Below are 72,089 nucleotides of genomic sequence, written 5' to 3' on the forward strand. Positions count from 1 at the left end.
CCCAAAGGTCTTTTCTGACCTGTGAGGGACAGACCATAGTAATAAAAAAATAAAAGTAAAGTGCAAAAAAAATTTATAATAAATACACATAAAATACCCATTTAAAAAAAATGTTCCCCCCGCCAATCATTGTTGTAACGCTAACGCTGACCCAATTACCCTAATATAGACATGTAATATATTAAAATTTACTGTAGACAATGACGATCACAAACAAAAGGTCTATTTTAGGGTAAAACTATGATATTACTAAAATAAAATAGCTGAAAAGTAAAAAAAGCGTAATGTTTTACTATTATTTTCAAACTTTAAGAATAAAAATTCTAAAATAGCAAAAAGGATGCGTATAAAAATAATAAAAAAAAGAAACCTGCATTGTCTATGGGAAAAAACATCGCAAAAATCACGTCGTTAGCCTAACAAATAAGAAAGTTCTAGCCATTTAACTAACGTGTGCTAAAAAGGGCTAAACGATGTCTGGTCCTGAAGGTTCAAAACAGCCCCGTCCTGAACTGGTTAAGTCAGGGAATGAGATTCACTGGTGACTACTCTGCTTTCTACATGGCAAAAAAATGTCACTATAAAACAGACGCTTATATCTCAGCTACATTAAGCGACTATGACACAGCAATTAAATGAAATCTTAATTCTCAGGTTCTCGACTTCGACAAAATGGCGGCGGTATCACGGACACTGGAAAAAGCAATATTTTCCTTCTAGCTTCAATAGAAGTCACATACGTCACTACGCCCTTACCGCGCCTTACTCCACTAGCCACGCCTCCGGGTGTCCCACTGTGTGTTTGCTTCTGTTTCCTGTTCGTTTAACAAAGTTTGGTGGCTTTTGAAACCCTCCTCTCCACGCCGGCAACCATGGCGGACTACGATCTCACCACTAAGATCGCGCATTTTCTGGACCGGCACCTGGTCTTCCCGCTTCTCGAGTTCTTATCCGTTAAAGAGGTAAAATGTTGTAATTGATCGTGAGGAAGACACGTCTGTGTTTTGGCTGCACGGGGCTGCGGCCTACGTACTGCTGTGTACAGTGCGGCCATGTGATGGACTGATACCGCCATATGTAGTGGCTGCTCCGGGCGGGAGAGCTGTGTACTGATAACGGCAGCGTTATATACGTATTATACGTCTCCTGTTACTATGCCGCAGTCATGGGTATTAAGTTCCATTCTCTGTAGTATTGTGTTGCAGTAAATCGTTGTCTTCATCAAAAAGTGTTAACATTTCATCAGACGTATCTTTAAACACTGAGTAACCACCTATATGGCCGCCATTACAGATTTATTCCGGTGTTTCCTCCTGTCCCATAAATTCGGAAGTGGACAATCCTTTTAATTGGGGACATGTTGGTTGTTACCCAGCTGACGCCATTTACCGTGAGAGGAAGGATTGAAAGACTTGTCTATCCCCCAGCCGCCATCTTTCCTACGTGAAACAGTGGAAGCGGAACGTTCCGGACGTGTACAGATGTTGCTAGGCAACAGTCTAATCAAATTTTTAGAGAATATCTCAGGAAATGCCATAAGCGTCTGATGGGTGCCCCTATCTGGAGAACAGTGGCCGCATCTACGTGGAGAATGGAGTTACGGAAACGCACTATAGAAATGAATGAAGACGCGGCCACCGTTCATTCTCCGCCCGGATGCAGTGGTCGGGGAGCCCTATGCTCTTGATGGCTGCGGGTCCCAACTCTGGCACCTACAACTATCAAATGTTCAGAGCATATCCATACAATACATCATAAATGTGTAAGCTGGCCATACACGTAATAAACCTCGTCAGACTATTTCATGTGTTTAGGGGTCTCATCCCACCACCACAACGTATCACCTATCTGGGGTTTAATCGTTGGTTCCATTGCTTGGACCCCCAATGATCAATAGAACAGGGGTCCCGAGTACCCTAAATAAAAAGAGGGCCGTGCGCGCGGCTGCTTCATTTGTTCTCTATGGGACTGCCAGAGATAGCCAAGTGCTGTACTCTTGATCGGTGGGATCCCCTGTGATCAAACACTTATCACCTATCCTGTGGATAGGTGGTAAGTTGTTGTGGTGGGATAGCCCCTTTAACTCTCCCCCACAGGAGATGGATCGGGCATGTCGGATTTAATCGTGCTGATCCTTTGCTCTCACGTGAGATAAGCCGCTGCCAGATAAGTCTGGTAGCCGCTTATTCCCCTCTACCCAAAAAATAAATGAAGTGCTCGGTCGGGAGCAATAGATGTTGGACAACCACTATCTAAATTGAATTCCTAACTAAGGCCCCATGCACACGACCGGGCCCGTAATCACTACTTGCGATTGCTGGCACGGCCGTGGGCAGCCGCCCGCATTTTCGGCCTGTGCTCCCATACAAAGTATGGGGGCACGGACCGTAAAAAGCAAAAGAGAGGACGTGTCCCATCTTTTGCGATACACTACAACGGCCCGGACACCTTTCCATAAATAAACGGGAAGGTGTCCGCGGACAATAGAAGTGAATGAGTCCGTAATTGCGGTTCGCAATTACGGGTGATTTTTATGGTAGTGTGCATGGGGCCTTAAAGAGGTTGTCCAGTTTGAGGGCAGGTCATCAGTATATAATCGGTGGGGGTACGACACCTGGACCCCGCGCTGATCAGCTGTTCTGGCTGCCTCCGGTACCGGAACTAAATGACTCCGTTCACAGTATAGCGGCGGTGCTGCAGTACTTCTACTCTTCACCCAGCACGGCTGCTATACAGTGTACAGAGCCTTCTGCTTCCGGCACCGACCACTGCATAACATCTGGCTGTCTCGTGGCACCGGAACAGCTGATCGGTGTAGGGTCCATGTGTCGGACCCCCACCGATCATTATATCAGAAGTGCTGGGAACGTGAGATCATCACCAACACTTACACTACTTCATTGTGCAGGAGAAGATTGCGCCATCACAAGTGCTGGAGTGTAACTGCATGTGTGAGGGACATACTTTTAAAGTTCTACATACGTGTGAGAAATAGTAATTGCTTTAACCTAGGGAGCTTGCACCAAAGGCCTCATGCACACTTTCATCACAGTTTTCGCGGCCGGTTTTCACGGATCCGTGTGTCCCTGCTTGGAACCGTGTGCTTCCCGTGTGTACTCCGTGTACACTTCCATGTTTCAGTTTCCGAGAGGAAACTGAAACCCGTTCACACTATGTACACGATATTGTGAGCGCCGCACATGCTATTCACTGTCCAGGGTGCTGAAAGAGTTACTGCCGATCAGTGCAGCCCCTTAACTCTTTCAGCACCCTGGACAGTGACTACCGCTGGACAGGGAATACCATGCGCGACGCTCACAATATCGATTAATGGTTAATTTAAAAAAACCTGCAAGAAAAAAAAGTTACTACTTACCCAGAACTCCCTGCTTCTTCCTCAAGTCCGGCCTCCTGAGATGACGTTTCAGACCATGTGACCAATCACAGGCTGCAGCGGTCACACGGACTGCCGCGTCATCCAGGGAGGTCGGACTGAATGTCAGAGGGACGCGTCACCAAGACAACGGCTGGGGTATATATGAACTTATTTTTCTTAATATCGCTGCGTTCCAGCACTGATCAGCAGCCTCTTCTCTCTATCAGTGCTGACAGAGAGAAGGGGCTGCCGATTAGTGCAGTATCTGTCTGTATGTGTACCTCTGGCCGCCCGGCCGGCCGTTGCTAGGCAACGGCTCCGTCACACACGGACGTCACATGGATGCCTTCTGTGTGCCTTCAGTTTTTCTGATGGCCCCATTAACTTGAAGGTCACGGAATCTCGGACCAAAGTAGGACATGCTCTACTTTTGTCGGAACGGAGCAACGGGACCGTCAAAAAAACTGAAGTCTGCATGGCCCCATTGAAACGAATGGGTCAGGGTGCTAGCCGTCAGAAAAATGGCTTACACCCTGAAGAAAAAGACTGAAGTGGGCATGAAGCCATATTCTTACGCATTTTGTGCATTCAGTTCATTTTTATACTATTTTCGACAGAAAACTCTGCAAATGACGCTTATAGGGGTGCAGTCACATGCGACAGATTATGTTGTCGACATTTTCTGGGAGCGAAAATCCGTACCGTTCATCTGATTGGGATAGTTTTCCTTTTTTTTTTTTTCTTGTAGTAGCTCCTGGCCATGCTGATGAAGTAGATGGTTGTGGTAGAGGTGCTGCTATAGGACTTAGTACATGTTATCTGTGCTTTATGCTTCGTTCTTACCTACCGTGTCCTTTATCTCCCCAGATTTACAATGAGAAAGAACTGCTACAAGGGAAGCTGGATCTACTTAGTGACACCAACATGGTGGACTTCGCCATGGATGTTTATAAAAACCTTCTACCTGACAAAGAGATCCCCCACTGTAAGTCTTCAGTTCTACACACTATTTCGGTCTTTCTGCGGTTGTTAGCGTAAAAAAGTTAATGAATAAACCCATATGGCTGCACGTTTACCCGCAACACGGACGTCTATTAAGAAGAAACTTGAAAACCGCGCCAAACAGCACGCCGCAGTTTCCAGGCTTATCAATGCCGCTTTGTTGGACCTAACCCTTAGATGTCGCATCAATTACGAGTGCGGAGTAGCTTTACAGAGGGAGGGGCCTAATAGTGGCCCCCAGGTTTGCCATGTACGAGGCCCTGTTCAGCTGTGACTAAGGCAGAGATTACTAAACTGCCTGGCGGCGTAACACTGACGTCATGATACATTGCAAAACAAAAGTAAAAAATAAGTTAAAACAAAAAAGTTTACAGGAAAATTCCAAGACACAAAAGCCCCAATTTTTTTTTTCCTTGCAAAATTCGTGAAAAAAATCCTCCAACCTGTAATAATCTCCCATGCCCAGAACGTGCAGAAATATAAATATGCCAGTGATGATATTATGTGGACATGCCTCGTCTCAGACTTCATGTACCTGAGGATCTCTGTTCGTCTCCTGTGTCCTCCTGGTTTTGGGTGATACTTTTATAACTTGGCTCTTTCTTCGTAGCTTTAAGGGAGAAGAGAACCACGGTTGTCGCACAACTGAAACAGCTTCAAGCAGAAACAGAGCCCATCGTGAAGATGTTTGAGGATCCTGAAACCACCCGACAGATGCAGTCCACTAGGTAGAAGTCATTCATGTAAATGTTATCGCCATTGTTGTAATGTGCGTTATTATATTCACTGGAATGAAGCTTTTCATGTCGCCCTCCATTAATAGCTAATATAATAACAGGATGTCATGTCTGATTGTAGGAGGGATAATACCGGAGTGTTATAGTATTCTGTCAAGTCTCTAGTAGGGCTGGGCAATTAGTCGTAAAAAAATAAAACGAAATTCAGCGCATACAGACAGAGGTCATCTTGCGCATTTCCGTTTTTTTAATTCCCCCCCGGTTTCAACTGTATATGTGTCCTCAGGATGCAGATACAGTTGAATGGAATGGTAGAGCAGGGAGCCGTAAGGTCACTGCTCTACCATTCACTATGTATCGCCAGCCGCTCACGGCTGATGTCACCGCACCTCTCTGCGCCGAACCACACAGACCGGAGGAGCAGAGGGATCTCCTCCACTCGTTGGAACGTGGTTAGGGGAGTATGTATTTTATTAGGCACTATTCGGGCTGTATGGGGGCATTATACTGTGTGGAGGGCAGTTATGGGGGCATTATACTGTGTGGAGGGCAGTTATGGGGGCATTATACTGTGGGGGGAGAGCTATGGGGCAATATACTGCAGGGGCTGGGGGTTTAATAATCGTTCATTAATTAAAAAGGCTGGATAGCATTCATGAAGAATGTGTAAGGCCCCATGCACACGAACATGTTTTTGCGGCCGCTATTCAATTCATTTCTATGGGCCCACACGCACGGCCGTGGTTTCCACGGTCCACGCATTGCCCGGGAGTCCGGACCGCAAAAAGGTACGACATCTCTTATTACGGAATAAATGTACCCAGACATGTGCATGGCACGTGATTTGCAGGCAGCCCGCGAATGACACTCTGCGGCCGTTCGAGCCGCAAATCACGGGTCATGTGCATGAGCCCTTAGGCTAGGTTTACACCACGTCTTTGCATCCTGCTGAAAGGTACTGGTTTTTTTTTTTTTTTTTGGCATATTTAGTATTAAATCAGGGTGAAACAGGACACACAAAGGATGCAGTTTCTTTTTTCTGTCTTGTTGGATCCTGTTTTTTGTGCAATAGAAGTCAATGGCAACAGAGCAGGAATCCTGTTGCCTCCTGTTTTAAAAGTACCTTTTTTTTTTTTTCTAATCCAAAGAAACCGTTCCTTACAAGAGGATGCAAAAAAAACGTATTGTGAACGGAGCCTTAAAATGGTTATCCGGGACTTTGTGAAATCAGGAGCAGAGCAGGGGTTGGCATAACAAACTAAACTAGCAGATCCTTACCCTCCCATTCACCGCTCCGATCCTAGAAGCTCCTGGAGCGGTCACATGTCGTGGCAGCCAATCTCTGTCCTCAGCGGTCACGTGATCAGCACATAACTGCTGCAGGGGCTTCTGGGGACTCAGCGCTGGAGTGGGGGCACTTCACGGCGTGAGTATCTTCTAGTCTATTATGTTATGTCATCCACTGCCCTCCTCCTGAGTTCCAGATAACCCCTTTAAACTTTCTTGATTCCATATTCCTGCATCATATGAGCGATCAGAGATCCCCACTCCAGCCCCTGTATAACACCGGTGTCAAACCACAATCCACATCAATATCTGCATCCTCGCTGCCAGTACGGATGTGGACATTGCATGAGATGGTGGTTTGACTCCCGGATTCACTTATTGTTCATTTAGTGTAGACTTTTGAGCCAACGCCAGAATTCGGTCATTAGGATGGAGAAGTAGAAGTTCAAAAATCTGCATCAAAATCTTCAAAAAACATGCGATGTGTGAATACAGACCTGACAATGGCGAAGCGTGCATCCTCAATATACACCCGTATAAACTCTAAACCCAACTTCTGTGAGGTGTTCTGCAAAACGAAAAGTTTTGAGGTTTGTTGTCTCTAAGGTGGGGGTGGGAGCGTGCGTTCTTAGAGACTTTATGTATGCAGTCAATCGCTTTATCATGGAAAGTGGATTTCTGTAATCATGGCTGCCGTAGGAGCGTTGTATTCAGTGGTTTCATAAGAGACTGTTTATGGACAAGCGTGTTAGTCAAATTCAACCATAGATTTCGTCCACTGGAGTGATTTACCTGTTCTGCAGGTTAGAAGCCTTTACATGTCTGTTTCAGGTTTATCCATTTTTCTGTCTATTATTACTGTAGACTTTGCTGTCGTACTTGCTGCTTTATAAATGTACGTTACACCTGTGGTTGGAGAATTGCAGTGAAGAGATTTGGTTAATATGATTTTTTGCTGTAAGGGTCCATAGACACGTATTTGCCATGAGTCCTGCCCGGCAGCAGGCGTAGTCCATGTGGAGGCAATTTTTGCTTTTGGATTCCATGCGAACCGATGAGTAAAATCTTTGCATAAAGATAGATGCCTATGGGGGGGAACAGTATAGACCCGCAGCAGACTACGGGGGGGCTTTCTTAAAGTCTGTGCAACAGGGATACATAATGAGGCTGAAGGCTTTAGGATAGAGGAACTTTTATTACTTGCATTCCTGGATTACCCACAATTCTGTTAACCCCTTAGTGACCACCAATACGCCTTTTCACGTTCGTCACTAAGGGGCCTTAGGCTAGGCTGACGCCTTTTCACGTTCGCCTAGTCTAAGTCCTGCACTGGTCTCCTGATGACAGCTGAGCTCCTGCTCCAACGCCCGCGCGGCCGTTTAACCCGTTAAATGCTGCTGTCAATAGCGACCGCGGCATTTAACTTTGTTTACAGAGGGAGTGCGCTCCCTCTGTCACCCATCGGCGGCCCGCGAATGCAATCGCGGGTCTCCGATGGGGTGTCATGGCAGCCGGGGGCTTGATAAAAGCCCCCAGGTCTGCCCTGGACATATGCCTGTTAGGACGCTGACAGGCAATAATGCTCTGGTATACGAAGTATACCAGAGCATTACAGCAGCGATCGGAAGATCGCACAGTAAAGTCCCCTAGTGGGACTAATGAAATAAATAATAAATGTGAAATAAAGATTAATAATAAAAATTTGAGTAAAAAAAAATCAATTTTTTTCCATAAAAAGTGGTTTTATTTAGTAAAAGTGTAAAAAATAAAAGTACACATATGTGGTATCGCCGCGACCGTAATGACTCCATTAATAAAGTTAATATGTAATTTAAACCGCAAGGTGAACACCGTAAAAAAAAATATGTAAAAAACCATGGCGAAATTGCAATTTTTTTCCATTGCCCCCAAAAAAGTCATAATAAAAATGAATCAATAAGTCCCATGTACCCCAAAACAGTACCATTCAAAACTACGTCTCGTCCCGCAGAAAACAAGCCCAAAAAATCACTACATTGATGGAAAAATAAAAAAATTACGGCTCTTGGAAAGCGACGATGCAAAAACAATTTTAGTTCAAAGGTGTTTTTAGTGTGCAAAAGTCGTAAAAAATAAGAAACCTCTACATATGTGGTATCGCCGTAATCGTACCGACCCATAGAATAAAGGTAACATGTTGTTTACGTCGCACAGTGAACGGCGTCAATTTAAAAACGCATAGAACAATGGCGGAATTTCAGTTTTTTTTTTAATCCCCCTCCCCCCAAAAAGAAGTTAAAAGTTAATAAAAAAATGATATGTACCCTAAAATGGTGCTATTAAAAAGTACAACTAATCCCGCAAAAAACAAGTCCTCGTACAGCTATGTAGACGAAAAAATAAAAAAGTTATAGCTCTTTGAATGCGACTATAGAAAAACGAATAAAATAGCTTGGTCATTAAGGCCTAAAATGGGCTGGTCACTAAGGGGTTAAAGCTGCCTTGAACGTTTACCATCCAGTCCACTCCACCTGCAGTGCTGATTAACCCTGTATTGTAGTAATCCTCTTCCAGGCAGTTCGTAGTCGCTGGTTTGTCCTCTTTAATGAGGATGAGGAAATTGTTCCTTCTGTGTAATTATCTCCCAACGTTTGTATTTCTGTAGTTACGATTATTAGAGGTTATAGGAGATTGTCTGCCTTTCATGGTCCAGAGCCTGCAGCGTTCAGCAGCTTAATAACACGGGGTGTTTCAGACATTGTGCCATGTGCAGACCACTTACACACTTTATGTGGCCTTTACCCCCTGGTCCTTACACCAATTAAAGGTTATATCTTCTCCGGGCGGTTGTTTTATCATTTTCTCAAGTATTAGACATAATGTTAGATCAAAACAACAAGGAAAAAGCAGCTACAGATCACCCCTTAAAAAGGGAGCGGTTACCAGAATCTTGCTGCCCTATTTAAGGACCGCGTATTACAGGGACCGGTCCACGCCACTATTAGTCCAAATGGTATAAAAAATATTATTCCGTTTGGCTAATAGAGCTTAAAGGGGTTTTCTCACAATTCACATTTATCGCCTGTCCACGGGATAAATTATAAATGTATGACCACCACTGGGACCACCACCGATCTCTAGAGCGGCGGTCCTGACCCATGTTCCTAGCTGCATAATCGCAGTAAGAAGGATTTGGAATAGAGCGGTGGTCGTGCTTTATGCGCTGCCGCTTCATTCAAAGTCTGTCTGCGCCGGCCCCATAGACATAGCGCACGTGAGCTGCCGCCACCGCGTGATCATGATCCCAGTGGTGATAGGCGATAGATGTTAATTGTGGGAAAACTTCTTGAACAAATAGCATAGTGAGCTTCGAGTTATGATTCTGCGGTGTTCATGAAGGGAGCGCCCCCACCCCTCTTACCATTAACTGAAAGATGCCTTGTATACATGCTAATTGGCGGCTGTCAGTCACTTGTGAGAGGCAGGGAGAGCTCTCCTCATAACTAGCGGACTGCTCTAATCTTTCTTAGGCTCTATTGGCTAAACGGCACGATTTCTTAAAATAAATGTTGTGCCATTTGCGCTTAGTAGGACGAACCGGTAATAAGCCCTCAAATAGGGCAGCGTTTTCTGGTAACGGGTCCACTTTAATAATCCTTTTTAATACTGCTGCTTGGGATCCTTCTCTATATTTACTAAATTGGTATTTGCTGTTTTTTTAACTCCTTAACGCCGAAGGACGGATATATCCGTCCTCAGCAGCTGCTAGTTCGCGCAGGAGGACGGATATATCCGTCCTGTGATGGCGCGGGTACTGTCACTGTACCCACGCTATCAGCGGCAGGAGCACGGCTGTTATACACAGCCTGGCTCCTGCTGCAACTGCCGGAATCGAAGCGTGCGCCGATTCCGGCAGTTTAACCCATTAAATGCCGCTGTCAATAGTGACAGCGGCATCTAATGTGTTTGACAGAGGGAGGGAGCTCCCTCTGTCACCCGATCGGCACCCCCGCAATCAAATCGCGGGTCGCCGTCGGGTTTCCATGACAGCCGGGAGTCTAACAAAGACCCCCAGGTCTGTCTTCAGCATCTGCCTGTTAGGCGATGCCGGAGGCACGTCCTAACAGGTTGCCAGTCAGTTTTACACTGACAGGCAATAATGCTTTGGTATACGAAGTATACGAAAGCATTATATATGCGATCAGCACATCGCATAGTAATAAAAGTTAATCAATATATTATAAGCATCTAAAAATGGTGCAAATACAAAATACATCTCGTCCCGCAAAAAACAAGCCCTTATACGGCGATGTCGACGAAATAAAAAAAAAGTTACGACTCTTGGAATGCGACCATGAAAAAACAAAAAATAATCCTTGGTCATTAATGTGCAAAATGGCCCGGTCATTAAGGGGTTAATTGGTGGTCGGGGGAAAAACAGAAAATGCATTGTAGCGTCCGAGGAGTTGTAAGATCATCTTAAGGCTATGTTCACACGGAGTATTTTGCAGGAGGAATATCTGCCTCAAAATTCTGTTTGGAAGTTTGAGGCAGATTTTCCTCTCCCTGCACGCCAATTTTCGCGCTGTTTTTCGCCCGCGACCATTGAGCGCCGCGGGCATAAAACACCGCGAAATACGCTTTCTCTGCCTCCCATTGAAGTCAATGGGAGGTCAGAGGCGTAAACGCCCGAAGATAGGGCATGTCGCTTCTTTTTCCCGCGAGGCAGTTTTACTTCTCGCGGGAAAAAGACGCTGACGCCTCCCATTGAAATCAATGGGAGGCATTTTAGGGCCGTTTTTGCCGAGTTTTGCGACGCGGTTTCCGCGTCAAAAAACTCGGCAAAATACTCAGTGTGAACATAGCCTAAGGGTCCTCCGATTCTAAAGATAAACATATTCCCTTATTCTATATTACTAACTGATTTGCCTTTCATTGATTTGCAGACCTCCTTCTATTAGGCAAGTCTCTCTAAAGGGGTTGTCACATCAGGATGTTATAAAGGGAGTCCCCTACTCGGGGTCCCCGCCAATGCGGAGAGAGCCACTAACAAACAGCGGTTCTAGCGAACTTGGTCCCTTCATGTATTACCTAGACCGTCATTCATTTGAATGGCTGCCATATAATACTACATATTCCTCTGCAGGCGACTTGGCCCAATTTTGTTTCTGGCAAAATCAACCGTTCACTGGGGGTCTCGGGGTCCAGCTCTCAATAAAGGAGCTGTTTGGGATGAGACAACCCTTCCCGTGCTATATAGTCTATCAGCGCTCCTTACGGGCAATTCGTCTGCCCATGTAAAAGGACCCTTGTGATCTATTACTGATGGGACTCATGGTGTCTTAATATAAAGCTTTGCTGCTGACACACAAGGACATGAGACTCTTCCCAGCCATGTCCCAAATATAATTTATCCGTCTTCCAGGTTTTGCTCAGTTTGGGTGCCGGGCCTGTAGAGAAGCAATTAGGTCTTTGGCGGTCGCTTTGATGTTCCGGGATGCCAGATACTGCCCCCACAGGAGGTCACGTGTATGTCCAGTAATGATTCTTTGTACTATTGCCAGAGCTTTTCCAGACCAGTAGTTGTAAGTCTAGTCATGGAAGGCTATATGTGGCCCCTGGGGTGACGGTTGGTCTTCTCTAGGTAATAACTGAACTGCTTCTAAGGGTATGTGCACACACACTAATTACGTCCGTAATTGACGGACGTATTTCGGCCGCAAGTACTGGACCGAACACAGTGCAGGGAGCCGGGCTCCTAGCATCATACTTATGTACGATGCTAGGAGTCCCTGCCTCGCTGCAGGACAACTGTCCCATACTGAAAACATGATTACAGTACGGGACAGTTGTCCAGCAGCGAGGCAGGGACTTCTAGCGTCGTACATAAATATGATGCTAGGAGCCCGGCTTCCTGCACTGTGTTCGGTCCGGGACTTGCGGCCGAAATACGTCCGTCAATTACGGACGTAATTAGTGTGTGCGCACATACCCTAATTCTGGGGATGTCTTCGTAGTGGAGGTCGACTCTCCGTGCTACTATGGCTGCACTATCGTGTACTGGAGGTTTAACGCTGAGACTTAATGACTGTAAAGTGATGTCACTGCAATGTATTATAAAATGCAAGTCATCCCGCTCTGCTCCGAGGCATCTAACGCTCCTTGAGAACCGTAAGAGCTGCTGGATTTTTACCTTGTAAAGTTTGCTAATGAGATTGTAGGCTTTTAGTGAGCACTAAAGTTAATTAGGGATGGCGGGAAATCCCAGGTGAATAGACCGAAAGGAATTCACAAGTTGGCTCTGGACTCCTGGTTCTGAGAAGGTGATGGAGACCATGTGACCAGACAAAAGCCGTCCAGCTGTCCGCAGGGTGTTACCGCAAATAAAGTTGTGTTATTAGAACTTGGCATTTAGCATATGTCGTACTGTCGTAGAATTTTGTCCCACTTGAATTTTGCAAAACCGTTACAAATTTGCAAAAATCGCAACAAAAGAAACCTGATTTGTCCGCACTGTGTGAATAAAACCCTAAGAGTGGTTGAAGTTTTTGAACCACTATTTCAAGTCGATTTCTTCTAGTGGCTTCGACATGGACTCAGATGGTCCACAATAGCTTAGACTCCTCTGTCATTTAGGGCCAGTGATGATTCTTGGCATCTGCAGCTCTGTAAGGGTATGTTCACACACACTAATTACGGACGTAATTCGGGCGTTTTTGCCCCGAATTACGTCCGAAAAATGCGCCTCGATAGCGTTGACAAACATCTGCCCATTGAAAGCAATGGGCTGACGTTTGTCTGTTCACACGAGGCGTATATTTACGCGCCGCAATCAAATGACGGCGCGTAAATAGACGCCCGCGCCAAAGAAGTGACCTGTCACTTCTTGGGGCGTATTTGGAGCCGTTATTGATTGACTCCAATGAAAAGCAGCGCCAATTACGTCCGTAATGGACGCGGCATGCAAGCGCCTGCACATGCCGTTACGGCTGAAATTACGGGGATGTTTTCTCCTGAAAACATCCCCGTAATTTCAGCCGTTACGGACGCTGCCGTGTGAACATACCCTTATTGTTTCTTCCGTTGAGACCATGGCCCACATTCAGGCTGTGTACAAATGCGCTGTGAAGGATCCGTCGCAGGATGAACACCAGTGATGCCCGACTGACACCAATTGGTTTTGTCGCATTCCGCCAAGTAGATGTGCGTCGTTTTGAAGGAAAAAAATAGATCTGTATGCAGCGCTGTTTTTTTCGTCAAAAGCGATGGAGCTTCCAAAACAGATGTGAACAGAGTCTTATCAATGTATTTGCATTTTTTTTTTTGTGCGCGCATTTTTCTTCAATATGGTGTTTTGTCTTCAGTGTGACATTTTAATAAGTTGACTAGAACTTAAAAGCTATTTGTGCCATACACCTACAGTTGTAAAGGTTTGTGGGCACGATTTACTGCATGGCCAGGATTTCTTTTAAAAAGTCGCCAGTAACAGAGTTGCATCGCGACTCCACACAGGCCATAACATAGAAAAAGTGGCGTATGTAGTGACAGATTTGATATAGGGAGCATGCTGTCCTAAATCGGTCACCGCATACGTCAGTAAATTGCACCTTTTAATACATGTGGGAGGGCTGTGTGATCGAAGTAATTCACCCTCAAGGAGTATTTAAACTAGGGCTGAGGAGGGAGGTCAATGTAGAAAAAAAAGGGGTAGCCAGGTTAGAGAGGGGTCAGACTATATTGGTGGGGGGAGAAACAGAATGTGGGGAGAGGACTAGACAACAAGATAAGGAGATCCTTTCGTTACAAAACATCAGTGTAAATAAAAAGGCCCAAATAATGTCAAATCACATTTCTGATAATAAAAGTGAAAAACTGACAGGCAAGTTAAAGTGTATGTTCACAAATGCCAGAAGTCTAGCAAGCAAAATGGGGGAGCTGGAGGCCTTGATACTGGAAGAAAATATAGATATAGTTGGTGTTGCTGAAACATGGCTGGACTCTTCACATGACTGGGCTGTAAATCTACAGGGTTTTACACTGTTTCGGAAAGACAGGACAAATAGGAAAGGCGGTGGTTTATGTCTGTATGTGAGAAGTGATATGAAGGCAGTGGTGTATGTCTGTATGTGAGAAGTGATATGAAGGCGAGTGTGAAAGAGACAATAGTGGGTGAATACTGTGAGGAGGTTGAAACCTTGTGGGTGGAACTAGAAAGGGAGGTAAACACTGAAAAAATTACTTTTGGTGTAATCTATAGACCCCCCAATATAACTGAGGAGATGGAAGGTCAGCTATATAAACAGATGGAGCGGGCTGCACAGGCGGGTACTGTAGTGATAATGGGAGATTTTAATTATCGGGATATTAATTGGCGTCATGGTTCGGCTTCAACTGCAAAGGGGAGACATTTCCTCAACCTGTTGCAGGAAAATTTTATGGGCCAGTTTGTGGAAGACCCGACTAGTGGTGAAGCTCTGTTGGATCTGGTCATTTCTAATAATGCAGATCTTGTTGGGAACGTTAATGTTCGTGAAAACCTCGGTAACAGTGATCATAATATAGTTATATTTTACCTATACTGTAAAAAACAAACACAGGCTGGGAGGGCAAAAACACTTAATTTTAAGAAGGCCAATTTCCCCAGGATGAGGGCTGCAATTCAGGATATGGACTGGGAAGAACTAATGTCAAATAATGGGCCAAATGATAAATGGGAGATTTTCAAATCTACTTATAGTGCAAAATTTATTCCTATAGGTAACAAGTATAAACGACTCAAATTAAATCCCACATGGCTTACACCTTCTGTGAAAGGGGCAATACATGACAAAAAAAGGGCATTTAAAAAGTACAAATCTGAGGGTACAGCTGTAGCCTTTGTAAAATATAAAGAGCTTAATAAAATCTGTAAAAATGTAATAAAATTAGCAAAAATACAAAATGAAAGGCAGGTGGCCAAGAATGGTAAAACAAATCCTAAAAAATTCTTCAAGTATATAAATGCTAAAAAGCCACGGTCTGAACATGTCGGACCCCTATATAATGGTAATGTGGAGTTGGGCACAGGGGATCAAGAGAAGGCAGAGTTACTAAATGGGATCTTTAGCTCTGTATATACAACTGAAGAAGGAGCAGCTGATGTAGCCGGTGCCAGTGCTGTTAATATATCAGTTGATATACTGAATTGGATGAATGTAGAGATGGTCCAAGCTAAATTAAATAAAATAAATGTACACAAGGCCCCGGGACCAGATGGGTTACACCCTAGAGTTCTTAAAGAGCTTAGTTCAATTATTTCTGTCCCCCTTTTCATAATATTTAGAGAGTCTCTAGTGACTGGTATAGTGCCAAGGGACTGGCGCAGGGCAAATGTGGTGCCTATTTTCAAAAAGTGCTCTAGGTCTTCGCCGGGTAATTATAGACCAGTAAGCTTAACATCCATTGTGGGGAAAATGTTTGAGGGACTATTGAGGGACTATATACAGGATTATGTGACAATAAATAGCATTATAAGTGACAGCCAGCACGGTTTTACTAAGGACAGAAGTTGTCAAACTAACCTAATCTGTTTTTATGAAGAGGTGAGAAGAAGCCTAGACAGAGGGGTCGCTGTGGATTTAGTGTTTTTGGACTTTGCAAAGGCATTTGACACTGTCCCTTATAGACGCCTAATGGGTAAATTAAGGACTATAGGTTTAGAAAATATAGTTTGTAATTGGATTGAGAATTGGCTCAAGGACCGTATCCAGAGAGTTGTGGTCAATGATTCCTACTCTGAATGGTCACCGGTTATAAGTGGTGTACCCCAGGGTTCAGTGCTGGGACCACTATTATTCAACTTATTTATTAATGATATAGAGGATGGGATTAATAGCACTATTTCTATTTTTGCAGATGACACCAAGCTATGTAATATAGTTCAGTCTATGGAAGATGTTCATGAATTGCAGGCAGATTTAAACAAACTAAGTGTTTGGGCGTCCACTTGGCAGATGAAGTTTAATGTAGATAAATGTAAAGTTATGCACCTGGGTACGAACAACCTGCATGCATCATATGTCCTAGGGTAGGGAGAGCTACACTGGGGGAGTCACTTGTTGAGAAGGATCTGGGTGTACTTGTAGATCATAAACTCAATAACAGCATGCAGTGTCAATCAGCTGCTTCAAAGGCCAGCAAGATATTGTCGTGTATTAAAAGAGGCATGGACTCGCGGGACAGGGATGTAATATTGCCACTTTACAAAGCATTAGTGAGGCCTCATCTAGAATATGCAGTTCAGTTCTGGGCTCCAGTTCATAGAAAGTATGAAAAATACAAAGAAGAGCAACGAAGCTAATAAGGGGCATGGAGAATCTACGTTATAAGGAAAGATTAAAAGAATTAAACCTATTTAGCCTTGAAAAAGGACGACTAAGGGGGGACATGATTAACTTATATAAATATATGAATGGCACATACAAAAAATATGGTGAAATAATGTTCAATGTAAAACCCCCTTAAAAAACAAGGGGGCACTCCCTCCGTCTGGAGAAAAAAAGGTTCAACCTGCAGAGGCGACAAGTCTTCTTTACTGTGAGAACTGTGAATCTATGGAATAGTCACCGCAGGAGCCGTCACAGCAGGGACAGTAGATGCTGCAAAAAAGGGTTAGATAATTTCCTAGAACAAAAAAGTATTAGCTTCTATGTGTAGAAATTTTTCCTTCCCTTTTCCCATCCCTGGGTTGAACTTGATGGACATGTGTCTTTTTTCAGCCGTACTAACTATGTAACTATGTAACTATGTAACTATGTAACTATGTAACTATGTAACTATGTAACTATGTAACGATTCTCACAATTCAGTTTTTTAATAGAATCATTGAATCAATTCTTTAGTGACGATCGCATTCCCCCCCCATGTAGATCGCACCACCCCCACCCCCATGCGATCTACATGGGGTGCTATCTGCAAGGGAGGTGTGCTGCGATGTACATGAGGGTGGGGTGCTATCTGCAAGGGGGTGTCGCACTATATGTGGGCACTGTGGCACTATATTGGGTGGCACTGTGTGGGCAATGGCACTATGTGTGGCCACTGTGGCACCATGTGGGCAATATCTACAGGGACTTTGCGGCTCAGGGGATTGGGACAAAAAAAATGGATGAAAACTTGGAGACACTGATGCAAAATGGACATGAAAAACTGACAATCCATCCGTTTTTTTTCTTTTTCCCACGGTCGTGTGACTGCAGCCTAAATGTCTATGCTGCCAGGAGTCCCGTCCACGTGTACCGTGATCAGACCGTTTTTTATGGTCCAATGACGGTCGTGTGAATCCGGCCCTCATGTCATTAATTTAAAACCCCATCTTGGGGCCGGTTCTGCACAGGGTCCTTCTCAGACACTATAATGTAATCTCACCCCAGAGTGGCGTTATCTGCCCGGCCCTGCTGCAATTTACACTGCTCTCACCTGCAATATCAGAGCCCGGCTGAGGTGGTGACGGGCAGAGGGGGATGGTAGTGCACGCAGCGCATCATTGACTATAGATTCTGTTAACCTGTTCTCTGTCGGGGAACACAAGTTATAATCAATTAGATGTTTTTCTAACTGTGTTTCTGATAAAGTATTTGCAGAGGTTAAAAATTGTGAAGTTACAAACAATTATAATAGTAATATATGTTCAAAACTTATATAAAGAAAATATGAAATTATTATTTATTATTAAATTATCTTTTGGTATTACTGTTTGTTTATTTAAAATATAAGAAATATAAAATATTTCTAAATATAAGAAAATCGGGATTCCAATCGAGAATCGCCCTCAGGGTATGTTCACACGGCAGCGTCCGTAACGGCCGAAATTACAGGGCTGTTTTCAGGAGAAAACAGCCCCGTTATTTCAGCCGTAACGGCATGTGCAGGCGCTTGAACGCCGCGTCCATTACGGACGTAACTGGAGCTGGTTTTCCATGGAGTCCATGGAAACCGCCTCCATTTACGTCTGAAGAAGTGACATGACACTTCTTTGACGCGGGCGTCTTTTTTACGCCCCGCCTTTTGACAGCGGGGCGTAAAAAAAATGACCGTCTGAACAGAACATCGTAAGACCCATTCTAATGAATGGGCAGATGTTTGCCAACGCTATTGAGGCGCATTTTCGGACGTAATTCGGGGCTAAAACGCCCAAATTACGTCCGTAAATAGTGTGTGTGAACATACCCAAAGTGTTGAAAAAAAAAACCCTGGCGTTTCTGTAGTCCTATGGAGAAGCCTATGGGAAAAACACGAATCACCACAAAAACGCCACAAACCAAAGCTTCGTCATTTGTAGTGCAGTTTATATTTTACTATAAAGGTTAATGTAACATCTGGCTGCTCTATAAAAAAAAAACAGCCAACAACGCTGTGTGTGAATCCAGTCTAAGGGCCAGTTCAGACTCAGTTTTTTTACACTTTTTTTTTAACGCGGAAACTGCGGCCAAAAACTGACAAACTCCTCCTATTGATTTCAATGGGAGGCGGAGGCGTTTTTTTTTCCCGTGAGCGGAAAAACCATCTCGCGGGAAAAAGGGACATGCCCTATCTTTGGGCGTTTACGCTTCTGACCTCCGTTTGACATCAATGGGAGGCAGAAGAAGCGTATTAACCCCTTAGTGACCACCAATACTTTTCACGTTGGTCACTAAGGGGCCTTAGGCTAGGCTGACGCCTTTTCACGTGAGCCTAGTCTAAGTCCTGCACGGGTGTCCCGTGCAGGCAGGAGCCACTGCTCTGCTGTCTGATGACCGCTGAGCTCCTGCTCCAACGCCCGCGATCGAAGTTTACTTCGATCGCAGCCGTTTAACCTGTTAAATGCTGCCGTCAATAGCGACCGCGGCATTTAACTTGTTTACAGAGGGAGTGAGCTCCCTCTGTCACCCATCAGCGGCCCGCGAATGCAATCGCGGGTCTCCGATGGGTTCTCATGGCAGCCGGGGGCTTGATGAAAGCCCCCCAGGTCTGCCCTGGAGATATGCCTGTTAGGACACGCCGGAGGCACGTCCTAACAGATTGCCTGTCAGATTTACACTGACAGGCAATAATGCTCTGGTATACGAAGTATACAAAAGCATTATAGCAGCGATCTGAAGATCACACAGTAAAGTCCCCTAGTGGGACTAGTGCAATAAATAATAAATGTGAAATAAAGATTATTAATACAAATTACAGTAAAAAAATAAATAAAACCATTTCCCATAAAAAGTGGTTTTATTTAGTAAAAGTGTAAAAAAATCAATAAAAGTACACATATGTGGTATCGCCGCGACCGTAATGACTCCATTAATAAAGTTAATATGTAATTTAAACCGCAAGGTGAACACCGTAAAAAAAAAACGCAAAAAACAATTGCGAAATTGTAATTTTTTTCCATTACCCCCCAAAAAAGTCATAATAAAAATGAATCAATAAGTCCCATGTACCCCAAAACAGTACCAATCAAAACTACGTCTCGTCCCGCAGAAAACAAGCCCAAAAAAATCACTACATTGATGAAAAATAAAAGTTACGGCTCTTTGAAAGTAACGATGCAAAAACAAATAATTTTAGTTCAAAAGTGTTTTTATTGTGCAAAAGTCGTAAAACATAAAAAACCTCTACATATGTGGTATCGCCGTAATCGTACCGACCCTTAGAATAAAGGTAACATGTTATTTACGTCGCATAGTGAACTGCGTCAATTTAAAAACGCATAGAACAATGGTGGAATATCAGTTTTTTTTAATTATCCCCCCCCCCCCCAAAAAAGTTAAAAGTTAATAAAAAAATTATGTACCCTAAAATGGTGCTATTAAAAAGTACAACTAATCCCGCAAAAAACAAGTCCTCATACAGCTATGTAGACGAAAAAATAAAAAAGTTATAGGTCTTTGAATGCGATTATAGAAAAACGAATAAAATAGCTTTGTCATTCGGGCCTAAAATGGGCGTTTTTTGCCTGCGGCGCTCAATGGCGAAAGTCGGGGTGCAGGCAGAGAATAGAGAACGTGCAAAAAAACTCCATGTAAACCCAGCCTAAGAGACCCGGTAGCTCCCCTGACATGTCAGTTTTAGTAAATACTAAAAAAAAAACTGCTCCAGAATGAATTTTCTGAGGAATGTGTGTTGTGCTGTTCCTCTGTTACACCTCCTGGAAATGTATGCATACATTACCAATCTACCTATCCTCAGAACCTTCTCAGAATTTCACATCCAAAAATCTTTGCACAACGTTGAGCTCTTTTGGTGGTTACCAGATGAGGGACTTGTATGACCACTTTTTCCTGAAAGTGACTTCTGTGCCTGACTACACGGCCATGTTTTTTGTTTTTTCTGACAGGGACGGGAGGATGCTTTTTGATCACCTTGCTGAAAAACACGGGGTAAGGAATTCATCTTTGCATATTGCTGAACCAATTACAGCAAGTGTATCAGTTTTGTTTTTCGTGTTTTGTTTTTTTTTTCATTATCATTATTTTTCTTTCTTTTTATTTAAAGTAATCATTGACGTCCAGTAAAATAATTCCGTATTTTCCTTCCAGTTCAGACAGGAGTACCTGGACACGCTATACAGATACGCCAAGTTCCAGTATGAGTGTGGTAACTACTCGGGAGCAGCGGAGTACTTGTACTTCTTCAGGGTGCTGGTGAGTCTTCATGTATTTTTGGAGGTTTTTGTATTGACCTTACATTCAGCAGTCGCTGGTTCTTCGGATTGTGTATAATTTATTACAGTGAATATTTGGGTTGAGTCTCCAATGTTGCCAGTTCTGTATTACAGACTATTAAAAGGGTATCCTAAATCTAGAATATGCAATAAATGACTGATTGGGGGACGAGGACTGCTGGACCCTTCCATTATCACTAGAACGTATGTCCCCCGTCCCCCCTTTACACATCCAATCAGACCGTAGACTGGAGAGTTGTCCGCTCCTGCGCTCTGTATCACATTGTATGGGAGATATAGGGACAGCAGAGCGCGATCTGTTTCCCATAGACTATAATGCAGAGGGTCTTCGCAGTCCACTCTTCAGTCCTCTCCGCTCTGCTCCGACAGGCGACCTCTGTTCAAGTGATGAATAAATGAATGATCCCCTGAGACATTGTTGTATTTTAAATGTTCTCTTGGTTGTAGGACGGCAGATAATTTTTTTTTATATTTTTTTTTGTAGCTCGCAGTTATCAAAAATGGAAACTGCATAGGTCTTCAAGGAATTCAACTTTGGTATTCTAGATATCCATTACAAATTAAGGGAGTCTTAATTTGAATTTCTTTACTATATGGCCAAAAGTATTCAATTCGGTGTTTGTTGCACCTATTGCAAACCGGTGCATAAAATCAAGCACACAGCCACGCAGTCTCTATAGACCAACATTGGTGGTAGTAGTAGGAGTTGTACTGGAGAGCTCAGTGATTTTCTGCACAGGGCGCATAAAGAGTTCTAATCTGCCTCTGGAAGTGACATCGGCACAAGAACTGGGCATCGGGCGCTTCATGGCTTGGGTTTCCATGGTCGCTGCACACAAGCCTTACATCACATGCACAATGCCAAGCGTTGACTGGAGTGGAGTAAAGCACGCCGGCAGTGGAAACGTGGTCGCTGGAGCGATGATTCATGGCTCACTATCTGGCGGTCCCATGGTGAAATCTGTTTTCGCCATACAAAGACATTTTACACAATTGTAACTTACAACTTTGTGGGAACACTTTGGAAAAGGATCTTTCCTGTTCCAGCATGACTGTGCCCCAGTGCACAAAGTCATCTCCATAAAGACATGGTGTGGGGTGAGTTTAGTTTAGAGGAACTGACCCCAACCCCATCCAACACCTTTGGGGTGAACTAGAATAGAGACTGTCAGTCAGGCCCGCTCCTCCAGCATCCGTGTCCGACCTCACATATGCTCTTCATCCGTGTCCGACCTCACATATGCTCTTCATCCGTGTCCGACCTCACATATGCTCTTCATCCGTGTCCGACCTCACATATGCTCTTCTGGCTGAATGGGCACAAATTCTTAGACACACGCCAAAATCTTGTGCAAATTCTTCCCATAAAGGATAGTTGCAAAAAGGGCCCAACTCCATATTCCCACCCATAGTTTTGGAATGGGATGTCCATTAAGCTCATAAAGGTGTGTTGGTCAGGTGTCCACATACTTTTGGCTATACAACGTATATCGCTCTACTTCTGGTGTTCAGACTATAATTTAGCTATATTAAGTTACTGGCCTAGTTTGATGAATGTGATTTCTGTCCGGTGTTGGTTTTTCCGATCTCCACACTTGTACGTGGATATATTGGACAAGTCCAGCTAGTTTTTCAGCTGTAGTTGAGCAGATGGTTTCTTTTAGACTCCTGGTGTACATAGTAAGGTGAAACTGGACGGTGTCATGTCCGTGACCTCAGTCATTTATATTTTGGTAATAAATATCCTGGGTTTTTACCAGACATATGGACGCTGGGCATTACAGACATGTAAGGGTTAATGGGAACCTTGTATTGAAGCTTTAGGTTTGGTTTTTTTTTAAGTCAATTTTGTTATTTTCAGATATATTTCATATATATTACCAAGTTTCAATTTAACCATCCACGTGTCTCCGCCCCTTCCCTCCAAAATTGGGAACCCTCCCAGCCATGCAGGCAGAGATGGACCATGCTTTTTAGGGGTCTGGTAGAGGTTCAGGCTCACTTTTTCGGACACCTGAGAGGTATTTAGTATGTGCTCCTTTCAGACTAGTTTGCAATTGCGCTGGTGATGGATCCCAAGGTGTGATGTAGAGATGTCAATGTTAAAGTATTCCCAGAATTCGCATTTATCACCTATCCACAGGACTTGCCCCTTTTGTTCTTCTTTACTGCAAGACCGCAGTGAGGAAAACTTTTAAGTAAAACGGAGGATGAGCGTGCGCGGTTCAGTTCCATCTATACAGCTTTTTCTGTCAGTCCCATAGACAAGGGCGCAGTCTTGCCCTTTGCTCCATTCAAGCTGCTTCTCACTGTGTGGGGGTTACGGAGGAGAGGGGTGGTGTGCCAATATCGGGAGTGGATCCTAAACACAGAAAAAATATATTGGAAATATTTAAAGGGGTTTTCCCATCAGTCATTTATGACCTATCCACAAGATATGACATACATGTCAGATAGATGCGGGTCCCACCTCTGGGACCCGCGCCTATCTCTAAAACGGGGGGCCCCTAAACCCTGTTCTACCTTTTTCTGCCTCACGGCCACTTCCTGGCTATATGGTCTAGAGTTACGAAAACAGCGTAGCATGCAAGATACACTACCATTCAGTTCTATGAAACTTATGGAAACCGCATATCTCGGCGAGCTGCGCTGTTTCCTAAGTCCTGGTCAGAATTCGCCTGCTTCTGCTGCAACACAGCGGGGTTTAGGGGGCCCCGTTCTAGAGATATGTGTAGGACCCGCACCTATCTGACATTTGACATATCCTGTGGATATGTCACAAATGTCTCTGATGGGAAAACCCCTTTAATCCTGATTTTTAGCGTAAAAAAAAGCCACACAAAAACGGATGCAAAATACTGATCAACGAAGTGTGCATAAGACTTTACCCTGGGTTTCCGGCGGCGGCCGCTCTCGGAGTACGGGGGAAGTTCTGTGTAGAACAGGTGGACGACATCAGCGATTGTAATCTAAATCTCCAGCAGAAAATTCAAATGTAGAAAAGCAGACTGGCAAATTGAAGGTAATCGTCAGTAATGTCCCGCGGCGGCCCGGCCTCCTCTTATCAGCCACTTCCATCTGCCTCTTCTGGAATATTACTACGGATTTAAGAGCGTAAGAGTCATTTACTTGGGAAATGTAAACAGCTTAAATGAGGTTAATAAAACCAGAGCCGCGGTTTCATTACAAGCCCCTGAAAAGATCTGCTTATTCATATCATTTGTTAATGCTGGGAGTGAATTTTGAGAATGAAGATTTAATGTCTTGTTGGAGGCTCAGCACAGTCCATTTATTGTTGCTGGCCAGCGACTGAATGTGCCATTCCCCCAGCAAATGGAAACTTCAGGTAACCCCTGTAAAAATCCAGATATTGAAACTATTCTACCATATCCTCGCCTGAAAGGTTAGTCTGCCGAGCCAACTGTAATGACATGGAGCCGGGCCAAAGAGCTCACATGAACCTTAGCCTTAAAAAAAAGGAAACCAGCACCAAAATATACAGCAAAAGCCCCGTAAACTGCCTGCTAATGTGGACAGGGGTTTAATCGGGTTGCTCCGTATAATCCCCCATTCATAGATGCAGTGACCTTCTTCTTTTAGCAAGACCTTTTTCATGTAAATTCACATTTTTTCTTAATTGTCCCACGTTTTCCTGCACTTCTCATTTTATGTCGTTTTGTATATCCTGAGCTACCTCATCACTAATAAAATATCTGGAGTGAAGGTTGTTAAACAGGTAAAAAAAAGACTAACTCTAGATAAGTTTGTGTCGTTAAGGACTGCAGGGCTGTCTTGTTATAATGCAAGTTATGCATTGAAATCCTAAAGTGCGCCCTATTACAGATCTGCTTAACCCCTTAACGACCAAGGACGAAAATGTACGTCCTGTTCGGCTGCTAGTTCCCGCACCAGGACGTACATTTTCGTCCGCATTTCAAACTGTCACTCTGTGTAAACACAGAGTGACAGATCCGCGCTGACAGTTGTCCCCGACAGCTGAGACATCAGTCTCGCCGGACAGCGGACCATCGCCGCTGATTTCGGCAGTTAACCCCTTAAGTGCGGCGACGGATTGCCGTCGCCGCATTTAAGTGGTTTGAAGCACATCAGCAGCCCCCACGAAGTGATCGTGGGGGCTACCGATGCTTGTCACGGCAATCGGAGGTCAGATAATGACCTCCGGGTTGCCATGCACGGAAGCCTCGGAGGAACAACCTCCTTCCGTTCCTCCTCTGCTTCCTGTCAGTGTGAAAGTCACGTCACAATGACAGTTAGAGTACATTACACTACGTGTGTAGTGTAATGTACTCTAGCAGCGATCAAAGCTGCAAGACTAAGTGTCCCCTAGTGGGACAAGTTAAAAAAGTAAAAAAAAGTAATAATGTTTTCAAAAAAGTGTAAAAATAAAAGTTATAAGTTCTATAAACACTAAATGCTTTTTTTCCTATAATAAGACTTTTATTATAGAAAAAAAATGAACACGTTAAAAAAGTACACATATTTGGTATCACCGCGTTCGTAACGAACCCAACTATAAAACTATAATGTTATTTTTCCCGCACGATGAACACCCCAAAAAAAATCAATAAAAAACTACGACAGAATCGCAATTTTTTTGGTCACCACCGCTCCCTAAATAAAGAATAAAAAGTGATCAAAAAGTCGCATGTACCCGAAAATAGTACCAATAAAAACTTCTATCCGTCCCGCAAAAAACAAGCCCTTACACAGCTTTTTTGACTAAAAAATTAAAAAATTATGGCTCTCAGAATATGGTGACACAGATTTTTTTTTTTATAAATAAAATCATTTTATTGCGCAAACGCTAAAAAAAAGGACCAAACCTATATACATATGGTATCGCCGTAATCGTACCAACCCGCAGAATAAATTAAAAATGTCATTTATTGCGTACGGTGTCAGAATTCCTGTTTTTTGCTCAGGATTGCAAAAAAATTTAATAAAAAGTGATCAAAAAAAATCGCATGTACCCCAAAATGGTACCAATGAAAACTACAGATTGTCCCGCAACAAATAAGTCATCGCACAGCTCTATTGATGGAAAAATAAAAAAGTTATGGCTCTTGGAAAGCGGGGAGTGAAAATCTAAAATATGAAAGCAAAAAATGGATCAGTCCTGAAAGGGTTAATTCATTTCTAATGAAAAAAACGTATGACAACATGTGGGGTATTTCCGTACTCGGGAGAAATTGCTTTATAAAAAAATGTTTGTTTTTTTCCTCCTTTATCCCTTGTGAAAATTAGAAAATTCAACATTTTAGTGGAAAAAATTTTGATATTAATTTTCGCGCCCTAATTCTAATAAACTCTGCAAAAGACCCGTGGGGTGTAAATGCTCACTATACCCCTAGAAAAATTCCTTGAAGGTTTTTCCAAAATGGGGTCACTTTTGGTGGGTTTCCACTGTTTTGGTCCCTCCAGTGCATTGCAAATGCGACATGGCACCGAAAACCATTCCAGCAAAATCATAAATCCAAATGGCGCTCCTTCCCTTCTGAGCCCTGTTGTGGGTCCAAACAGCAGTTTATTACCACATATGGGGTATTGTCGTAATCGGGAGACATTGCTTTACAAATGTTGGGGTGCATTTTCTTCGTTATTCCTTGTAAATAATAAAAATTTCTATGTTTCAGAAAAAAAGTACATTTTAATTCTTACAGACTAATTTCAATATATTTAGCGAAAAATCTGTGTGGTCAAAATGCTAACTATACCCCTAGATAAATACCTTAAGGGGTCTAGTTTTCGAAATGGGGTCGTTTATGGGGAGTTTCTATCGTTCTGGCAGCTCAAAGCCTCTCCAAATGTACAGTGGGGCCTAAAACATTTTCAAGCAAAATATGAGTCCTGAAAGCCTCCGGGTGCTCCCTTCCTTTTGGGTCCTGCCGTGTGTCCAGGCAGCGCATTAGGGCCACAATGTTGGTATTTTTGAAAACAGGAGAAACAGGGTGATAGATTTTGTGGTGTGTTTCTTCATTCTCATGGTCGCTTTACAAAGAAATTGGTCTTCAAACTGATACTTTTATGGAAAAAGTGAAATTTTTTTTTTTTCACCTGCTATGTATTAAATTTAGCAAAAACTGTGGGGTCAAAATACTTACTATACCCTTAGGTAAATACCTTAAGGGGTCTAGTTTTCTAAATGGGGTCATTTGTGGGGGTTTCCATCACTCTGAGACCTATGAGCCTCTGAAAACCTGGCTTGGTGCCGGAAAACAAAATGTACTTCAAAATTTATAAAATTATTATTCAATTTGTAAGTCCTCTAAATTGCTGAAAATTTATTTTATTTTTTCAAAAGTGCTGCCAAAATAGAGTAAAGAGATAGAAATATATATTTAATTAAAAAAAATTGTACAGTATGTGTGTACATATGTGACATATTGCGTTAAAAATAGGGAAAAATGGTAATTTTTACAAAATTTCTTCCATTTTTCTATTTTTTAACCCCTTCCCGCTCCTTGACGTACTATTACGTCATGGCAGCTGTATCGTTCGCGCTCCATGCCGTAATAGTACGTCTCGGGAGTAACGGCCGTTTCGGCCGTCCTCCCGACACATACAGGAGCTGTGACGCTGCTGTCTTGTTCAGCAGCTGTCACAGCTCCTACAGCGGGGACCGATCGCTGTGTCCCCGCTGATTAACCCCTTAAAAGCCGCGTTCTATAGAGATCGCGGCTTTTTAGGGGTTAAGCTGCCATCGCCGGCCTGCTACGCGATAGCGGCCGGCGATGGTGACTATGGCAACCGGACACCAAACAATGGCGTCCGGCTATGCCATAGACGGAAGCCTAGTGGGTCCTGACAACGTCAGGACCCACTATGCTTGCTGTCAGTGAGTAGCTGACAGTTCTAATACACTGCACTACGCATGTAGTGCAGTGTATTAGAATAGCGATCAGGGCCTCCTGCCCTCATGTCCCCTAGTGGGACAAAGTAATAAAGTAAAAAAAAAGTTAAAAAAAGATGTGTAAAAATAAGAAAATAAAAGTTTTAAAAGTAATAAAAGTAAAAGTCCCACTTTTTCCCTTATCAGGCCTTTATTATTAATAAAAATATATAAACAAACAAATAAACTATACATAATTGGTATCGCCGCGTCCGTAACGGCCTGAACTACAAAATTATTTTGTTATTTATCCCGCACGGTGAACGCCGTAAAAGAAAATAATAATAAACCGTACCACAATCACAATTGTTTGGTCACTTCACCTCCCAAAAAATGGAATAAAAAGAGATCAAAAAGTCGCATGTACCTAAAAATGGTACTGATGGAAAATACAGTTCGTTACGCAAAAAATAAGTCCTCGCACGGCTTTATTGATTGAAAAATAAAAACGTTATGGCTCTTAGAATAAGGTAACACAAAAAGTGAATGATTGTTTACAAAACGTATTTTATTGTGCAAACGCCATAAGACATAAAAAAACTATAAACATCTGGTATCGCCGTGATCGTATCGCCCCGCAGAATAAAGTTAATATGTCATTTATAGCGCACGGTGAACGCTGTAAAAAAAAAGTATACAAAAACAATAGTAGAATTGCTGTTTATTAGTCACCACGCCACCTAAAAATAGAATAAAAACTGATCAAAAAGCCGCATGCACCCCAAGAAAACTACAATGGATTCCTCAAGGGGTCTAGTTTCCAAATTGGGGTCACTTTTGGGGGGTTTCCAATGTTTTGGCACCACAAGACCTCTTCAAACCGGACATGGTGCCTAATAAAAAAGAGGGCTCAAAATCCGCTAGGTGCTCCTTTGCTTCGGAGGCCGGTGCTTCAGTCCATTACCGCCCGAGGGCAACATGTGGGATATTTCTCTAAACTGAAGAATCTGGGCAATAAGTATTGAGTTGCGTTTCTCTGATAAATCCTTTTGTGTTATAAAAAAAATGGTATAAAAAGAGTAAATTTCACCTCTACTTTGCTCTAAATTTCTGTGAAACACCTAAAGGGTTCATAAACTTTCTAAATGCTGTTGTGAATACTTTGAGGGGTCTAGTTTCTAAAATGGGGTGTTTGATAGGGGTTTCTAATATATGGGCCCCTCAAAGCAACTTCAGAACTGAACTGGAACCTAAAAAAATAAATAAATGAGGCAATACTTTGCTTCTTACATTATACTGATAATGAGCCGTGCCCACTCCGAGATGACCCCAGTTTTGACCGTTTGTATAAACGGAGACCCCTATTAGACCGTTCCAGTGCCCGGTTTTCCCAAGCATACACCCCCGAGAAGTGTTTTTTCTATTGATGAGTCCCTGGTACATTTTAAAGGGAGGGTTCAATTCCGCCAGTACCTGCCAGGTAAGAGGGCAAGGTATGGCGTGAAGATGTATAAGCTGTGAGAGTGCATCAGGGTATACCTACAGGTTTAGGATATATGAAGGAAAGGCCACCCCCAAACCAGACTGCATCCTGGACTACAATAGGTACATGGGAGGGATGGACTTGTCAAATCAAGTCCTGAAGCCCTACAGCGCCATGCGGTGTAGTATAAGAAGCTGGCCGGGCACATCATACAGATGGCTTTGTACAATGCGTATGTGCTACGTCGATGTGCAGGCCAGAGGGGAACTTTCCTGGAATTTCAAGATCTAATCTTTAGGGACCAGGAAGGGGGGGCGCATCGTACCAGGGCAACACTTTCCAGGAGAAGGTCCCCAAACCGGTGGAAAGGGAAAGAGTCAAAAGAGGTGCAGAGTCTGCTATAAGAGGGGGATAAGGAAGAACACAATATACCAATGTGACACGTGTCCCGAAAAACCAGGGCTCTGTATAAAAGATTGTTTTAAAATGTATCATACATCCCTTGATTTTCAATTTACCCTGATGCACTCCGCACAGCTTACCCCCCTCATCTTTCCCTTCTGAGCCCTGCCGTATGCCCAGGCAGCTGATAACAGCCACATGTAGGGTATTGTCGTACCCAGGAGAACCCACATTACAATTTAAGGGGTGTATATCTCCGGTGGCGCATGCTGGGCACACTATATCGGACACTGAAATGGCATATACATATATAAAATTGCAAATCTCACACTGCACCATCTGCTGCGCATTATCTTTTACACAGTACCTGTGGGGTCAAAATGCTCACTACACCTCTAGATGAATGTCTTAAGGGGTGTAGTTTTTAAAATGGGGTCACTTCTCGGGGGTTTCAACTGTACTGGTACCTCAGGGGCTTCTGCACACATGACTTAGCACCAGAAAAGCTCCAGTAGGCCAAATGGTGGTCCTTTCCTTCTGAGCCCTCCCATGGGCCCAAAGGGCAGTTTATCACCACAAATGGGGTATTGCCGCACTAAGGACAAATTGGGCAACAAAATGGGGTATGTTGTTCCTTGTGAAAATAAGAAATTTTGATCAAAAATGACATCTTATTGGAAAAAATATCATTTTTTTCATTTCACAGCCCAATTCAAATAGGTGCTGTGAAAAAACTGTGCGGTCAAAATGATAACAAAAACCATAAATGAATTCCTTGAGGGGTGTAGTTTCCAAAATGGGGTCACTTCTGGTGGGTTTCCATTGCTTTGATACCTCTGGGGCTCTGCAAATGCAACATGGCACCCGAAAACCAATCCAGCAAAATCTGGACTCCAACAAACACATAGCGCTCCTTTCCGTCTGAGCCCTCCCATGGGCCCAAACGGCAGTTTATCACCACAAATGGGGTATTGCCGCACTAAGGACAAATTGGGCAACAAAATGGGGTATGTTGTTCCCTGTGAAAATAAGAAAATTTGATCAAAAATGACATTTTATTGGAAAATCATTTTTTTCATTTCACAGCCCAATTCAAATAGGTGCTGTGAAAAAACTGTGCTGTCAAAATGATAACAAAAACCATAAATGAATTCCTTGAGGGGTGTAATTTCCAAAATGGGGTCACTTCTGGTGGGTTTCCATTGTTTTGATACCTCAACGCCTCTTCAAACCTGGCATGCTGCCTAAAATATATTCTAATAAAAAAGAGGCCTCAAAATGCACTAGGTGCTTCTTTGCTTCTAGGGCTTGTGTTTTAGTCCACGAGCGCAGTAGGGCCACATGTGGGACATTTCTAAAAACTGCAGAATCTGGACAATACATATTTAGTAGTGTTTCTCTGGTAAAACCTTCTCTGTTACTAAAAAAAAATTGAATAAAATTGAAATTCAGCAGAAAAAATGAAATTTGCAAATTTAATTTCCACTTTGCTTTAATTCCTGTGAAATGCCTGAAGGGTTAAAAAACTTTCTATATGCTGTTTTGAATACTTTGAGGGGTCTAGTTTTTAAAATGGGGTGTTTTATGGGGGTTTCTAATACATAGGCCCCTCAAATCCACTTCAGAACTGAACTGGCACCTTCAAAAAAAGGCTTTTGAAATTTTCTTAAGAATATGAGAAATTGCTGTTTATGTTCTAAGCCTTGTAACGTCCAAGAAAAATAAAAGAATGTTCAAAAAACGATGCCAATCTAAAGTAGACATATGGGAAATGTGAACTAGTAACTATTTTGGGTGGTATAACCGTCTGTTTTTCAAGCAGATGCATTTAAATTCTGAAAAATGCTATTTTTTGTAAATTTTCTCTAAATTTTGCAAGTTTTCACAAATAAAGACTGAATATATCGACCAAATTTTACCACGAACATGAAGCCCAAAGTGTCACGAGAAAACAATCTCAGAATCGCTTGGATAGGTTTAAGCATTCCGACGTTATTACCACATAAAGTGAAATATGTCAGATTTGAAAAATGGGCTCTGAGCCTTAAGGCCCAAACTAGGCTGCGTCCTTAAGGGGTTAATTAATTTCCGCAAATCGTATCAGTCTACTTTTACCACTAAAATAAAGTACAACATGTGACGAAAAAACAATGTCAGAATTACATGGATATTCAAAACTTTCACAGAGTTATTCTCTGAAAGTCACACATACCAGATTTGACAAATCTGGCTTGGTCATTAAGGTACAAACATGCCCGGTCATTAAGGGGTTAAAGTGGTTGTCCCACAATAGACACAGATCACCTATCCACAGAATAGATAAATGTGAGATAGCTGGGGGCCCCGCCAGTGGTGCCTAAACCAATCCCTAGAACATGGGACCCCTGATCCTCCTCCATTGCACTCCTTATATGGTCCGGAATACGGGGTGCGGCTTCACTTTTTGTATGGGACTGATGGAAATGTCTCCGTCAGTCTCTAAGACTTTGAACGGAGCCGCACCATGCACGCTCTACCACCACTCCATTCAAAGCTCTCCTCACTGTGTATAATGAGGGGGACCGGGGGTTCGAGAACCCCGTTTTAGTGGTCTGTGGGCGCCAAGCAATCTGACAGATATGTCTATTGTGGGCCTGGTTTAATGTGCATTGAAGTTTTGACATTTGTTTTGGCCAGATCTCACACACAGTTTTTGATGTGATTTTTGGTTCAGTTGTTTTTTTAGTCAGCCAGAAGTGGATCTAAAAGACAGGAAAGGTATGAAGAGAAGTCTGTTGCATCCCCTTTCTTTTGTGTCCACTTCACGTGCAGGCTGCACGCTCCATTCATTTCAAAATAGGGCAGAGTAGGGGGAGATTTTTCACTGAAGCGCTTTACTTCAATGGGAGAAAATACTGCAATGTCTGTGAATCGCCGCTACATCCAAGTCGACCATTCGCAGTGAGCAAGTAGAAATGAAAAGGAAGCAGCGCTCGTAGGCCATACATTTTTATTGGCTGAAAACCCCTTTAATGAAGTTCTGTGATAACGGCAGCCTCAGCACTGATTCAAGCAGCATGTAGTAACAGGAGAGGAGGAGAGCGGCAGGAGTAGTGTGAGCGATCAGACATGTAGGAACCGTGACCGGGCTGCGGCTCCACTGTATCTAGAACATGGCAGACAATGATGACTTCCTGTTAGTCAAGATGAGTTCTGTAGCACAAAAAGCTGAATTCTCCACAAAGCTTCTGTACATCGAGTCTAACAGCACTGAAGCTTTTATGGTTTACGAACTGTAGACTTTAAATTTAATTTTCTCATTTACTAATATTAAAAATGTTTTTTTCATTATGTCCTGTCCCCCCTCGCTGGCTGTGGCCGCATGTAAGCATTGCAGCTGTGCCTCAACTGGGCAATCTTTCCCAGTACATTGTGTACAGCGCTAGATCTATTACTATTAGCAGACTGTGCTCCGTACATTGTGGCTATTAAAGGGGACCCAGGGATATGATAAAGAAATCAGAAATTGTAATACAAATAAATTAAAAAGTCAATATGGCCAATACAAGAAAAATTATTGAATGATAAAATTGCAATAAACAGGATTTTTCTAAGTAAAATTTTTTTTTTTTTTTACAAAAAATAAAGTTTGGCAAATATAGGCCACATGATCACAGATAGATATACATAAGCATTTAATTTTAACCTATACAATAAATTTAGCACATTTCTGTGAATGGCAAAAAACAAGCCCTCCTACAGCCACTTGACCTGAAGAGCTGGGATGGCGTCATGTATTCACGTTGCCTCTTTCTGCCAGCGCTCTGGATATTGTGTTAGTGGCTGGGACATTGTGTGAATCCTGCTATGAACTCTATTTTCTCCCACCTGGGCAGGAAGACTATGCCAGGCGGTGAGCGCGGACTCTTTACCCTACATGAATAAACACAATGGTGCAGACATTTAAGTTGGTTCCTTGGCTGAGCTGTAACTGGCACAGGCTCGGAGCTGTCAGCCACATGTTGAGGTGGTTTTGTGCTGTGTAAAATAGGGATGTTCTGCTACAGAAATGCAAATCCATCAGTTTGTATTAGGGAGAGGAATAAAAGACATCCGTGACCTGAAGCAACTACGTCGGTTTAATCTGTTTCTAATTGTCCTGGAAGGGAGGTCTGTCACCGTGATCTGCAGGTCTGATGCATCACTACCAGCAGAAGAGTCACACCACCGATCGGGGGCATTCACCGCCCCCGTTGTATTCTGTAAAGAAATACTGTTTATTTTCACTTTTACTTGAAACTTTATACTTTTTTAAGATTTTACTTGTAACATGAAATAATGTATAGTATATAATAATCACAGGACTGTGTGCATCACACTTGGGCCATATGTCTGACATATGTATGAGGCATGTGCATGTCAAGTGTTCATATTATGGCTGCAACACCCAGACTTCCCATGGTTCTGCTTGACAGATTCCCGTAGGGTTTGATGGTAATTTATGTTCAAGAGTTAGAAAACCCATCCGTGAATTCAGACTTAATTAGCCAGAACAGTGAGCGTTCACAAAGATGGTCTCTTACACTGGAGGGCCCAACATGTCCATTCATCCCATGGAAAGCACATTGATTTGAATGGATACTGTGTAATGCTTCATTTCTCCTGTGGTGGTGCTGCAGGGAAATTGAGCACTTACTGCCAATGTCACGAACCGATCACAGCTGGTCACTGAGGGTCCCAGCATCAGGACACTCTCTAAGATCAATCATCAGGAGACTCTTAACAAAAAAGGGATTGTCTAATGTGGACAAACCATTTAAGTCTGTAATGGGAACAGTTGAATACAGGTGCAGTGCGGCCATCTGTAGGGTCTTTGCAGTCGCTGGAGAAGTGGGTGACCGTGTTTTACGTTTTTTCAGTTATGTTTTGTATAAAGTGTAGTTCCACTTATGAAGCATGCCGGGGCTGAAAGTTGAAAACTGTTGCTAAGTCAACGACAAAACCACACGAGCGGAGCTCCTATGCAAGCGAGGCTTCCGCATCAAACCGTTTTCTTTAGCAGCCAGCCTGCCCTGCGTATTTGTCAGCTGATTGCAGGAGGATCTGAACACAGTCCAATTTCTAATGGCCCAGCCAAGAAGAAAAAGTCTGGCTGGGCCATTAGAATTTTTACTGTGTTCAGACCTTTCCGTCATGGCTGATATGGGGGAGGGTGACTCTGAACTACTCAACTGTGTCTAATCTGACAGTCTGGTTGCTAGGGATACTCTGCCTAACAGCAACCGGCTTGTAAATGGGATGTCAACCAGCATGTCCCTAGCAACCAGTCTCCGATATTACTCAGATGTTCAACCTGATGGAGTACAATAAAGGAGCGATGAGGCCGCACATCTCTATATTTACTGCATATTCCCCAGATTTTTGTCAAAATAAGACGAAGAATCCGTTTCTATGCAGCATATGACGATGACCTAAATTGACACAGTATTTAGCATGGACATCAACAATGGATTGGATTTAAGAAATCTTTAATTGCACATTGGTGGGATATTAGACAGACCTTTATCACTGATATGTGATGGATTCATATTCGGGGCTACATTGGAAAGCCTACACACTCGGTTTCCCTTGGGAATCAGAAAGCAAGACAGGCTTCAGTGTCTGCGCTGACTTTTTCCTGGTTTGCCGGGTGAAGATTCATTTAAAGTGATGGCTGGAGAAACAGAAGCCATGAAAGGCCCATTGTACCTGCTCTCTGAGATTAGAATTTGACACTCTCAATGACCTAGTGTAGTTCAGAGTTGTATAAATTACAGCTTTATGACCCCGGCGTTACCCTTGCTTTCAGAAGACTTGAACTGAACTAGATAAAATAACTAGACCTGTTCTCAAGATTGAGCAAAGTGGGTGGTGGGAGCTTTTGTTGGTTTTGGGGACACAGTCTTCTGTTTCATAAGGCATTGCTTCCAAAGTCCCCTCAAGAATTTTCCTTTTTTTTGGCTTCCATATTGTAACCTGCAGGATGTTGCTACTTTTTGTTATGATGTTGGTTATTATAGGCTCTGTTCACATCTGCGCTGGAGCCTCCGTCGCAGATTCCGTCATTTTTCCTGGACAAAATAGTGCAGCACGCAGAGCTTTTTTTGTCCAGCAAAATGATGGAATCCATTAAAGCGACTCTCCGGACTCCAGACAAAATGCTAAATGTCATGGGGCATATGGAGTAATATTACCTGGTGCCCTCCAGTTGTGCCCCTCTGCTGTAGATTCGCTGGTTTAGGGTCCCCTTTGTGTTGTCTCAAAATGGCCACAGCGCTGCTCAGACAGACTAACACGCTCTCTGTTCACGGATTGGACAAAAATGGTCACATGAGCAGTTCTGGCCAATCCAAGAATAGTGGGAGTGCCTTAGACCCGTAATCTAAGAAGCGCTGCAGACATTTTTGGACTGCACAGGGGGGACTCAAACTACGGATCCACAGGAGAGGGGCACAATTGAAGGGCACCAGGTAATATTACTCCATATACACCATCATATTTAAATTGTTTCGGGACTGGAGGGTCGCTTTAAAGTCAAATAGCATTACTCCCTAAACATAATAATAATACTTATTCAAGACTGAAGAAAAACTAGGTAAGAATGAGTAACATCCGCCTAGTTATGCAGCGATATTTCCCACGCTCCCATGTTGCTTGTAACGTGGAAGATTTGCTTTTTAGGGGTCTGGGAAAAGTGGGTGACAGCCCCTCCGGCTGTGGCTAGTGTCATCGAGCTTTCCCAGAACTGGCTGAATAGATTCAAACAACTTGACAGAAGAGGAAAACTCATGGGTTTATATTTACTTAAATCAATCATTTTAATTTTCTTTTATTATTGATTTATCTAAAAGAAGAAGCTGTTATGTAGATTGTGTTCTTATTTAGTCAGTAATTGTTAAAGGGGTTGTATGAGATTAGAAAAGCATGGCTGCTGTTGTGCCACGCTTATCCATGGGCGGTGTCAAGTGAATGAGACTGAACCGCAATACCAGACACAGCCAGCGGACAGGAGTGGCACTGTGTCTGGAAGACAGCAGCGATTCCGTTTTAATTTTTTTTTATTTTTAAATCCCTGTCAACCCATTTAATGATTGAAGTCCAGTATAAATCTAAAAATAAGGCTTGAAGGGCTTTCCGCACAAAATGTGGCCCGGTAATACACTCCTGGTGATAGAACCTGTCACCTTTCCTGACTTGTGTGTTTTAGTAAATAATTATGTTCGTCATGGAATAACCATTCTGGAGCATATTTTCTTAGTACTCTACGTTGTTCCGTTCCTCTGAATTTCCTCTTAGGCATGAATGAATAAACTGACAGCTGGGTGTAACCAGTTGCGGGGGGGGGGGGGGGGGGGTGTTCCTTACACAGGTTAACTATGTCCAATCAGTGCTGACAGTGAGACTGTAGGGACACACCCCTTTGTCAAGGGGAGTGACAACACCCAGTTGTCAATTTCTTTGTAACTTTCTAGGAGGAATAACAGAGGAATGGCACAACGCAGAGTACTAAGAAAAGATGTTCTGGATTTGTTATTTAATGGGCAATACAAGTGTTTAGTAAAATAGACATCCCCTTTAATGCTCAGACCTTATGGGGCGGGCTAATCACATGTAACAATCACATTCGATTGCAGTGCGTTATTTCTGCTAATATGAAGGCGGCCTGAAGCTGCAAACAGACAACGATGCTGGAGACCGGGCCTAAAAGAGAATCTCCACATGTAGCAAAATGTAATAGTTTGTCATAACAACACTTATGTAAACCGCCCATTGAATCAGACGCTTTGCAGTGTTGGTTAAATCTATCCAACAGAAACCCCACCGCCGGCCCATGTCACTCACGTATCAATTGTAATTATTCTAATATTGATCTGTCAGGGATAATATTCATTTTTTTTTTTTGGGCAACAGGTGCCCTCAACAGACAGAAACGCCCTCAGCTCCCTTTGGGGAAAGCTGGCTTCAGAAATCTTGATGCAGAATTGGGACGCCGCTATGGAAGACCTCACCAGGCTGAAAGAAACCATCGATAACAATGTAAGTGGTTCCATTTTGGGGGTAATGTGCTATAATTTCTTACATGTCCCTTCCACACTACAACCCCCAAAATATATTTTCCAGCTACATTTTTGCGGAGTAGTAAATAACCGTACCCTGAGCCTCCTCGCCTGTCTTCTGTCTTTTTTTTCACTGACATTTGGCATCGGTGCAGAAGAGATAACAATGTATAGAAGATGGAAAGGTACCACCAATGGGTTAACTTGTTGTGTGCTGGCTCAATAGCACAGGTTCCCCTCAAACGTTCCTCATACTTCTCTGCTATACTCGGATGTTAAAGGGGTTGTACGAGATTAGAAAATGGAGCTACTATTGTACAAGGGCTGTGCTTGATCTTGCAGACCAGCACCATTCAAGTCAGCAGGGCTAAACTGCAATACCAGACACAGCCCATAGACAAGAGTGGCGCTGTTTTCTAAACTTGTACAACACTTAGAATTTAAAAAAAAGTGCATGATCTGCAGAGTTTCATGTTCCCTGTTGTGCAACTGATTTGGAGGATTGTCCAGATGGCGCTTTTTTTATTTTTATTCTAGTGTAATGTTGTATCTCAACTTTAAACTCTTTTACTTTATTGATTTTGTTTTTGTATTTCCAGTCCGTCAGTTCTCCACTCCAGTCTCTTCAGCACAGAACTTGGCTCATCCATTGGTCTCTCTTTGTCTTCTTCAACCATCCCAAGGGGCGAGACAATATAATTGACCTGTTCCTCTACCAGCCTCAGTAAGTGACCTGAACCTTGATGTTTTATAAGAGCGTTATCTGTGCACTGGTAATTTGGGTGAATTATGGCTCTTAAGATCGTTGCAGATTCAATGGTTTTCGGTCTACGTACTAAACATACTCTGAAGGTTTGCTAAAACACTCCCTTTTAATGGCCGTTTCATGGATTTTTAGTTTGCCCTTAAAATAGGGCATCGATATCAGATCGCTGGGGGTCCAACTCCCGGCACCCTCACAATCAGCTGACTCCTCATAGTTTATGGAAAGGCCATTAATATTTAGGTCTCAGAAAACCCCATCTGGAGAACCCTCTCTCTAAATGCAGCTGTCATGTAACTTAGCCGGCGTTGGATTGCAAGTCTCCCTGCAGAAGCTGCACAGAGTGTGATGGGCTTTTCCAGGATCTTGCATGGATGGTCTGCTATTGGCTATCCATCTATTATCGGTTGGGGCCCACAGACGACTGAAAGTGCAGTAGTACAGCCCCTTCACTGCATTACGACAGATTCGCACATGTACTTCAATAGTCTGAGCTGCAGTACCAGACACAGCCACACGTACATCGTCACTGTTTCAGGAGCTGCAATGAAGAGGCCACGATCCAGCTAGAGAGAGGCCATCAATGTAAGATCCTGGAAAACTTTTTTAAGAATATCCTAAGAGAAATCAGTGGATATATATGCCATTAATAACTTTCCAGTGGTCTGTCATTGCAGACGTAGCAAGAGATTGTCTGACTGTAGACAATAACTTTTTTTTTTTTTTTTTTTTTTTTTTTTTTACCAAAAAAGCTTACACTGATATAAAATAACAAAATAATACTCACCTTACCAAATCCCTGCCACTCCCATGCCCGAGCTTCCCCGGCTCCAGCAATGACGTGACCGCTGCAGTCAATCGCTGGCCTCAGTGGTGTCAACAAGTCACCGCTAGTGATTGGCCGCAGTGCTCACATGTTGTATCGACTAGTCATTGCTGAAGCTGGGTGAACAGACTGGCGGGGGTCCGAGGAAGCGTCTGGCAGTTTCAAGGGATTGGTAAGGTGAGTGTTACTCCTTTTGACATGTTCTACCATTGTAAGCTATTTAGTAAATAAAATAAAAAAATAAAGTTATAGGATTGAACAACCACTTTTAAAGTGTTACTAATCTTTTAACAATCTTTTGACATATTTTAATGACCTGTCAGGAGTTTTGATCAGTGGGTGTCTGAGCACTGAGACCCTCACCGATTGCTAAAACGAAGCGGCAGAAGGGCTCGGGTGAGCGCTGTGCCGCTTTGTTCTGCTCGGCTTTGCTCAGCTTTTCTGGTGCATGGACTCAATAGAAAGTCTGAGTCTGTTTCCGAGAAAAGCCGATCAGTAACAAAGTGGCATAGCGCTCACTTGAGCTCTTCCGCTCCTTTGTTTTAGCAATCGGGGAGGTGTCAGTGCTTGGAACCCAATTGATCAAAGCCTCTGACATGTCATTCTGACATTTCTAAAAAAAAAATGTAGTTTCCCTTTAAGAGGACACAAAACAGAAAAATATCAGAAAATTAAGAAAAAAATAATGTTCTGTGTGTGTCTCGGGTGGCATCTCTTCTCACCCGGGTCTTTGCTAGTACGTGTGAAACATTTTGGTTTTAAAAAAAAAAAAAACTAAACAAAACTGAGTTTAGTTAACATGTCCGCGCTGCCCACAATGGAGACCATGCAAGCTGAGCCACACTGGTCTTAGATATCTGGCTGCCGGCCCATTGATTGCGAGTGTTGCTCCAGAGTACTCGCTGTGCCCAATAACGATCGCTTTGCAATGAAGAGCGCCATTGATGATGTGAGAACGTGCTAGACCTTTGATGACCGATTTGAAGATCCTGCGGCTTGTCCCATGTGTGGAGCGAGCTTTATATTCTGTACCATGCATCTCCTGAGGACTGTGATGACTTTAACAAATCTGACTAGGACATAAAAGTCAAACGCCTATCACTCGTAATTGCCTGAACTCCACGATATTAGCAGGAGAATCTCCTCTGTAAATGTCTCCATTACTCAGTTCTCGATGAATGGCTGTAAATCGGCAGTCTGGAAGCTGCAATGAAGTGCATCTGCTGTTTCACAACTTGCCCAGCCTTATAACTACTACCAAATGTCCCGTATATCCTCCTGCCCCCGGGCCATGGATAAGACCTTGATTAGAAAGAACGCTAAATGCTGATATGTGGGAAGTTCCGACTTTCCGGGTAAAGTTCACATCTTGTCTGACTGCTCGGCCCCATGCGTGGCTGTTGGGTTTCATTTGAGCAACTGTCGTGTGCAGATGTATTGTGCTAGGAAACGATTATTCCTGCTCTGTTTTATAGCGTTTATGCTGCAGGTTTTCACAGGCACTCGCCATTAAACTTCCTGTAGCGCAGGTGCCCAAACAGCTTCTTTTTTTTTTTTTCCATAGACTGCGCCACCCTTGTTTTTTGGGCTGTGTCTGGTATTTCAATTTTGTATAATGTGCTGTGTGTGTCATAAACTTCAATGGGTGACTGATCTTCAAAATGGGACCAGAATAGGACATGCGGTGAGTTTCACGCCATTGAATTACATGTCGGTTATTTTAGCGGACAGTATAAATAATATCATAGTTACGATGCCAATTTAGCAGGTACATCAGGAGAGCTCCCGACCTACACAGATGTGTCCATAGGGCTCCAATATGCTGACTGAGGCCAAAAGATTATCTTTCTGGCTTTCATCAGGCTGGTATATACATCAGGAGACTACCCCGTTCCATCCTGCCCGATCCAGCAAAAAAGTATACTGTGCGGTTTACGGTTTTTAACGTGGCTACTGTATGGCATCCGTTTAACTGATTCATCATGGGCTTTCCCATAGGCTTTTTGTGCCGCATCCATCATACAGATCCCATTAAAGTCTATGGTGACTGTGGCCACTGTTAGGCTCCTGTCACAACCTACATTTAACTTATATGTTGGGTGCTTTTTTCCGGACGTATATGTTAAACGTAGGCAAAAAAACACCTGAACGTGGCATTGAAGAGAGTGTCCACCTTTTGAGTGCCATTGTATTTTTTTTTTATTAGGTTCAGTATTCTGTGTGGATTAATTTCTTAATATATCCTGATAGTGGTCAGAGCTCCAAATTCCCTGTATAGACATAGGGGGAGATTTATCAAAAGTAATTCTAAGTCATTAAGCCCTGTTCACATGGCAGAATCCGCCGCTAAAATTCGCCCTCCCTTTCATTTCAATGAGAGTCGGACGCTTAGGTTTCCCGCTAGCTGGTTTTTTTCATCTGGTGGGAATAGTGTCCTGCTCGATCTTCATGCGGATTCCACCCGAACCTCCTATTTAAGTCAATAGGAGGAGGAATCTCTGCGAATAATTCTGCGACGCATATTGCGGCTGGACCCGCCATGCAAAGTCCGCCGTGTGAACAGATCTTTATGATGAGATTATTATGACAGATCGGTTATTCCAGCTAACGGGTGAATAAGTATTCTGACACGTTGATGGGGGCTGCGGCTTTATATCTAGTATTATTCTAGGATTCTTGCACAGTGTTGCCCCATGAGCTGTACTTTGTTCTGTAGCTTGGTCCGCCTCCCCTCCTCGCACTATATGAGAAGTCCTCCTTTGTATTCTGCTCTGTATATAGAGGTTCCTTAGATTTACAGTATGTTCTACCTGACTAGGAGCAATATTTGCATGGAGTTTGCAGCGGCCAGAAATCGCAGCTGCACATCAAAGTTTGAGCCGTGCGCCGAGTCTCTGCTTCATGAAACATCTGTTTGCCATCAGATATTTTTTTTGTCTGTTAGAGCGAGAAAAGAAAAACCTACTCCTACAGATGTCCACGTGCTACCGAATCGCACCGGGGTCACATTTGGCTTTTATTTTTAGGCTGAATGTTTCACTCTGTGTTCTAGTGCGTGAAATTGTCATCTTCACATTGTTTTACTGCAAATAGCAAGAGCTTAAAGTGGAATAGGACCCGTCTCTTCAGAAATACAAAATATTTCATTCCCACCTTTTCTTAGAACTCTGCATTGTGTTGTTCCTCTCTTATTCCTCCTGGTAATATATGAATACATTGAAAACCATGTGTTACCATTCACCTCACCAGTGGAGTGACATGGTCTGACGGTGTCCAATCATCGCTGACCGCATTAGACTGTGTAGCTGTATACCCTAATGACAAGAGGAATGCAACACCTGCTTGGCAATTTATCCATACATTCCCAACAAAAAAAATTTGCCTGAATTATTTCATGGGAAATGCAAGTATTTACTAAAACAGACCTGTCAGGAGAGGTGACAGGAGAGCTTGTCATGAGACTTGTTTAAAACAAACGTTAATCCTGCTTTTAGCCCACAATGCTCCGATGGTTTTGTGTTTTTTTTTAAACTCTAGTTTACACTATTTAATAACCTCAAGGATACGCCTTAAAGGGGCTCTCCGGGCGTTTTTTTTTAATGATAGACCTATCCTACAGATCGGTGGAGTTCAGACTACCGACACCCTCGCCGATCATCTGGTTGATGGGGCCGCTGCCTTTTACCAGGCACCGGAACTGCAATCCCGGGGACAACCGCTATGGAAGCCTACAACGTGCCTGAGATTGCCGTTCCGGGCCCATTCAAGTGAAAGGGACTAAGCTGCAATCCCAGACACCGCTGTTATGAATGTGTGAGGCACTATGCATGGGAAACACTGAATGCTGTGGCCCCTTTAGTCAGCGGATTGTAGTGGAGCCAGGACTCGGACCCCCACCGATCTGATATCCTAAGGATAGGCCATTAAAAGAAAAATGCCCGGACAACCCCTTTAATGTTTTTGCGGAGAAGAGGGGGGTCTCTTAGACTAGAGTACCTGGCCACCGGCCTCCCCCCTACTTCCTAAACCTTCCCACAAGGCTTTGGACTAGATTTCAGCTATTTTGTTATTTCTTCGCATGTACACTCTAGAGAAGAAGCAGAACCAGCCCATTGGTCATAATGGCGGCACACGGTGAATATCTGTACTAGACACTGAAAAAGAAGAACCCAATGCGAATGTTATTTATTAAAAAAAAAAAAAAGTAAACATTAATATTGGGCCACCGTAAGTGATTGATGAATGTAATAAAGATTCACGCACGATGTCGTAATATAAAGGGGTCTAGAAATATTTGGGTTACCGTAGATTAATCTTCATTACCTCGCGTTCTGTTACATTTTATCATGATGTTCCTGACTTCATGTTTACATTTTTTATTTTTTTTCCCTTAGATACCTGAATGCCATTCAAACCATGTGCCCACATATTCTCCGGTACCTGACCACAGCCGTCATCACCAACAAAGACGTAAGAAAAAGGCGGCAAGTCCTGAAAGATTTAGTGAAAGTAATCCAGCAGGTAAGAGAACCGCCGCCTATGTCAGATCTCTAGATGTTTAACAGTGTGGACCTCATCCGGATTTATATGAAGGGGTTTCTGTTCTGCCCATTTCACTGCGCATCTTTACGCCACATCACACAAATATTGCAGGAAAAGCTGTAAATCTATCGCTGTGGTTTTATTGCCGTAGTCAAACCTGATGGATGTGTGGGCTGGAAACCAGGGTGGTCAGATGTCCGATTTTAAATGTGGTTTCTTACTGCTGCGACCGCCATTACCTTATATTTCCTCTGCTTATGGATACGACCATCATGGAGGTTGTACATGGAGGTGGCGGGTGGCTCGTGTACATGGAGGTGGCGGGTGGCTCGTGTACATGGAGGTGGCGGGTGGCTCGTGTACATGGAGGTGGCGGGTGGCTCGTGTACTTGGAATACATACCCGAAATGTGGTAAAATATCATTTGGTTGATAAGGCACATTAGTGCCGACTACTGCAGGGAGGGAACTTCTGATAGCTGATCCTGGTCTGAAAGTGATGCTTATATTTCTTTTATTTCCTCTACAGGAATCCTACACCTACAAGGATCCCATCACTGAATTTGTGGAGTGTTTATATGTTAATTTTGACTTTGATGGAGCACAGAAGAAATTAAGAGAGTGTGAATCGGTAAGTGGCATCACAAATGACTGCGTGGTTACTCTATTACTCGGCATCTACGGGCCAAACATCTTCAATCATAAATTCGCCTTATCAACGTTTGGTTATTTTCTCCGTTTTATCTCTTTCCTGGAAAGCCGAGTGACGAGACTTCTATTTTATTTCACACGGAGGTTGTAGCTCCTCTTTCCTGGACTCCTCGATTGGCAAATCTTCGTAATTATTCAGTGATGAATTCCCTGCACCCGTATTGTTCCATTATTAAGCACATTTTAGGAAAAGCTCCCTTAAAACTGGGTGACCATTTCTTTCTCTCTGTGTCTAATGTGTTGGCATACACTTTTTGGCCCTATTCTCCTTCAGGTGATATATTTTGTAATTCAATTTCACAACCAGGGAACCAGTCACACAGCAAAACGTCCCCATGTTCTCTGTCTTCCATACTGCTCATTAGCGCAGCTCCGGCCGCATCACATCCTGCTGATCGCACGGGCACAAGTGTGCGAGCGATCCGGAGCAGGGCAATGGCTGTATTACACAGACGCAGCCCCGATCTAACGGAGATCAGACAAATCTCTGATCTCAGCTGCTATTCCCTTGAATGCTGCGATCAAAGCGGACCGTAGCATTCAAGGGGAAAATGAGAAGGGGGGGGGGGGGGGTGCCATATTTTGGTATTATCGCAAACTTAATAACCTGCGCAACAAATTTTATAGCGTCATTTATGATGAACACATGTTAAAAATGGCAGCTATTTAAGAGCATTATCCGGCCATACACAGTAATGTGATCAGCTACGGTATCCTGACGTGTGGGCGACGGCCTTACACATGAATCCAGTAGCAGTAATCGTGTGGAGTTGTTCAGATAGCACTAGTTTTTCTCAGGTACTCAGAATAGGGTCCAAACCCAGTTGAAGGAATGGAAAGAATTGTATTTGGCACACTCTTAGAAAGGTAAAGTGAATTTTATTTAGATTTTTCGGATTTCTTTCGTGATGCCAGTGGCTATATGTGCAACGTTTCGGTCTCCAGACCTTCATCAGGCACTGAGCCATACTGGGGACTGTTTTCACGAAAAGTCAAAATAAAATTCACTTTACCTTTCTAAGAGTGTGCCGAATACAATTCTTTCCATTCCAGTAGCAGTAATGTTCTGTAATTAGAAACATACGTTCTTAGATTAGTTTACAGGCCAAGCAAGTCTCTGCCGTCTTGTGTACAGTCACACGGGAGGGTCCAGCCATGTACATAGGTGTCCTGATTAGCAACATGCTGCCGCGCTTTGATCTCGCGGACTAATCATTCAGCTCATCTACAGACGCGTTAATAACGGTGACCAATCTCTGAAGGAAACAGATCAGCAAAATACACAGTGCTGTGACATAAATCGCATGCACGAAGGGCACCGTTCTGTTTACTTACTAGGTAATTCGACAGGAGTTATTGAAGTGAAAAACGTATAACGAACTTACTAATGTCGGCGACTCGTGAGTCATAGATGGATGCATGGAGGATACTTAGTCACAAACACAGAGATTGTTTGTATAACTCTTCTAAGAAAGCCGGTGTGGCAGCAGTTCATTCCCGGGGCGCTCTCTTGTCAGTCCCGCTCTCTACTCATTTGTGTGTTCAGCTCTTGTAACTCATGTCAGCCTTTAATCCCCACAGAGCGCTGCAGAGAAGCGAAAATGCTACAGTTTCACCAGCAGCCGCTCACAAGTCACATCTGAAAGTGTTTTGCATTCATTTATGAACGTTCTGCTTCTTCCAAACATCTCGTGGTGAATTATGATGGATGAATTTCAGCTTCCACCGAGAATAAATAACATGGAAAGCTGTTACATTTCTAGTATGTTTTCCAGTAGATAGAACAACATTCAGAGCTCTTGTTGGATGTAGCATGTCAACACGCGGCGGATTTGCTCTGGAAAATTCACACTTCAAATCCGACCCACAGTCCTCACCGGGCAATGACGGAAAATCTCCACCAAATCGGCCCTATTTTGGTGCAGTTTTTCTGTTGCGGAAAAACAACCAAGCGTATAAATAAATATATATATATATGTATGTGTGTGTGTGTGTGTGTGTGTGTGTGTGTATATATTCTCCTACCCTGCCACTTCCATAGCAGGACAACCCTGGTCCCCCTACAGCTGACCTTATGTGATGACGTTTCATCTGATGTGACTACTGCAGCTTGTAGTAGCCGGCTGTACAGAGACCAGCTGAGAAACCAAAGGCACATTGTTACAGGAACTCCAGAGGAGTTGAGTAGTCCTTTTTTTGGGGTGCAGGGGGACTTGCAGATTTTCCTGCAGATCCACATCTAACGCCATTTGACTTCCCCAATAAACTTAATAAGGAAAATCTGCAACAAATCCGCCACCATTCCGCTGCAGAAATTAACATGGTGCGGATTAAAAAAAATCCACACCGCAGGTCATATTTTTTGCACAGAAATTTTCCGCAACGTGTGGGTGAGATTTGTCATTGGTACTGTAATACGCCATGTGTAAACATACCTAATGTTCACCCATTTATGATTTGAAGTCTATTTCCATGGAAATATTGGAGTTTAGGGTGAGGAGACGCACCGCTGTATGGCCCGGTTAGAGAAATTACTTTGACGCAGGTTAAATATCAATGTCGGAGCCTCCCGACTTCACCTTACAACAGAAGCCGAACGAATAACGTATCCATGTGCAGGAGGTTGTACGGCAGCACACACCATTCTGCTGGGACTCGGCGTGACTGCGGATGGTGCTCTGTGGGGGGTTGTAATACATAAAACGGCATCGGATGATGACAGACATATTAACGTGCAGTAAGGCCGCATAGAAGCCTATGGGAGCTGTAGTAGGGTTATGTGCATGACCCATGACTCTGTCAAGCAGTTTTTCCCTTTTTTTTTTCTTTTTTTTATTAGATCCTCGCTTACCGTTTCTGTCTTATTTTCAGGTGCTTGTGAACGACTTCTTCCTTGTGGCATGTCTAGAAGATTTCATTGAAAATGCCAGACTTTTTATATTTGAGACCTTCTGCCGCATCCATCAATGTATTAGCATCAGGTAAGTTCACAAAGCCTTACAGCTCGGTTAAAGATGAAGGTTGTGTTTCACACGTTGCGCGGCAAAATCCGATGCGGTTATTAGAGGAGAAACATGTTAAAATAATTCACCTGTATAAATCATTCATTGCGTGCTTGTGTGTGTGTGTCTATATAATGTGTGTCTATATAATGTGTGTGTCTATATAATGTGTGTGTCTATATAATGTGTGTGTCTATATAATGTGTGTGTCTATATAATGTGTGTGTCTATATAATGTGTGTGTGTGTGTCTATATAGTGTGTGTGTGTGTGTGTGTGTGTGTGTCTATATAGTGTGTGTGTGTGTGTCTATATAATGTGTGTGTGTCTATATAGTGTGTGTGTGTGTGTGTGTGTCTATATAATGTGTGTGTCTATATAATGTGTGTCTATATAATGTGTCTGTCTGTCTGTGTGTGTGTGTGTGTGTGTGTGTGTGTGTGTGTGTGTGTGTGTGTACGTTTTATTGGAGATGTGATATTTCTGAACTTCCTGCCAGTTATTCTGTTGAGGATCAATACAGTCAGCGCCTCTCTCCAGCCTAAAATAGCTGATAACGGCGCGCTGTAGATTGTGTTCAACTGCATAATAAATGTACATGACAAACACTGTTTATTGTTCCTTTCTGGGAGTTTCCACCACAAACATTTATGAAATATTGATAGGTCAAGCCACAAATGTTTGATCAGTGGGGGTCCGAGTGCTCGCTCAGCTGTTTCCACATCTCCCGGAGTATAATGGGTGCACGTGCATGGCTACCTTTCCTCTTCAAACTAGGGGGTACAGGACCCACATTTTGGGGTCATGGATGCCCCCAGCATTTGGACTCTCTCTGATCAAACTTGCATGTTTTAGTCCAAATGCTGCCATTGTAGCAATTGACTCTGGGTCTTCGTCACATGATCTAGAGTTGGTTTTGTCACCTACATTGTGGTGATTATGGAAGGTGTCAATCCCTGCCCCCCCCCCCCCCCGCACCAGTAAAGAGGGCACGGCCATTCTGTCCTGGTTAGTCTTGCCTGGGTGTTTATTCTAAAGCATCTCAACCACGGGGCGGCATGGTCCGAAAATATTGGGTCGATTTAAAGCATCGTCCCTGTATTCTAGTAGTTACTGCAGATGGAGTATCAATCTGGAGGAGGGTTAGAGGTCTGTGCACAGAAGTGGGAAGTCCTGATGGAGGAATCAGCTGGTGGTTTGGTTTTTAATAATATGAGGAACGTCCGCCCATGGCAGTAAATAGAAGGCATACGTATATTAGTATATCAGCCAGATGTGAGGGTCCCGTTTTAACTGAAGTCGACTACATTGTCTTGTGGGGGAAGGGGGGGGGGTCATTCTCTCAAAAGTCCCATTCACAACTATGTAATATTTGGTCAATGCCGTAAGAGCTGTTCATGCTAAATTAGGCTACATTCACACGAGCGGGACCAATGTGTTTGCGCGCGTGCGTTGCGTTTGTACATCAGTGTGTTTTGCGTGTGGCATGAGTTTTTTCACGTCCGCTCAAGCACTTTTGGCTTTTATTTCTATGCAATTGATGCATGAAAACCACGGACAGCACACGGATGTGCGTTTTTTGTGCTGTCTGTGGTTTTCATGCATTCATTGACTTCAATGGGCTACTAGGTGGGTGAAGACGCACCAATATAGGACATGTAGTGAGTTTTACGCGATGGACACTCGCTGTGTGAAAACGCAAATGTTTCAACACACAGCATCACGCTGGTCTGAATGAGCCCTAAGCCTTATGGCATATAAAATCGGTTATGGGGAAAGGGACGCTTCGGCTCTTTCTGGGAGGCAGCTTGCTGCAGCAGAAACCTTCCCCACTGCCCTGTCTGCAGTTGAGGCCAGGCCAGGATGATCCCTACCCTGCCCCTATAGCTTGGACCCACCTACTCAGACAGACCCCAGCTGATGAGTGAGTGGGTGGGTCAGGAGAAGGAGACATATTGTTGTACTACTGCTAATTATCAGGTATGGAATAGACTTATGTTGGGCTACTAAGCTGTTGGTTTGTATTTGGTCTGCAGTGATCACTATTTACCAGCCCTCAGTGATGCTGGAAAAGGTAAAGCTACCTGATCACTGGGACATATCATTCACAGCCCATTAGAATCACTATGCGATGGGAACACCATGAAATATTGGGGTTAATCTATTTTAGATTAGCGTGTGTGTATCCGCAAGCTGCCCCCTCATCTATTAATGTAGTGATGGGTTTGGTCTCTTGGTCGATGTGACCTGCATAGCCACCGTGATGGTTCTCATTGTGAAGGTGTTGCTGGAAGAGGGACAAATATAGTTGATTTAGCACCACTTGTAGCTAGTAAAGCTCCTCTTGTGTCATTAAAACATCATTTTATCATTCAGACGTCCGGAGGTCCGAATGATAAACCTTCAAAGTGTATTAGAGTGCTCCATGATTGCCTCAATATTAACCCCTTCCCTCCGCAGCCATTTTTCGGATTTTCACTTTTGTTTTTTCCTTCCAAGAGCCATAACTCTTTTTTATTTTTCCATCAATATTGCCGTATGAGGGCTTGATTTTTGCGGGACGAGTTGTAGATTTTCACACCACCATATGCCATATAATGTAGTGGGAAACGAGAAAACAAATATATGTGGGGTGGAATAGGAAAAAAACAGCGATTCCTCAACCTTTTGGGTGGTTTTGTTTTTACCGTACGGTAAAAACGGCATGTTGACTTTATTCTGCGGGTCAATAAGATTACAGCGATACCAAATTTATATAGTTGTCTTTGTTTTACTATTTTTACAAGGAAAAAACTGATTGTTAAAAGTAAAATTTGAGTTTTGTCGCCACATTCTGAGAGCCATGACGTTTTTATTTTTCTGTCGATTTAGCCAGGTGAGGGCTTATTTTTTGCGGGGCGAGCTGCAGTTTATATTGGTACCATTTTGGGGTACGTGAGATTTTTTGATCACTTTTTATTTCATTTTTTTGTGGGAGAAGGGACCAAAAAACAGCAATTCTGATGTTTTTAATTTTTTATTTTTTACGGCGTTCACCGTGCAGACTAAATAATGATATATTGTAATAGTTCGGACTTTTACGGACGCGTCGATACCAGTTATGATTTTTTTTACATTGTGCTTGAGGGAAAATGGGAAAAGGGTTTTTGTTTTGTTTTTTGAGCTTTTAATTTTTTTCCTTTTTTTTTTATTTGTTAAAAAAACCTTTATTTTACTATTTTTTACAATCTGTAACACACAGCCGACACACTCGCTCTATGAAGCGGTCTCAGCCCGTGAGCCCGCTCCATACTCCCCCAGGGGTTAAAGTCCTATATGTAGAACCGCCCTATTTATTATCGTGAAGTGTTTTTGTGCCTTCTAGGTTCCAAATGTAGGGGAAATGTTAACGTTTTCTTTACTGTTTTTATACCAATTTTAAGTTCTAGAATGAATTCTTTCATTCCTAAACATTGCACCTATCAATAATCTGCTAGTTGCCCTTGGAAACAGACAGCCATTTAGCTCCATCGTGCTGTCGGACATGTGACCTAATCCCTTCATTCTAGATTTTTTTGCTCAACTTTTGCAGTTAACCCCTCTTGCACACGACCAAGATCGGGCGGTGAAAAACGGTCCGAGTATTGGCTGGATTTCCTGGCCTGACCCCGGTGCAGGTGAATGGGACTCCTGGCATCATAGACCTTTTATGTTGCTAGGAGTCTCTGCCTCCCCACGGAACTGCTGTTCGGTACTGTATCATTTTGTTCAGTTCGGAACAGCAGTTCGGTGGGGACGCGGGGAGTCCTAGCATCATAAAATGTGTATGATGCCAGGAGTCCCGTTCACCTGTACCGCGGTCGGGCACGGAAATCCGGTTGACACAGACCGTTTTACACAGCCCGTACTCGGTCGGGTACAAGAGGTGTAAATCTTTGGACTCTGGCTTTATGCCCAATATGATCAGGAGCTTCTTAGTAATGGTGGGCATAATGTATTAGTGAATGTGCAGTGCCCCATCTAACAGACAACAGAGCCACTTGCTGGTGTATCGGGCAGTGTTGTAATTCTAGCACAATGCTGGATCGGGAGAAGCGCCGTTTCAGGTATAAATCTTATGGGCCACTAGGCTTTATCTAGTACTGTTGCCTCTTTGTTCCGGGCAGCAGTGGGGCTGTCATACCCTAGCCGTATGCCATCAATCTTTTGCGTAGGAAAACTCCTTAAAGAACGATTAAACAGCTTGGCAGATCTTGGCTTTTAGTGGTGTGTGTATTTATCTGCTAGAACCTGTGGAAAACCACTAAGCATTAAAATATAAAAATATTCGATTGATTAAAAATATTATAGAAGTGCCTTCCCCCTAATCAGTCCCTGTCACCCCTTGTTTAATACAGGACAAATCAATTAGTGACCAAAATATCCCGTCCTCTTCACCCATTACAACCCGTTGGACAGCCCTCGTCCCACATTTTCTAAAGTCCAAAGGTGGCCTTTCACTTTAAAGGGAATGTGTTACCAGAAAAACATGTTTCTTTTTTTTAATTAAACATTTAGTGTGTAGGTGATTAAACATTGTTCAAATTTTTTTTATTTTTTTCACGAGTCAGGAAATATTATAAATTAGATTCTAATTTATAATATTTCCCATTGCTGGTCACTAGATGGAGCTATTCCCAAAATTGCAGCATTGCAAAATTGGGTAAAAAGCCCTCGCTCTAGTGAGCTCTCAGCATCCCCCCCTCCTTTATCCTGGCTAGTGCCGGGATAAACGAGGGGTTTGAACGGTCTAACCTCCTACACTGTGTGTCGCCATTTTTTGAGCTAACACACAGTGTAGAAGGTTAACATACAATAGTAAACGTACACAAACACGAACATACATTGAAATCTCTTACCTGCTCCTGCCGCCGCGGCTCCCTCCGGCCCGTCCGCTCCGTCTGCTGCCGCTGGTCCAAGTGCACAAGTCCGGAAGCCGCGACCGGAAGTAGTAATATTACTGTCCGGCCGCGACTTCCGGTCCACAGGAAAATGGCGCCGGACGGCGCCAATTTCAAATTGGACTGTGTGGGAGCGGCGCATGCGCAGTTCCCACACAGAAGGCGTACACAGAAGTGGATGGGACGGGAGCCGTTCGCAGTCCCTATGGGACTGGAGCTGCCGTATTCCATGTCTGTATGTGTCGTTAATCGACACATACAGAAATGGAACAAAAAATGGCAGCCCCCATAGGGAAGAAAAAGTGTAAAAATAAGAAAAAGTAAAACACAAACACACAAATATAAACGTTTTTAATAAAGCACTAACATCTTTAACATATGAAAAATAAATTTGTGATGACACTGTTCCTTTAAGGAGTTTCTACACACCCCTCCCCCTTTAAACACAGTCTTTATAAACATATATCATTCCAGTGTATTCCATCTGCCTGTCACGGTATTGTTTTCATGCAAGTGAAAAAAAAAAAAAACTATTTAGGAAACCTGATCCGGGCTGTAAACCATTGAGTGAGTCACCGTTGTGTAGCCGCTTTATAGTTTATGTACTCACATGTCTAGCGTGAGAGGGATACCGTCTGCCCCGGCCTGAAACTTACTCACTGTTTATTTTTTTAGACAGCAAAAAGGTGACATTTACGAAGCCGGAAGCGGTACATAGAGAAAGCCGATGACTGGGTGCTGGCTCATTTGCATATTGATGACCACGACTTAAACATTGCGCAAGGCCAGGACTTAGCCGATGGCATTAGCTGTCAGGAAATGCTTGTTTGTCCGACCTTAGGTGTATTTTTAGTATTTCTCAATGTTTGATGCTGCGGTGAGGATATGGAAACGGGACCCCCTTGCGTGGGATGAATGTTGGTTTAAGAGCAGCATTTATGTACGGGGCAGCTTGTGATGTTTTGGGAACAAGTGTCGTGACAGAGCACATCAAAGCCAATATCCAGCTGGGCGCTACCATCTTACTAATTGACTTAATAAGAAACACTTCCCCAGACCTATTATCTCTCTGGCCTCAGAAGTCTGGACAGAATTTTAGATTTGGGAACTGAACAACTGTTCTTCTCCCAATGGAGCGATGAATGGTGAAAAAGCTGGTGGCACTGAGAGGGTTAACCCTAATGACCGCTAATTATACGACAAGCACTGTCAATGTCAACTGTTCTGGATGAAGTTGGGTAATCCATTTTATTTATTTATTTTTGAAATGTTTTACACCTTTTTTTTTTTTTTTTTTTTTATATATATATATATATATTTTTTACGAGGGAAAAAAGAAGTAAAACTCCAGCAAGGATGTACATACAATGCAAAGAAGTTGGGTGATCATAATATAATAAAGCGCCTTCCTTAATTGGTGGATGGTGATGGACACTTTATTTGCTTTCAACATTTAAAGCAAAAAAAATAATTGGTAGCTGTCCCTTTAAGACCCTTCAGTAGTACGTATATAATACAAAAAAAGTAGTATATGTTGATTCTTGGCAAGCCTACACTTGTGTATCAGGGGGTCACAAAAAAGTAAAAACTCTCAAGCATCTAATATTCTAAAAATGTTGCTAATCCAGGAGGACGACGTTGTAATCAGAGCCCCTGATAGGCCAGTTACCGTGGCTTTTCTTTTAGGCTGTCCTATCCAGGCAATCTGCCATTACCAGTAGTCTTATATAAGATCCAATAATCCAGATTATCTGTATGTACCTTATTGAAATCTTCACTTATAAGAGAGGTCTGATTAGAGTTGCGGAAATATTTTGCGATCAGGATGTTTTTACCAAGGCCTCGGTCTGCTGCTCCGTTGGCAAATGCTATAAATGAATGTTTAGGGAGTTGCGGTTCAGACATTTATCTAGTATAGAGGTGAAGGCTCCCCTAAAACATGGCGGTGTTTATGACGGAGGGACGTGACACCCGCTATGTACATGTATGGTTTACAATGTCGTATCCTCATGAATCAGAAGTTTTAATGGAGTTACTTGTAATCACTTCCTTCACTTTTTAATTTGCAGCATGTTGGCCGATAAGCTGAACATGAGCCCTGAAGAAGCCGAGAGGTGGATTGTCAATTTAATCCGGAATGCCAGACTGGATGCCAAGATCGACTCCAAGCTGGTAAGATTTTATCTAGGTGATTAGATGTGCTTAAAGTGTAAGTAAACTTTCAAAAAAACGTAAGACTTGTCATAAGATTTGATGGGGGGGGGGGTTTCGAGCACGGAGACCCCCACCAATCGCTAATATACTTGTGTAACCCGAACTAGGTGGTACAGTGCCAGTTGTATACCCACCACAATCCTATGTTTTACCTTTGCAGCTGTAGTGAGTTTTTAACGAATTCCATAAATGTGGCCTGTAAATTGGTAATTTGTCTGTAGCAATGTGACAACCCCCCCTCCCCCACTGTTATCCATCAGACGTTCTAGATGGGAATCTTACTTGATATTAGACATTCGCCGTCTGCTGGTTTGCGCTGCCGTCTACAACACGGAACAACTTCACAATTCAGAGCAGAATCCTTCCGAGACGCTGGGTGGGGGCAGGGGCGTAAATCCTTTTAACTTTGAGCATTTTCTTCCCTGTCACACACCTCATCATTTCACAAATCTCTACAGGACGTTCAGGTTGTTCCTCGCAGACTTTCTATTTTAAACAATCTGCGTAACGTCTCCCGCCGCTGTGCCATGTACCACATTTATTTCTTGTACCTTGCATAATTTAGATATCCAGAACGGTCCATTTCTGCTCGCCGTCCTTAGGACCGTCCTTTTGATTTACGATTGGCGTGAACAGCCTGTTCATTTAAACTGATCATAAATAGTCGGTCGCTGCATAATGTGCCTCGCGTTTTATTTCAGGGTCATGTCGTAATGGGAAACAACGCCGTATCACCCTATCAGCAAGTCATTGAGAAGACAAAGAGTCTGGCATTCCGCAGTCAGATGCTGGCCATGAATATAGAAAAGAAAATGAACCAGAGCACCCGAGCTGAGGTGAGAGAACTAGAGTTGTATCCGGTCTCCATATGTGGGAGAAGTAGCCATTTTGGGGGTGAATCTGTATTTGACATGATAGCCAGTCTATACTTTAAAGGGGTTTCCAGGATCAGATCAAAAGGTCTGTTTTTCATGAAACAGCGCTAATCTTGTCCATGGGTTGTGTCTGGTATTGCAGCTCATCTTTATTGAAGTGAATGGAACTAAATTGCAATACCAAAAACATGCACGCTAATCCGAGCAAGCATGTTTATGGAGGAGGAAGATCGCTGTCAGACAAAATAAGGCTTGAAAATAAGGCTTGAAAACAGTCTTCCAGCGGTGACCCTATACCATTGTCCATCGCGGGCTCCAGTATTAGCGTATTCCTACCATAGATATTGTCACCTATACACAGGATAGGTAATAAATATTTGATCTCTGGGATTGCCACGATCAAGTCCCCCGCACAAAGGCAATGACAAGGAGTTTGTATGAAGCGGCAGTCAACCATGCATGAGTGCAGCCTCCAGCGATAAAACCTTTATGGCCGATCCTGTAGGGGGTGAACGTTATATATAGGAAATGGGTGTATGGTGGGCAAACCCCTTTAATAATGGGTATGCTCCTACAACCACATCGAGCTGTGAGATCCTTTTACCTATTGCCAAAAGTAATTTTTATATTCCGTGAATGCAGCAGCTTTTTGACAGATGTTCAATGCAATGGCACACTCCGATATACCCACAACCAAATCTTCTAGGATCCCGATGAACTAAGAGGGAGGGCTTATCAGTAATGCCGGTTTCAGACGAGCATAATGTGGGCGCATTTTTGTGACCATTACAACTGCAAATTCCTTCCCTACGGGTAACAAGTTTGGATTTTGCTGCGGATTTGCCACAGATTTGCGGAAAAATACTCTGCATCTGAAAGTACTTTTATTGTATCCATATATGTGTAATTCACATGGGAGACGACAGTCTGCACTTTATTTTGTTCTCCCAATAAATCTTTTCATAATATTTTTTTTTTCTTCTTGCAGGCACCAAATTGGGCGGCTCAGGACTCCGGGTTCTATTGATAACTTATAACTGCAATATATATATATACCTTGTCTTACACATTCCCACCTCGGTGTAAGGTTAACGTACGCTTCAAATAAAGTTGGCTACTTTTACCATTGTCTCAATGAGTTTATTTATTACACAGTTAATTCTACAATTTCTCCTCTTTGTTTAACAGTCAGAATTTATAGAATTTAAATGGAGTTAAAACAAATATTTTCACTTTAAGAACAAGTCTAAAAATTTAATATTTGTTGCAATTATTTTCTGGTTGTGGGGGGGGGTAGTTTTATATGCATTTCTTCTTCACCCATGACTGCACCACCGAGAGGTTCAGCCCCATAAAGTACAGGAAAGTCTGATAAAGGATAAACAGCCCCCTCCCCTGCCTCAGTGATTTTACTGTCCTGAGATTAGAGGCGATCACCTCCAATGACAAATAAAAGTGCTCTTAGATCTTCATATACAGAACCTTTTGTGGAGCATTTCCCTTCAAAGCTCATCTATTTGTGCCGCAGTCCTGTCCTTCCTAACTGAGTTATCATGGTCTTCCATGTTTACAGATGCAGTGGAGTTGCAACCCGGTCACTGCCTCTCTGTCTACAAGCCTGCTAGCTCACATTACACCTACCTGTCTCTCCCCCCTCAACTTTTACACTGCAGAGCATGAGAGAGAGACTGCATGCCTGAATATTTTGATTCTGTGATCACAGGACTTTAAAAATAATAATCATTTTTCTGAGTCTTTGGTAGCTATCTGTCTATCTCAGCAGGGAGGAAGTAAAGGGCTGCAGTAATATGTCTTGGAGTGTGTAGCTTTCAAGTGAATGGCGCTAATAGTGTAGAGCTCTCATTTTAATTCTAGATCCTAAGAGGTTTTTTAAGTGGATCGCACTAGGTATGCTTTAAGTGGAACTCATTTGAAGAATAATTGTTGTTTTTACATTTGAGGATCCTTTCACACGGTGGTCTCCGTTTTGACGTATACGATGGGAAAATATACCAACTTGTATGTTAGATGAAGGCTGTAACGGCTGCCTAACGGTGACATCCGTCGCTCATATACTATTATGGGATCCGTCAAACGGATGCGTCATGTACTATCATGACCTGTTCATGACACGTTTGTTAAATGGATCCATCATAGTCTATGGGCGATAGAGGCTACGGTTAGACATCCGTCACCCATAGGCTATTATCCGTTTAATGGATGTCATGAAAGCTCATGACGTATAAGTTAAATGGATGCCTGTGAGAGATGCCATTCAATGGCATCTGTCACCCATAGGCTCCCGTTTAAAAAAAAAAAACAATGAATAAATGTATGCCACGTGGTATATGTTGAGGTTTTTTTCGTGGGATGCCTCCGGATAGAATAGAATAATTATGCTATTCTATCCATAAAAAAAACTCTGTCCCTGACATACCAATGGAGGCCAAAAGGGCACTTTTGTTTGACCTCTGGGTATAATGGGAACCTATGGGTAAGTGTTAATGTATGCACCAAGAGCAGTGTGAAAGGGACCTGTATGGAGAAGGCTTGTCCTGTACTTGTTAACATAAAGCATAAGTAATTTTAATTAAAAAACAGGATACAAATTATTAAGCAGAACACATTTCAAATATTGAATTTGTTTATCACCAATCTCAGGGAATTTGTCCTTGTTATCCAAAGTAACATAGTTTGCAATTCAAAAATCTTTTTTTTTTTTTTTTTTTTTTTTAAAAAAAGCACTACATGATGATCCATTATGTGGAGACCAAATTAATTTCAAGCTCTAAAAGAGTTCTTTTGGGTATGTTCACACGATAGCAGGCATTTACGTGTGAAAAGACAGACTGTTTTCAAGAGAAAACAGCTGCCTCGTTTCAGCCGTAAATGCTCCTCGTATTATGCGAGGCGTCTGTGACGCTCGTATATCTTGAGCTGCTCTTCATTGAGTTCAATGAAGAACGGCTCAAATTACGTGGCAAAGAAGTGTCCTGCACATCTTTGTCGAGCCAGTCAATTTACGCGTCGTCGTTTGACAGCTGTCAAACGACGATGCGTAAATGACAGGTTGTCTGCACAGTACGTCGGCAAACCCATTCAAATGAATGGGCAGATGTTTGCCGACCTATTGTAGCCCTATTTTCAGACGTAAAACGAGGCATAATACGCCTCGTTTACGTCTGAAAATAGGTTGTGTGAACCCAGCCTTACGATAAAAGCAGTGGAATATTCTTCATAGAAGGGATCTGCTTAAATAAAAACTTACCGAATTTGATGTCAAATACCGAATTCAATATTCTAAGGAGCACCAGAAATTGTGTTTGTCAATATCTACTGATTTTATTTTGTTTATCTCCTGCACACCTTCAACTTTACCTTTTTTCCCCACACCATATGCAGATGGTACACTGACTTCGATATAGGGCTATTGTTACCAATGCAAGTCATGACATATTAGGATATTTCCATAGTTGTGTTGGACCGACCCTAAATGATTCCTAGAACAACGGTGTTATGACCCTCTAGCGTTTTCTCCGCCCAATGCTGGTTCTGACCAGCTGAATTGGGCTTGTTAACACTTCCAGCACAACACCATGTCGGCAGTCGAGATAAGCCTGGGGTTAAGTATAATGGGACATTTGCACTTTATCTAGGTCTTTGGGGCCTAGATAAATTACCTTAATATTGTGAGAAAATCTGCTCGAGAATTCTAATAGCCGTTTAGGGCCCTCCTCTATTATCCTAAGCAGAGATCGACTACAAAAGAGCGTCTGTTGCTCTTTCGGAAGCAGCACATCGTATTGCACCTGTTGATTTTCAATGGAAATCATGTAATTCTTCATTTCTCCTGTGGTGGCGTTGGAGGGAAATTGAACACTTGCTGCAGGTTTCCTCCATAGATTACAGCTGATCGTAGGAGGTTCCCAGTAATAGGACGCCCTGTAATCCGCTGATTTATTAAGGGTACCCTTCTAACAAAAAGTGGACCACCCCTTTAACTTCTACATAGGTCTACTGCTCCTTGGGGGCTGCCAGTGACCCCTGAAATAAGTAATGACAATAAGCATTTGCCACTGACTGACTCGTCTTTGTTATTAGACATCTTTGCCAATGTCACAATTTATCAAATGCAATATTTCATTTTATTTGCAAAAATATTGCATCCAAACCTGGTAAACAACCACAAGTGCGTCGACCATCTTGTTCCCTTCTGCGCTGAGACGAGGACGGTAAATGTCAACTTTGTGACAAACGGCATCTTATTTGCATGCCCTTCAGACAGCAATTAGTTTTATGTGTCATTCGTAACTAATATATATATATAGGTTGTGTAACGTATTCTAGTACTTAATGTCACAAGAGAATTAACTACAGTCTGACAGCGTCTCATTAGAAACCTCTCCAGGTATTCCGAGCATCTCCAATTCATAGCATTGTTGCTCCGTGTCTGTCCAGTAACCGCATCAAACTGATCTCCTGATACATTTATATATCATAATAAAACTCTCCTCCATCTGCTTCACTCCAAAGTTCTGATCTACATTTTTCCAGAAGCTTAAAAGTCGTAATTGTGTCTGTGGTTGTCTTACTGGAGATGCTGTGAATGTAATGTGGGATAGCGCTGGTTAATATCTGGACCATGGAGGCCTAGGACACCTGGACTTACACAACGGTTATCAGTCCTGATTATCTTATTAAAGTATAAGTTGTGGCAATCATAGCAGTAAGGGTATGTTCACACACAGTGGTTTCAGATGTAATTCGGGCCAATTACGCCTGAAAAGATGGCTCCATTACGCCTCCAAACATCTGCCCATTGCTTGCAATGGGATTTACGGTGTTCTGTTCCCACGAGGCGTAATTTTACGCGTCGTTTTCAAAATACGGTGCGTAAAAAGACGCTGTGTCAAAAGAAGTGTAGGTCATTTCTTGAAAGTTTTTGGAGGCGTTTTTATTGACCCCATTGTAAAACCGCTCCAAAAACGGCCGTAATATACGCCGCGAAAAACGAGAGTTGCTTCAAAAACGTCTGAAAATCAGGAGCTGTTTTCGCTTGAAAACAGCTCTATTTTCAGACGTTTGAGTTTGCGTGTGAACATACCCTAAGAAGAAACTGCACCCAGACACCTCTGTAGGGGAAAGAGATGGATCAGGCACGCACACGCACACGCACACACACACCGAAAATGAAGCGGCAGACTCCATATGGTAAGATATTACGGAGAAATTCTCCCCTAGAGGCAATATCTCTGCAATGTTACATCCTATGGAACATGCCACAATTGGAATAGGTGTAAGATCACAGTATGGCCTTATTACGGGTCCATATAGTTCTGAGCTTTTAGTCTCAATTAACTAGATATTGACTCTATGAAAGAGACACGCTATATATTTCTGAATATTGGGTAAAGTTATGACCGGTGGTAAATACTATAGGTTGTATAATAGTTTTCTGATATAGCTCTGGAGTTTCATTCAATCAATCATTGAGTCATTCCGTGCCCTGAATTTACACGTTAGCCCACGGTGAACAGGGATTTTGATAAAATTACAAGTTCTAATCATTTCCCACAAAACTATGTATTCCCATTAGGGACATTTATGACATCACAGGATATGACCTAAATGTCAGATCAATGCGGGTCCCACCTCTGGGACCTGCACCTTTCTCTAGAACGGGGCCCCTAAACCCTGTTCTACTGCTCTGTTGTGACTGAAGCGCGTGATTTCCGACCATGAAGAAGAATACGCTGGGCTACGCTGTTTCCTTAAGTCCCATAGAAATGAATGGTAGTTACGGAAACTGTAGCTCGCATGCTACGCTGCTTCCGCAACTGCCAGTCACTACTGTGGGAGTTACGCTGTTTTCTTCATGGTCGAAAATCACACTCTTCAGCCACAACACAGAGCGGTAGAACTAGGGGGCCGCGTTCTAGAGATAAGTGGGGGTCCCGTGGATATGTCATAAATGTCGCTGATGGGAAAACCCATTAAGTCTGCTCCGATCCTCCTGCTGGATAACGAGCTGCCTGCAGATAGGACAACATGTTGAATGCGACAGATTCACTTTGAAGGGAGACTGCAGTGAAACCAGAGTAGAGAGCCCTGAAGACCCCCTAAGGCCATGTTCACAAGTAGCGGAAACACGGTGGAATTTCTGTCCGGATTCTCTGTGCAGAAATGCCGCAGTTTTTTGCAACATAAATAGACAAGCAGCAGATTGAAAATCCTTACAGCAAGTTTATTTCCGCACGTCTTTTGTGCGGGTTTTTGTTCTGCGGCGTGTAGAGGAGATTTGTTGAATTCTCATCCACTTTGCTGCTTACGTAATACGCTGCGTAATTTCCACACATAAAATCTGGATAAAAATTCTGCAGTGTTTTCGCTACCTGTGAACATGGCCTTATGAATAATTTTAGCAAGTGCTGTGCTTTCCAGGCAGTTATCGAATAAATCAGAGAAGTTCTCCAGGGTTAACATTGATTGGCAAGCTTCAGGCCATGTTCACACGGCTTATTTTCGGCCGTTTTTCGGGCCGTAAACGGCTGATAAATCGGAGGCAGAACGCCTCTAAACATCTGCCCATTGATTTCAATGGGAAATACGGCATTCTTTTCCGATGGGCCGTTTTTAAAAACATACCCTCAGGGTCCTATTAGATGGGGAGATATTCTTTCATGAACGAGCAATAATTTAGCAAGTCGTTTGCATTCGAAAGACCGTCTATTACACGAGACAATAATTGCTAAAAAACTTTCGCTGTTCAATCGTTGCTCGTTCGCCACACCTCATCTCTGATCTGCTCACAATGGAAGATTTCTGATTAGGCGAGATGTGGCAGTGACAAATGATAATCTTTCACTCGGGTACATGTGGCCGATCCACGGAAAGCCAGCAATTTATCATTCGATTGTTGCAAGCTATTGTATGTGATTATCTATTACATTCAAACTATTATAGTAACATTTGTACGATAATTCCTTCGTCTGATAGATCATTATGTGTCTTTGGTGAGGGTCTGATTCCGGGCTGACCAACAATTAGCAGAAAACAGGGGTTGCGAAATTCCTGTACTGGACAGCGCCATCTTTGTGTGTGGTTATATTTGGTACTGCAGCTCAGCCCTATGCATTAGTTGCAGTACCAAACACAGCTGCGTGGATGAGAGTGCTGCTGTGATGGGTACTGCAAGCTGCAAAACTCCTCAAGGCAAGGCTGGCCTGAGGGGTGTGCGAGCGCACATGGCGCTGCCCCCTCCAAGCATGTAGGGGGCGCCACTGGGCTCTGCCTCTACTCTGTGCTCTGTACTTAGTTACACACGGAGTAAATAAGAGCCAAGGAGCACAGGAGGAAGCTCCGCCCACAGCCCGTCCTGCACGAAGCCTGTAAACATGAAGAGATGGTGTGTGTGTGTGTATATATATATATATATATATATATATATATATATATATATATATAATGTGTGTGTATACAGTATGTGTATATGTTACAGTGTGTGTGTGTGTGTGTATATATATACAGTATGTGTATATGTTACAATGTGTGTGTCTGTGTATACAGTATGTGTCTCTATGTTTGTATGTGTATATGTTAGTGTGTCTCTCTGTGTATACAGTGTGTGTATACGTGTCTGCATGTGTGTCTCTTTGTAAAAGTGTGTGTTCAATATTAAAGTAGAACAGATAAAACAAATATATCTGTGCTGCCTCCTATATACCCTTCTGCCCCTCATATACCCTGCTGCCCCTCATATACCCTGCTGCCCCTCATATACCCTGCTGCCCCTTATATACTCTGCTGCCCTTATATATATATATATATATGCCTCTGTGTGTGTGTTTATATGTGTCTGTGGGTATAGTTATCATCTACGACATTATCTGTACTCAGAGAGTTATCACTGTGTGTTATATGTGGTGTTACATAGGACTGCAGGTAACATCTACGACATTATCTGTATTTGGAGAGTTATCACTGTGGTGTTACATAGGACTGCAGGTAATGTCTACTACATTATCTGTACTCCGTTATTACTGTGTGTTATCTGTGGTGTTACATAGGGCTGCACGTGAAATCTACGACATTATCTGTACTGGGGATATATGAGTCTGTTTGTGAATGTGCCTTTTTGCTTGTATATATGTGCCATTAATGTATTTGTATATGTCCCTGTCTGTGTATTTATCTGCCGGTGTGTGTATATGTGTCTGTACGTCTATATATTTATCTGTAGGTATATATTCCAGAATGTGTGTATGTATATTTGCCTGTATGTCTAAATATCTGTCTTTATGTATGTACAGTATATATGTTCCAGCGTGTCTATATATGTGTTTCATTTTTGGTTTGTGTAGGGGCGGCAATAGAGAGTCCCGCACAGGGCGCCATCCAAGCTAAGGTCGGCCCTGCCTCAATGTGCGCAGGGAATCCAAATTTCCTGCTCATCATGTACAAGAAGCTTTGTTAATATGAATACTTTTAGTACTTTTAGTATTCCTTAGATGCTGCTTAAGGAAGAAAATGCCGATGACAGATTTTTACCAATTTTGATTTTGCTGATTACAACGAAAGCAAAAAAACCAAAACAAAACAAAGTAAAATAAAAACTGAACCGTGGTCAATATACATAAACAAAGGCTTTTTTCATATTGCACTGGGATAAGTAAAAAAAAAAATATATATTCCCATAACCCCTTTCCCCTTTCCCCTAATACTGCTGTGGATTTTACACCCCGGTTGGTTTGATGATTTTGATATGCGGCACTACATTGCAGCCAGGATGTGAATCCCTCAGTTGGGTAACAGGTACAACAGTCCAGTCAGAGCCGTGCCTTTTTATCTAGACAGTTTCCCTATCAGAGTACGACAAATGTGATGACTGATGTACTGGGCTCAGACGTCTCCATAGATAACCAATTGCTGGGCATCGCTCCCTAAAAGAGGGTGGGAAATATTTAATATAATAATGGTCATCAGGAGATAAATATAAACTACATAGACCGGTGTTTCGTAACTCTGGTCCTCAAGTCCCTCTGACAGGGCATGTGGGTGGGCCACCAAAAATAGAACCCTGTTAACCTTTGAGATGGATAAATACATATATAGAGCGTATTGTCATTTTTTATTTTAATGGTTTATTCTCTAGGTCTGTAGATCAGTAAATAGCACAAATCAGCCATAACATTAAAGCCATCGACAGGTGAAGTGAATAACATTCATTATCTTGTGACAATGGCGCCTGTTAACGGGCCGGATATATTAGGCAGCAAGTGAACAGTCAGTAATTGCAGGTGATGTGTTGGAAGCTGGAAAAATGTCAAGTGTAAGAATCTGAGCGACTCTGACAAGGGCCAAATTGTGATCAATAGACGATTTGGTCAGAGCATCTTTACAAAGGCAGATCATGTGGGGTGTTCCCGGTGTTTAGTAACTACAAAAAGTGGTCCAAGAAAGGACAGATGGTGAAACGGCAACAGGGTCATGGGTGCTAAAGCCCATCTGGTCCGCTCCATCGGAAGAGCTACTGTAGCACAAATTGTTGGCTATGAGAGAAAGGTGTCAGAACACACAGTGTATCACAGCTTGCAGCATTTGGGGCTGCCTAGCCAAGGCCCGGGCAGAGTGCCCATGCTGACCTCTGTACCTGCGAAAGTGCCTTCAATGGGCACGTGAGCATCAGAACTGAACCATGAAGCAATGGAATAAGGTGGCTTAGTCTGATAATTCATGTTTTCTTGTACATCATGTGGACGACAGGGAGTGTGTGTCGCTTACCCGGGAATAAAGATGGCATCAGGATGCACTATGGGAAGAAAGCAAGCGGAGGCAGTGTGATGCTCCGGGCAATGTTCTGCTGGTAAACCTTGGCTCCTGGCATTCATGTGGATGGTACTTTGGCACATTTGACCTACCTAAACATTGTCATAGACCAGTGCACCCCTTCATGGCATTGGTATTCCCTATTGACATTGCCCTCCTTCAGCAGGATAATATCTCCTGCCACACTGCAAAAATTGCTCAGGAATTGTTTGAGGAACATGACAAAGAGTTCCAGGTGATGACTTGTCTCCAAATTCCCCAGATCTCAATCCGAGCATCTGTGGGATGTGCTGGAAAACAAGTCCGATCCATGGAGGCCCCACCTCAAAACTTACAGGACTTAAAGGACCTGCTGCTAACGTGCCTCAGACCCCAGGACACCCTCAGATGTCTTGTAGAGTCCCTGCCTCGACGGGTCGGAGCTGTTCTGGTGGCACCAGGGGATCCTACACAATATTAGGCAGGTAGTTTTAATGTTATGAAAAGATATACAGTCCGCTCACCATGCACTGAATGTGTATAAACCACGCTCTACATTTAGGTGGTGCTTGGATTGAAACTCTGCTTTGGTAGAATGTAATTTATTAGTAGAAAGAAAAAAGTTGATATCGGGCACTCGACCCAATCCAAGTAAAAATGTCAACCTTTATTTCATCTAGTTAAAAACAAGTTCAAACATCCCTAAGACGGGGTTCACACGACCTATTTTCAGACGTAAACGAGGCGTATTATGCCTCGTTTTACGTCTGAAAATAAGGCTACAATACGTCGGCAAACATCTGCCCATTCATTTGAATGGGTTTGCCGACGTACTGTGCAGACAACCTGTCATTTACGCGTCGTCGTTTGACAGCTGTCAAACGACGACGCGTAAAATGACTGCCTCGTCAAAGAAGTGCAGTTAACTTATATACATTATATGCAGGACACTTCTATACATTATATGCAGGACACTTATATACATTATATGCGGGACACTTCTATACATTATATGCAGGACACTTATATACATTATATGCAGGACACTTATATACATTATATGCAGGACACTTATATACATTATATGCAGGACACTTATATACATTATATGCGGGACACTTATATACATTATATGCAGGACACTTCTTTCAGACGTAATTTGAGCCGTTCTTCATTGAACTCAATGAAGCACAGCACAAAATTTACGGCTGTCAGAGAAGCCACGCAAAATGCGAGGAGGAGGAATTACGGCTGAAACGAGGCAGCTGTTTTCTCCTGAAAACAGTCTGTAATTTCAGCCGTAAAAGCCTCTCATCGTGTGCACATACCCTGAGAAGGACTCAAGGCGTTGCGGATAAAAGGTTCTTAATCATATGTCTTCATATTATAATGTTGGCGGCTCCGGGCCAGATTACCCTGAAGGCAATGCATTTTGACCCTGGGGCACCATGGCACATCTAGCCAAATTATGAACGTTGATGAATCCCCACAGTAACTACATGGACTGTACAGGAATAATTATCACGGCTCGGGCTGTGTCGGCAAATATGTCCATGTGGCCTTCTTTATGGATGTAGTACAACTACATAGAGAATATTAAAGCGGAGGGGAGATTTATCAAAACTGGTGCAAGGCAAAGGAGATCTCTCAGTGGCCATTACAAAAATGAAAGCAGCCACCTGATTGGTTGCTATAGGACACTGCTCCACTTTCCTTTGCACTAGTTTTGATAAATGTCCACCATTGTTCACACAAGCATAAGTCAACTGCATATTCTATGGGGTCTCAGCTGGTGGAAGAAGTAGAAGATTTCATATGTGAAAGGTCTTCCTACTTTTTAGTGCCGGGGTTCATTTCTAGTTTTGGTAACAAGTCAATCTGAGATACAGTCTTGTGAATAAACTCTTAGGGTATGTTCACACGGCTTATTTTTGGCCGTTTTTCGGGCCAAAAAATCGGAAGTAGAACGCCTCCAAACATCTGCCCATTGATTTCCATAGGAAAACAGCTTGAATACAGCTCTGTTTTTTCTGACGTTTTGTGCTAAACGTGTGAACATACCCTTACAGTAAAATACGCACCGCAGGTCAATTTATGTGTAGAAAAAATCTGCAACGTGTACATGAGATTTCTTGGTATCTCATTTACTTTGCTGGTACTGTATTACGCTGCAGATTTGTCGCACAAAAATCCGCGCAGCTAATCCGCACATAATACACATTGTGTGGATTTGGCCTTAGGGTCAGCGCACACGATGCGTATTACGTGTGGTTTTGCCGCGCGTATTTGCGTGTGGCAAAACCGCAGTATAATACAGAAATAGCATAGTCAATGAGATTCCAGGGAACATGAATAGGCCGCGATTTACACAGAAAAACGTAAAAACCACACTGAAAAATGCATCAAAAAAATATTTTTTTCCTGCGAATTTCTTGCGGTTTCCTGCGGTTTTGCTGCGTATTTTCTGCAGCATTATACGCAACGTGTGCATGTAGCCTTAGGGTATGTTCACACAGCGTTTTCAGGCGTATTTAGGGGCGTAAACACCTCGAAATACATCTGAAAAAATGCTAGCTGAACGCCTACAAACATCTGCCCATTGAATTTAATGGAAGAAACGCCACTTCGTTCATACGTGTCAATGGAAAAACAGCTCCAAAAACATCTAGAAAAAAACGCATCATAAAATGTTTTCAGCTTCAGAAACGGCTGAAAATCAGAGGCTGTTGTTTCAGGAAACAGCTCCGTAATTTTCAGCCGTTTTTGATTCTGTGTGTGAACATACCCTTAGGCTGCAATCACACATGCAGTTTTCATTGCAGTTTTTCGTGCTGAAGCCAGTAGAAAGAAAATAAGAAAAGTATAGGAAATACTGATATGTCTTCTCTCTTTTATATCCACTCGTGTGTTTAGCTAATAAAACTGCCATGAAAACTGCATGTGTGATTTCAGGCTTAGGCCTCTTTCACACAGGGTTTTTGTGTGGCATTTCTAATCACATTTAAAAATTGCGTTTGTATCTACGCTTTTCAATATTTCACTATAGACTTTAAGCTAACATCTGGCCTCAGCGTTTTTACCTAAAAAAAAATATATAAATGTGGCAACGAGAAAAACACAGTAAAACACTGTGTGTGAATCCAGCCCAAAAAGATTTTCCAACTAAAAAAAATGTTTTTTGTTTTTTTTGCAGAAACATACATAAAATAACCAAGTATCCCCTGCCTCTTAAAGGAAGACTCCAGGCAAGACTGATTCATTGTGTTATGCCTAGTGCTGGACTGAAGGGGCGGTGACTGTCTGTGGTGTTCTTTGAATCCCTGTGTCATGCTCCGCCCCTTCAGGCCCTGCACTAGGAATCACACAGTATATCAGCCTTCCTTTAAAGCAGCCACAGACGTAATTCATCCAATACAACTGGTAAAAGTTGTTGCATCAAAATGTGTGAATCAATGGAAATCTGACATTAGAAAATGTATTGGGAACAGAGAGATTGTTTCAACTCTTGCAGACTTTAGACTTGGACCTTGGAGAACACAAATATAGATGATTTATCTCTGGATATTGTAAGGCATATGTGAAGGGAAAGCATACAGCAGGGTGATTTATGTCTTAAAGACATAAACTGCGTATAAAAACGTTATATTCCCCTTTTGGTAGCTGACCAGCGGCTGTCAGACATAAATAATACCACGAAAATTCTTCAATTAAATATGAGTTACAAACTGAATTATGTTTTCCTCTTCTGTTAAGTACTATCTTCAGTCACTTATTATATTACAAGCGGTTTAAAGTGTGTAAGGCCCCATCGTAATAACAGACTGTAATTTGCGGTCTGTAATTATGGACCCATTAATTTCTATGGCCGACGGACACCTTCCCGTATATGTAAGGGAAGGTGTCCGTGCCGTAGAAAGGCTCCGCAAAAGATAGGACATGTCCTATTTTTTTCTTTTTACGGACCGTGCTCCCATATTTTATAATGGGAGCACGGCCCGCAAATGCGGGTGGCCGTCCGCACCCATAAACACGAACCGTGGATTCGGGCACTGGCGTGTGTATGGGACCTTAGTCTTAAAGTGTCCATCCAGTTGTACTTTCCTGCCTGAACATACATCGGGCAGGGAGAGACGCTCCTACACGCTGGGGGGTACAGTTCCTGAGGCAACCATTCGATGGCTGGAAAGTATTTGCATGGATGGATCCTATTAATTAGAATTGGACACCAGCACAATATTGTTTGGGCGTCGCACGGTTGCCATGGCAACTGTACCGCCCAGCATGCAGGAACATATTTCCGATGTCAGTTCGGGCGGGAGAGTACTACTGGATAGACACTTAAAGGGTAGGGCCACATGTAGCAGCCACAGAAGCGCCCCGCTTTTGGGGAACCAACACCAGGTGAAGTTCTCAGTTTAATTATTGCTTAAAGAACCCCTTTCCTCTGTGAAATACTGTTAATTTGTAGCACTGGGGCCCATGTATTCAACTCAGGGAACATCTACAACGGGTTTGTATAATATCCTTGATTTGAGTGGCTGTCCATTGGTTCCTCCAGCTTCACCCTGCCCTTATCACCTATCCACAGAATAAGTAATGTGTTTCATCGCTGGGGGTCCCACCGATCACAAGGACTAGGGTCCAGAGTTCCCTGTTTGAACGGAGCGGCGGTCATGCGCAAGGATTTCTCCGGGAGTCCCACAGAGAATGAATAGAACGGCTGCACGCATGAGTAACCGCCGCTCCGTTCAAACAGAACACTCAGGACCCCCGTTCTCGTGATGAATGGGACCCCCAGCGATATAACACTTATCACCTATCCTGTGAATAGGTGATAAGTTCTAATAGCGGGATAAGCCCTTTAAAACATGCCTAGATTTGTTTGCTATGAAATAGGCCTGTGTGAGTGTGTGGGATCATGAGGGAAATTAGATTGTGAGCCCACTGGACACCGGTACGATTGTGAGTGTATTCTCTGTACAGCACTGCAGAATATGTAGGTGCCATGTAATCAATGGGTAGTAAAAAATCATTGTCCTCCAAATGCCTTGTTGCCATCATCAGATATTAGAGTTTGCAGTGTGACTCATCCTCCTTCCTACTGATATATGGTCTTCGTCTTCAAAGAATGATTTGTCTTATAAGAGACTTGAGAAATCCAGCTGTAGAATGACCCTCCCGCGTACACGTGTCACAGCCCACGTTCATGCCGCACATTGGTAAATAATACGTTCCTGTACCTTTCTTTAGCGCAGTAGGAAACAAGATTTCATTAAGAATAGACATCAAACACAAGCGTATCCCATCCAGTGACTAGAAAAGTCTTTACATCCGAAGAGGCCGCATATGTAAAGCATTTATACCAAGAGGATTAGAGCGATTTATACCAAGTGTCATCTATACATTACATGTTTATAGAAGTGAGAACATGACGTCCAATACATGGCGTGCCGTCTGTCACGGCGGTTATCTGTCTTCGCTTGACCCGACCGCTGACGTTTGGCTTTCGTTCACATTTGTTCGTATTAAACATGAAGAATGTGGATTTATTTTATATGAGCCACTATAAAAATAGGAGAGTTTCACAAGGATACACAGCATTCTTTAAGGTTGGCGCATATGTGACATTACATTATTAGCAAATTGACTTCTTTTGTATGCCGGTAGGTTATAGGGTCTCGATGAGTCGCACCGGGCGTCAGTGGCGCAGGTGCAGTAGCTATAAAAGGTACAGAGGTTGCCGTTACACCCGACTCCTGGTTCCTTAAAGGGTAACTAAACGTTTGACAAACTTCTGACATATCATAGGGACATGTCAGAAGTTTGGATTGTTGGGGGTCCGAGCAGTGAGACACCCACCAATCGCTAAAACTAAGCGGAAGAAGCGCTCGTGTGAGCGCTCAGCCGCTTCGTGTCTGTTCTGGAAATCAATGTATCGGAGTACGGGCTCAATAGAAAGTCACACTGACTCATGTATTTCAATAGGGCCGTTCACACGACCGTTGTTACAACAGAGCGTGTGAAGGGACCCCTGAAAAAAAAGGACAGACACGAAGCGGCTGAGCGCTCACACGAGCACTTCAGCTGCTTCGTTCTAGCGATTGGTGGGGGTCTCAGTGCTCGGACCCCACCAATCATGACATGTCAGAAGTTTGTCAAACGTTTAGCTACACTTTAAGGTTTCCGTCAAACAATAGTTTTTTTGTGACGTTTTTTACGCTTGAATTTCATGCGTTTTTTTTTATATTGTTCGGATGGCTTTTTTTGTACGCATACGATGTTGAACATGCGTTGTTTTTTTTCAGGTGATTTTCAAGTACTATAGTGAGACCTATGGGAAAAGACGCCAGAAAAACGGCACATTCAGAACTTGCTGCATTTAAAAAAAAACAAAAAACGTCATGCACCCAGAATACCAACACAAGTAAAGAAAAATACCACAAACACAAAAGTCTTGTTTGTTGTGCATTTTGTTATATGGGTCTGAGTTGCAGTACCAGACATGGCATGAGGACAAGTGTGGCACTGTTTCTGTGGGGTGGGGGGGGGGGG

At 43.0% G+C, this 72,089-nt stretch overlaps 1 protein-coding gene across 1 annotated transcript; it reads left to right on the forward strand.

Annotated features, from left to right (window-relative positions):
- The first annotated feature begins 795 nt into the window (after positions 1 to 795).
- Positions 796 to 56,856, forward strand: EIF3E (eukaryotic translation initiation factor 3 subunit E). Its single transcript, XM_075825828.1, has 13 exons — positions 796 to 962; positions 4,244 to 4,361; positions 4,989 to 5,106; positions 20,726 to 20,768; positions 20,928 to 21,032; positions 37,738 to 37,863; positions 38,483 to 38,607; positions 43,867 to 43,993; positions 44,543 to 44,644; positions 47,596 to 47,705; positions 54,714 to 54,816; positions 55,560 to 55,694; positions 56,722 to 56,856. Exons 1-13 carry the CDS (start codon positions 873 to 875, stop codon positions 56,758 to 56,760), a joined length of 1,341 nt encoding a protein of 446 aa, XP_075681943.1. The 5' UTR covers positions 796 to 872; the 3' UTR covers positions 56,761 to 56,856.
- Positions 56,857 to 72,089: the final 15,233 nt, after the last annotated feature.

Source organism: Rhinoderma darwinii, chromosome 5 (genome assembly GCF_050947455.1).
Source record: "Rhinoderma darwinii isolate aRhiDar2 chromosome 5, aRhiDar2.hap1, whole genome shotgun sequence".
In the NCBI taxonomy this organism is placed as follows: Eukaryota; Metazoa; Chordata; class Amphibia; order Anura; family Rhinodermatidae; genus Rhinoderma; species Rhinoderma darwinii.

What these genes read in the sequence shown, in the direction of transcription:
- EIF3E (XM_075825828.1), top strand. Translation starts at nt 873, where the DNA reads ATGGCGGACTACGATCTCACCACTAAGATCGCGCATTTTCTGGACCGG. An exon ending in TGTACTTCTTCAGGGTGCTG is followed by an intron (nt 21,033 to 37,737) that starts GTGAGTCTTCAT and finishes TTTGGGCAACAG; the next exon opens with GTGCCCTCAACAGACAGAAA. An exon ending in CTGTTCCTCTACCAGCCTCA is followed by an intron (nt 38,608 to 43,866) that starts GTAAGTGACCTG and finishes TTTTTCCCTTAG; the next exon opens with ATACCTGAATGCCATTCAAA.